The sequence below is a fragment of the Emys orbicularis genome, chromosome 4 (assembly GCF_028017835.1).
Source record: "Emys orbicularis isolate rEmyOrb1 chromosome 4, rEmyOrb1.hap1, whole genome shotgun sequence".
NCBI classification, from domain to species: domain Eukaryota; kingdom Metazoa; phylum Chordata; order Testudines; family Emydidae; genus Emys; species Emys orbicularis.
This window is the reverse complement of record NC_088686.1, coordinates 35,654,399-35,726,487: the sequence shown is the minus strand read 5'-3', so window position 1 is coordinate 35,726,487 and position 72,089 is coordinate 35,654,399.

The window sequence follows — 72,089 nt, the reverse complement described above, 5'->3', positions numbered from 1 at the left end:
AGGATGAGCTCTACCACAGATTTACATATGGGTCCTCCTGAGATGACTCAGGAGTCCGATCCTGGAACCACAGATCTGCCCTCAGTAGGTACAGACATTTCCTGGCAGGTCAGCTGCCTGCTGGGATAAAGTTCTTTTTTTCCCTTGCTTCTCTCTATCTCTTTTCAGCTTCGAGGGCAAGGCGCTTCTCCCTGAATTGAACCACTGCCATTGAGGATGTGGCGCCATTGAGGTCAGTTGGTGACTTGCTCTTCCCAGCTTGTGATGTCCTCATCAGTTGTCTTGATATATGCTTTCAGTGTGTCTTTGTAGCATTACATCCTAAAATGTATTCAAAGACCTATGATAAGGCCTGGCAGAATTCTATTTTTTTTTGACAGATATCAATGTTTATTTTAAGCATTTTTAAAATATTTTTATCAATTTAAGTTTGTACAATTGTGCGAAATTAAGGGTTTTAAGCATTTTTATTATTATTTTTATCAATTTAAATTTCCAAAGTTGCAGAAAATTATGGAGGGGGGGCGGGGTCAGAAAATATTTAATGACAGAAGTTGAGATTCCAAAATTTAAGGCTTTATAGCCATTAAAACACAAACTGTCAACATCACATGCCAAAATATATAAAGTAAATATCCTTAAATCAAACTCCAATATGTTCTCAAGCACATTTTTCTTACCTTGCCTAGCTGCAAATTTCTATTATTGTCGATGGAATTATTTTTCTTTGGTTGGTGTGTGTGTGGTGAAATCAACGTTTACCAACATTTACTGATAAAAATCAAATCCTTACTATCCTATATATGATTAAATTATAAGGATTTGGAACCTGATTCTGATCTCATTTACATTTTTTTCTCAGTAATGTAACTCCAACTGACTTCACTGGAGTTCCTTCTGATTTACTTTGGTGTAAATGAAAGCAGAATAATTTCCACAAAGAGCATGTGGTATCCAGGACTAATATAAGTGTAAACATACTTGTTTCTGAGTGAGAATGACTTCAACATTATGGAAAGGTCTCATTTTAGTTGAATGTGAATCAGCGTCCCACCTTCCTTAGGAACAAACAGAGAGAATTTCTCCGGAAAGAATATGAAGCCAAGTGTAGTAGATGTTAACTTAGACTTAGTACATGGGGTATCCAGAGGTTCATGTGAACAGTACTGTCCACTGTGAGCTGAATTATCACTGAGAGCAGGAATATTACTGAAACTGACAGAATCATAATTCCTGAGTATGAAAGATGAAGGGAGTTGATGATGTCAGAAGTAGTTGGGCTCAGATTCATCTCATGTAATTCAGGCCAATGATAGTAAATTACTGGGTATTTTTCCAGCCAGTCTAGGGATAGTACTGTGTAGTGACAAAGCATGTGAAATCTATGTTCCTTGGGCCTGGGATTCTAGCATCATTAGCCATGGACAAGTGTTCCACGATCTCCTAGCAAAGAAAGTAAAAACAAACAACCAAAAAAAAAATCCTATCAACTTATGATATTATATGAATTCAGATAAAATGTCCACTCATGCATGTCATCCCTAAGCAATGGCAAGACAGAAAAAGGAGCACATGCTTTTCAAAAGACTGCTGTAATATAAGCATACCTCATATCCATATTTGGCTTTATTGGCTTAACATGCAGCTCTTTAAGAATGCAGATTATCCCCAGCAGACATTTTAGTGGGGCACAAATTGAATGCAGGTTTTTCAGCATCAATAAAGACAAGCCCAACAATGAAGTCTTTGCATGGAAGTAGACAGTTAAAAGTACAGCAAAAGAAATACCTTTAAAGATCAATGAAACATCTTGTAGCACTCAGGGGGAAAAGATGTAGTGCATAATGGTGTGCCAATCCTGGAAGAACTATGCTATAGTTATGAAGCAATTTAAAATGCCATATTCAGCAGCACTCAGTTGCATTGTGTGGTGTATCAAATCCTGGACACAAAGTGGACCAATCTATAGAAAACATTGGAAAATAAATGAGACATTTCTATTTCAACTAGAATTGAATACAATCACATGACTCTCAACTGTTAAGACCTAACAGGGAAGGAACCCAAGGCTAGAGGTTAAGCAGTTAAAATAGGAAGTGGAGAATTTGTAGACTACTATGTATAACAAAGTGACTAGAGGCACTATGGTATAATCTTGGCCCCATTAGAGTCAATACCAAAAGTCTCTAACTTCAATAAGACCAGGATTTCAATCTATATTACAAAGATATGCTTCTTACAGAGAAATCTTCCCCTGTGATTTCACAGTGGTGCAAACTGTGTTGCCAACTGGAGGGAGCTTGATCAATTAGCAGCATGCATCTATATATGCGCCTTCCCCTTCGTAAAGTGCCTAGCAAACCATAGGTAATAATATATATTATCTATATTACACTGGAACCTAGAAGCCCCATTTGAGATCAGGGTCCCATTCTGTTAGGTGATGTACATAGTAAGAAACACTCTGCCCTGAAGAACTTACCACTTAAATACACAAGATAGACAAAGGGTTGGGAACTGAGGCACAGCAAAATTAAATCATTTGCTGAAGGTGACAGTGCCTGTGGCAGAACCATACATCAAACAATGATATCCTGAGTCCCAGTCCAATGCCTTAGCCACACAACCATCCTTCCTCTCAAAAAGTAATAATAATAAGAATTTTGCAGATTAACACAGTTGAGATTCTAACTCAGGTCCTGTGGTTTGCTTAGTAAACCAAAATGGTATCTATCCCTGGTTAAGTCAGTAGGCATTATGAAGCATCTAGATGCCATTACAAAGTCTCTGCTGGATTTTTCTGTTTGAATGTATTAAATGTTATATGTATATATAACTATGTTATAATTTGGAAAATCCTGAAAGATTACTGTCACTGAAGATTTTCAAAGAAAAACTAAGGGGTGAAGGCACAAAATTAAGAAAAGCAAAATTTAGATTCAATATCAGGACAAAATTCCTAACAGTGAGCTCTGTTAAGTAGAATGCCCATGGTTTGGGTCATTTCCAAATGTACTGGAGAAAGCACTGGGAATATACCATAATGAACCATCATGCACTGGCCATGGGACGGTGATGACTTAATTGTTCTATCTGTAAAATCTATGATTCTATGAAAGGCAATTTTCACAGACAAAAAACTGTAAACAGTAAACTTTCATGCTGTGAAGATCTGCATTCACTGGAGGACTTGGCAAAGTTTCATATTCATGAAGATATCTACGGTGAAATTGTGACCCCATTAGAGTGAATGGAAAAACTCCCATTGCTTTTAAGGAGGTTAGGATTTCCCAGGTTTAACAACGAAAGGAAAATGTGGTAGTTTGGCAGAGATGTATCTTTTCTGATTGCAGCTTCACTGTCAAAATTTCATTACTGAACTCTTTGGGGCAGGGACCAAATTTTTTATTACATGTTTGTACAGTGCCTAGCATAACTGGGCCTCAATCCTGACTGAGCCACTAGGCATTATTGCAACACAAATAATTATTATTGCTAGAGATGGGCATGACCCATCGAGTTCTAGGTCAAGGTCCAAACTTACGCAAAGTTCATAGAGCTTGGTTCCAGTTTGGAATCTTACCTTAATCAGTTTTTTTCCCCTAGTTTGTAAAGAAGAGCCAGTCTTACTACCTGACCAATGTCCAGCGAAGTTAGTAGGAATCTTTCCATTTACTTCAACCAGCACCGGATGAGGCCCTTAGCTACTATTTGGGGGGGGAAATTCTCATGATAGTTTAACAGCTTTTCAATAGCACTTTTGGTTTAGACTTTTCTTTAACAGAAATAGCCCAGAGTGCACCGCATTTACATTAATTTTAACCTGGACAGATGTTAGCCGTTTACACCAAAGCAATTTAATCTTACAAGCACTGTATGAAATTATATAAATCTCTCAGAAAACAGAATTGCTCATCTTTTGTTTCTAACCAGTATGATTGTTTCCAGATGGTAACTCAGATCATGACAGTAGCAGTGATAATACATGGAACATATCGTAAAACTATAGTATGGTTTGGAAATTGGGCTAGTTAAATAGGCTTTGTACCAAGCCTTTCAAGATTCAAGTGTTCTTAAAGTTATTCAAGCCTCAGTAATGTAAGGAGTTATTTTCCCACAATGTTTTTAAAATGTAATGGATTATTCTAATGGGGGGTGATTACAGGGAAAATCAAATGAATATATTATTGAACTCCTTTGTCTGTTTTTATTTAGTCATAGGCACAGCATCACCTTTCAATTATTCTTAAAGTGAATTAAAGATGGCAGATTGAGAGCTATGGCAGTGGACATTCTCTATTTATCTAGAGAACATAGTACTGGCAATGTCTGCACAACCGTCCCCTATACAACATCAGTCCTGAGCTGGAAGAACCACCACAAGGTTTAGAAGAGTATCTAGGTTCTGCAGTCTGTTCTGTCCTTGGCTTCCCTACCAATGAGAGAGCCTACTGTGGTGGTGGGTTTTGTAATGTTGAAAAGTGTACAGTAGCAACAAATTTGAGATCACCAGCTCTTTCACATTGGTCACTGGGATGCCTTAAATAGGAACAACTTTCAGTAGCTACTGATTTGAGCTGGATTTAAAGGTACAGCAGGGGTTTTCAAACTGGGGGTTGGGACCCCTCAGGGGGTCGTGAAGTTATTACATGGGGAGTCACGAGCTGTCAGCCTCCACCCCAAACCCTGCTTTATAATGGTGTTAAATATATTAAAAAGTGTTTTTAATGTATGAGAGGCGTCACACTCAGAGGCTTGCTGTGTGAAAGAGGTCACCAGTACAAAAGTCTTAGAACCCCTGAGGTACAGCCTAGCAGAGAAAGGCACTTGTTATTTGTGGTTTTGTCATTTCACATTCAGGCCAATATGAGATCAGCTTTTCCTTTGCAGCCCTGCAATCCTTGCCTGGCTCAGTGATGAGCTGGTCTCCCAATTCAGATTAAAGCCACCTAATGGTGGCTCTAAATTGTGCTGACATAGGAATTGTCATAGTTGATCAGACCAGTGAGCCATCTACCCCAGTATCCTAGTCACTCTCCTCCAGTGGAAAGAATTGGATGGTTCAGAGGAAAGTGTATGAACCTTGCAATAGGCAGATGTGGGGTAATCTGTCCCCAACATTAGGTCTCATCCTGATCTCTCACAGTTACAGGCTGGCGTAAAGCACAAGCCCCCTACATTTTTATTGTAATTAATTATAACTGTCAATAGTCTTGATATCCATGTAAATAGCAAATCCTTTTAAAAATCAGATTAAATTCTGGTTTCAGAGTAGCAGCCATGTTAGTCTGTATGGATCTCAACAACTTCTAGTGGTGATGAGTGCCACCAGGTAATTTCACATTGTGTGAAATAGTATTTCCTCTTAGCAGTTTTGAATTTCCCACCCTTTAATTACATTGACTATACCCTTGTTCTTCTTGTGTCATGATGAGACAGGGAGAACAGAAGTTCCTGATCTACCTTCTCTAGGCCATTGTTTTATATACATCTGTCATGTCCCCTCTTATTCATCTCATTTCCAAGGGAGGCTATACCAATCTTTTAAATCTCTTTTCATATACGAGGGGGTGTTTTGAATTGTTTTTAGGGGGGTTGCCAACAACCACTTGAAGACATTCTAGCAACCAATAATACTGTGATGCAGGAACACTCTGGCCACATTCCCTTTTCCTGGAAACACCTCTTAGACCATGGATCAGGAGTAGGGATGGTAATCATTAAGGTGGTTGTACATCACTTCAGGATTTCCTGGAGGAAATCCTTTGGTTGCTGGATCTAGCATCTTTAAGGCAAGTTTTGGCTGGGAAATCACCAAAAGAGTATCCTAAAGGAGTAAAAAATCTGGCCCCTGGTACACAGCTCTATCAGTGGCAGAATGGTGTAGCAAGTAAAGCTGGTGGCATTTACACTCTATGTAAAGCTCATCCTAGTGTCTTAGCTTTGAGAAGGATTATATTTCAAAGCACTGGTGCCATAATCTCTTCCTGATTTTGCAATGGGGAACACACTTATAAAGCTTTTATTAAATTTTTAATATATTTCCTTTCCACATGTATAAAATATTTCTTTGTGAATTAGAATCATTTAAGAGCTAATTACAGAAAGTGAAGATTGCATATTTCTCAGCTCAGTGGCTTTCAGATGCTGAACAAAACACCAAAATAAGAGTTTCAATAAAACTCAGCAAGGCAAGAAACTGTAAATAACATCTGTGAAAAAGGCTTGAAATGTCAATATGTTTGGATGTGAGTTTTCCAATTCATCCCTTCTGTTATAAGTGAATTATAATGAGAATCAAGAGGATGCCAAGCCTTTGAGGAGCTTGTTGAAAAATTGATTTACCTTTCACTATTATCCCACCTGTTGTATGAAAGGACAGACATGGAACATAGATCTGTAAAGTCACCTAAAATGCTTCTTAAATATTTTGAATCTTTGTTTGTATGTGAAGTGGCAATCACTTTCCAAAACAAAGAAAGCCAATAAATTCCATGTCTAACAGCCAACTGGCACCCATTAGGTACTGGCTCGTGCTGGGAGCGATGCACAGCTGCACTGCCATGATATAAGAGACATTGTTCTTGAGGGAGCCAAAACAAACAGGACAGCGTATTTGCCTCACTGCTCTTTAGCCCTTTGGAGAAGTCCTATGGCCTGAGTTCTACAAGAGGTCAGACTAGATGAACACAATGGTCCCTTCTAGCCTACGAATCTATGAATCTACCACACTGCAGTATGTGCTCTGCTCCACACAACTGGCTAGCTTCACATGCTGCTACCACAGGGGACATGTGAGGCCAATGACTTCTCCTCTTTTCACCCCATCCATATCCTCTTTGGGGTGGCTAGCACCAAAGGCGACCGTGGGCAACCTTCTCTGTGCGCACATCATGTGTACCTTGGACTTTCCTTCTCCGTGCCTCAGCCGCCCCATCTGTAAAATGGAGATAATGATGCTTACATTCTTTGCACAATGCTTTGAGAGCTATAGATGAAATTGCAATATGAGTGCTGGATGCTGTTGAGACCTGAAACGGATCTTACTTACACTTGTAATAATCAGGACTAAATGAACTGAAAGTTAATGGTTTTATACTAGTGTTACAGAGAAGAAAAGAGAAGCATGTCTTTATTTGTTGTTAGCAAAAAAAACTACCTTCTCTGCATACCATATTGCTTGACTGATCTGTACAATGTAATATAGGAATGAAATACAGTATATCTATTAACTGACCTGCAAAAATTAGCACAATCGATCAGGTAGGAAATAATTGACCTTTTAAGCAATTGTTAAGCTCTGCTAATCTTATATAGCCTGCATTAGGTCATGACTTTGCTGTAAAGTTGTTTACACCAGATATTTGAAAGCAAATCTTCTGCAGGGCATGCCAACAAATGACACAGAATATTATTCTGTATGATATAAAGATATTGCTGATAATCCTGGAGTTTTCAGGAAAAGCACTGATTTTTCATCCCTTACTGTGAAGTATCCAGTGCCTTATTCTGTTTCCACACCCACACCCATCTGCGTATGGGTGGGTAAGGGAAAGTGAGATGAATTGAGCCCTGGATGGGCATAAAATATTTTTTCTCCCCTGTCTCTACTAGTCCCATTTCAAGGGGAACCTTTCATTGATCCTCTTAGCAACTATCTGAGGCCTGCTCCTCTAATAGAATCATAGGAATTGCCACAGTGAATCACTCCAGAGGTCCACTAATCCAGTGTATTGTCTCTGATAGTGGCCAGTACCAGCTGATTCAGAGGAAGGCAGAAGAAACCCTGCAGTAGGCAGTTATGGAATAACCTGCCAGCAGGACATGAGTAATTCCCATTGACTTCACTGCATATCCGAATGGGGAACGGGGTCCCTAGAATCTCATGGAAGGGACCTCAGAGGAGCTGTGCATTATAGCAGCAAAGTTATGTTAGTAACATGTATGGCAAGATTTCAGCTTTAACTTCATTGTACGAGGAGAGTAACCACCCAAGTCTCCTCATGATATCACAAGATATGACGTGCAGCACACTAACTCTATTGTACTCAACATACTCAATGGAGTTACTGTGTGGCATGTCATCCTATATTTCTAGGCAGCTAGGAAGTTAGCAAGGTAGAGGTGACATGCTGAGATTTTCTGAAAAGAACATTGTATGTTTCTCCTGGCAGAATCAAATGCTATTTGCACAACATTTAATTAAAACCCAGGACCAGTTAACATAAACGCCTAATGATGTAACAGCGCTTAATTTGTTAGAAAATACATTTATAGCTTCCACTTTGGATAGACAATGTAGGAGAAGAAAAGGTCGACAGGAGGATTTTTTGAGCTATTTCTAAATTCTTGCCATATTAATATAAATAGCCATTCACCCTTGTAAAATGGAATGCATCAAAAACCACGGGCATGAAGGTATGATTACTTTCATGCAAGTTGGTAGCACATTAGTATTCTGAAAGGGGAGAAAAGCCTAACTTGGGCTTGCGGAGCCATGAGATTGATAGCCACCAGGAAAATGGTTTCTTTAATTAATTTTCTTCCAAAATTATCCAGACCATTAAAATTGCTTTAATACTTGCTTGCAGTGAGAATCAGTTCTGATTTATGAAATGCTGCTAAAACGTAGGAGACAAGTATGTAGGGGAAAATGCTTAAAAAGAAATCTAATTAAACCCATTTTAATACCTTTCATATTAACTAATAAGCATTTTCTCTGCAACCTAAGATGAAAATATACATCTGGATATATATCTGCAGGTTAACATTTATTCATTCTTTTCCTGGTATAGCATTTTAATCTGCTATGACAGTGTCTAGTAAATGTGCAAGGGGGGAAAAAAGGATGTAAATACTGATGGACTAGCCTAAAGAAGTGAGAATTTTATGACCAATAACAACATTTGTAGTTACACAAGCTAAGAGAAGGGTAAACAATATCTGGCTGCAGGATACAAGCTGATCACTGTAGGGTAGGAAGGATATTATTCAACTAGTTTGATGCACTGTGTCTGCACAGGGTGAGTGGGAGCAGTAATCTTCCTCAGAAGCATCATTTACTGGCCATTACCAGAGACAGCGGCACCATACTTAAAACTGCCTAAGTCAGAGAGCTGAGAATTTCTTCCACACACGGGAATGCTTGGTGGCATAAAACCAGCATAGTCTCCCTGGGCTATGGACCAGGTCATATAAGGAGTGTGCCAGGGTCAGGAGGAGTTAGAGCTGAAGCAGAAATTATTCGGGTGATTCTGGGGTAGCGGAACAGTCCCTAAGGGAGAGTTCCACCTGGTGTAAGTTACAGAGCGGCTGTAATTTGTGCCTGAGCCAATTCAGACCTTGTCTGCCCTATAGGGCCAGGAGAGATGGCAATGTTACTTTGGGGTATGTCTATACTGCAATCAGAATAGCACATAGAGGCATACCCGAGCAAGCTTTGATCGAGCCAGCTCACTAAAAATAGCAGAATAGCATTGGCAGCACAGGCAGCAGCATGGGCTAGCCACTCGAGTACATACCTAGGGTCTCAGACAGGAATGTACTCGGGTAGTTTGCCCATCCCGCTATCTGTGCCACCATGGCAACACAGCTATTTTTAGCATGCTGGCCTACCTCAGCTGGAAATTACACCTCCTATTCCAGTGTAGACATGACCCTTTTCTCCCCTCCCTTCTGTGCATCGAGGTAACACTGGATGCAGCCCAGGATACAAGCCAATATGTTGTGCATGATGTGCCAAAGGGCTAACATATTTTAGTAATTTCTGTGGGCCCGATAGCTCCCTCTGCAGGAAAATCCCATATACGGAGCTGGAAAATCTTTGTGTATCAATTCATGGATTTTCCTTCTAATCACTACTTTGGACAGGCAGAAGGTTTGGTGGGCCAAATACAGATTTCTCCTAATCCCTGCAGATCTTGGCACACTTCCTGATGATAGGGGACATCTGTACAAAGGCCTAATTCCACAGCTTCTTGTTCCTCCTTCTTCCCCTACCTGTGCTCCCGCTGCCTCAGTCCACCTTGGAGGAATTTCATTGAGAAGAGGAGCAACTAGCAGAAGATAAATACGAAAATACTGCCCCAATCTGCATTATCATTTATATACAAGTCAAACTATCTTAGGTGCTTTGCTGATAAATAAAAGATACACTTCCTGCCCTGCAGAGAGGGTGCTCCATGGGTGGGGGTGCTATGCTAGAAAGTGGGGGACGAGGGTTCACTTCCTTCATCCACCCCAGACTCAGTTCCTCAACAGTAAAATAGATAACTTGCTCCTGCCTCAAACAGCTGTTGTGAGGCTAACTCCATAAAAGTCTGAAGTGCATAGACAGTATGGTAATGGGGGAGGGGGACCTGTATAAATACCTAAAGGTAAATAGCTAGCCTCATGATTCTCCTATGAATAAGCATTATAATACCAATTTCACAGATGGGTGAATCAAAGCACAGAGGTTAGTGTGACAAGGCCACATATAGTACCTAGGTGTTCTGAATCTCATTTCATAAACCTAACTATTAAGTCACATTTGCTCCAATCATCTAATATAGAGTTCAATCCATTATACAGGTTGGATAACACTCAGGCCTTGACTCTTAACTGCTTTGCATCTTCTGTTGTCACTCTCACTTGTGCAAAGTAGGTGTAAAATACTTCAGCTTCAAATAGAAGCATTTTACAATCACATTGCTCAGGTACAAAAGACTCCACAGGCACCATGGCCTTGGAGATATAGGTCCAATGGATTAATTACTGGTTTCATTACATGGGTGAACTGGTACTGATTAAAACACAAACCAATATGAACTTCAACTGTAAATTCAGCCTGAAACCAAACATATCTGGGGGTTCCAAAAGTGTAAGTAACTTCATGTGATTATCATTATAGGATTTTCTTGCACCTCAAAATGCAAGACATTTCCAAAAGTCATTTTCCTGATTCATGCTCTACTTAAAGATCGCCCACATGTCCTAATTCTCCCACCTCCATCTGACAGTTACTTCTAAAGTATCACAATCTTCAGCAGTACTGTCAAGAAAAATCGTAAAACCCTAGAAAGATCAGTTAAAATTTCTAAGATGCACAGAATCTTCCAAATTACAGAAGGAAAAACCTGTTTGATGATCCACTTCATCTTTCAGACTGTCCAAAATTGTTCCCTTCAGTATAGGTTCTACTTTTGTTCCCAGTCTTGTTTTATATGTCCCACAAGAGAAACTTCCAACACAATCCTTGGGAACTGTTCTGAAGCCTAAGGCATCTGTGAATTCATCAGATATTTTCTTAACAAGACTTTAAGGCAGAAAACAGGATTCTACATAAGAAGAGGGAACATTGAGGTATCTCTGCTTTTGGTAGGAAGTGCAACCCTAGCACAAAGATCTTATTCCAACTAAGACAAAAATCTGTGCAGCACTCTCCTGGATTGAAGGCAGTCATTTGGAACTGTTACTGGCTCTGCTGGATTTAGCCAGGGGGAGCTCTCCACATTCTCTCTAATAAAGCAGAACCAGAACTTTCAAATATATTAAGCTTCAATGATGCTAGACTGTGGATGACCTCTTTTTCAAAAGTAACACTACAGTGGATTCGCCTATTTGCTCGTATCTGAATGCAATAGTTGGCCTAGTTCAAAGACATTACAGAAAATCTCTCCTTCCCTTCCAGAGTCAACTTAGACATTTACTTTGCAACAGGTATTGTGCTACTGAACATTACCATTTTTGAAATGCAGAGTACAGAGAACTAGCTAAACAATGTGAGTAAGGAGAAGTTTGCAACTGGGTAAAGTACAGTGATGCTGATCTTTTGTTCTCCAGTGCAGTTTAGTCTCCAGGTCAGGATAAAAAGCAAGAATATATATTCAAGAAAGTATAAAGCAACCTGCTTGGATTAGCTTTGCACTCATGAAAAATATCAGTGGTTCACTGCTGTATCAATTCAAAATTCCATTATTTCATGCAATGACAAAATGTTGGCAGTTGGCCAGCTACATGCCAGGTATAAATCAGAAGCTGTATGATTCAGCCTGAAGTCTTCACCAGGGCCAAAAGGCAAATGCAGAAGAGCACATCTTTATACATTTACTCCTTTAAAGAGGTGGCACTTTCAAACAATTCCATTTACACCATTGAATATATTTTCATTATATGAATCCAGCTTTATTTGGTTTTCTTTTATTAATATGAAGAAATGAATAAAGGAATATATAGACATAGGAGTGTGGGGATATATGGATCCTGATTTATACTCTAATAGGTGAGGATGGTTGATCACATGGTCAAAGTACAAAACTGGGAGTCAGGATTTCTGGCTCTCTCAAAGACTTCCTGTGTGACAGTGGGCAAGGCAAAATTTTCAAATGTGGCTACTTATTTTGAGTGTCTCAATTCTGGAGTATACAAAGTTGGATGTTCTTAAGATACTGAGACATGCAACAGTGACTAGTACCTAATGATGCATTGAGGAGTGGTTGCCACATGGAATCACAGAACCTGACCCAACGAGGTGCTGAGCATCTCTGCAATTTTTGGGCACAGTGCCCTTAATGAGGAGAGGGCAATGATTCACCATGCTCTGTGTCTAAACAGGATTTTGAGAAAAAAAAAATCTGTATGCACTCAGTAGGACCATATAGACCAGGGATCGGCAACCTTTGGCATGCGGCCCACCAGGGTAAGCCCCCTGGCGGGCCGGGATGGTTTGTTCACCTGCCGCGTCCGCATGTTTTGCTGATCACAGCTCCCACTGGTCCCAGAGGGGGACTGGAAGCCGGGAGGAAAAAATGTGGGGAGGGCGGCGGATGTCTCTGATCAATGAAAAGCCAATGGAGGAAATTAGGACTAGCTGGGCAAGGGGACTGGCAATAAAAACCAGTGGACCAAGGGGAAGGAGATAAGGAGGCCAGGATGGATGGGAAGATAGATCTGATGAGGAACCAGGGTGCAGGTGAAATACTGTGACTGCTCAGGGCAAAGACACTGGGTAAAAAACCAGAGTGGTGACATTGAAATTGGACCAGGACCCTGGGCAGGGGAATGGGACAGGGAGCAAGTGGGAAAGTAGAATATGGGTAGTGGGGGAAGGACTGGAGGATAAGTTGGGGGAGGGAGACAGGCTGAATGAGGAGCTGGGAGGGGAAGAGCTGTTATTGGTTGGGTAAGGAGACTGGGACTGGAAGTGTGTGAGGATTGGAATGAGGAGTCCAGAGGGGTGAGATTAGGACTTGCTGGGCAAAGAGTTTGGAATTGTGATGAGACTCCTGAGCAGTGGGGCTGTCTCGGTGAGGAGAATGGGATTGGGAGTAGGAACCAGGGATAGGGAAAAGACAGGACTCGGATAGGGACAGGGCAGGTGGGTCATGCTTTGATGATATGGGCAGAAGAGTCTGTGCCTATTAGAGTACACTCCTCTCCAGAGCCTGGAATGGAACCTAAGATACCCAACTCTCACCATCCCTCTGCTATCAGCAAATATCTGTAAAACCCACTATCCAAGTGTCCCATCCCTCTCTAGTGCTGGTTCAAATAGAGGATTACAAGCTACTACGGCTATCAATTACTCTGCTAGCTCCAGTGGAAGAGGTCTTTGTGGTGGATCAAAAGACTTGTCCAGCATCCAAGCCTGCTGATGACCCATGTGGGTGTCAACATTATGACACATGATGGAATTTCTGTTTGTTTCAGTTTGCTTTTCAAAAATTCTAGGAAATTACTTAAAAAACAACAACCAACCAACCCTAAGTTAAAAGAACATTATTAAGATTGTACAGTCAAGCACTCAAAAGTTAGGAAATTCCAGAATTATGTTTGGCTGCACAATATTAATGTGGCCCTTTTGTGCATACGCATTATGATATAGTCTTTAATTACATGATCATATATTATTTTTCCCTAGGAGCCCTGCCTCATTCAGTGCCCAGAATGGACAGTACTCACTGAATGAGCAGCTATTGATATTTTATTTTATCCTCATTGTTCAATGAGTGGCCCCATACTTTATTTATGGCACACTATTCAAACCCTGCTCTGAAGACAAAATTATTAATTTTCTCATGAGCTATTCTATGGAGTACATCATTAGAGTGTCTGAATGCTTTACAACTGTTAATGAATTTATTTTCACAACCCCCCTGTGTGATGTTGGGGGAGAGTATATTCTCTCAATTTTACAGATGGGTAACTGAGGCAGTGAGAGAGTTAGGTCAAAGGTATTCACTTATTTTGGGTGCCCCGTCTGAGAGTCTTAGCTGATTTTTCAGTGTATTTCGCATTGATGTTGGACATTCAAGCCATCAAGCTTTTGTGGCTGCACAGGAACGGACTAAATGGTGAACGATCGCTATGGCCGACTGTCTGGCTAAGCCAGGGATCGGCAACCTTTGGCATGCGGCGCGCCAGGGTAAGCACATCCCTCGGCCTGCGCCACTTCCCACAGCCCCCATTGGCCTGGGACGATGAACCGCAGCCAGTGGGAGTCACAATCGGCCGAACCTGCGGATGCGGCAGGTAAACAAACCGGCCCGGCCGCCAGGGTGCTTAGCCTAGTGAGCCACCTGCCAAAGGTTGCCGATCCCTGGGCTAAGCATTGAAGAAGAAGCATTGTATAGCACTTTATATTGTCAAGCCCAGCAGCCATTGACTCCAGTTGCAGCTGTAAATGCTTTGAAATCAGACCCTGGCAGCTCAGGTCAGGCACCCAGATAATGAGGAACACATAATTAGTGACCAATGGAAAGTTTGGTTAAAGTGACTTGTCCAGCATCACACAGGGACTATGGCAGAACCAGGGATAGAATCCAATTCTCCAGGATAGTATTCAACTGCCTTTATAATTGAGGCCATCCTCTCTCTTCCTATAATCCTCTGCCTCATTGTGGCAGGGCAAAGACTCACCGGCACGGCACCTCCTGCTGGTCGTCCAGGGAATTAGCTCTTTCCAGCCCGGAGCGCCCTCTGCAAGCCGGTGTCTCACCTGCCGCTGGCCCCGTGTCCTTCCCAGACCCCAGTGCCCTTTGCTCAGGGGTTCTGCCCCCCGCAGTACCCACTCTCTCTGGGTCTCCCCTCCCAGGGGAACCCCCAACCCCCTATCCCCACCTTGCCTCAGTGGCTACTGCCAGTCTCCATTTAACCCCCGTCACGGGGGCAGACGGCGGACTGTAAACCACTCATCATTGGCAAGGGGGGTTGGACCAGCTGTCTGCCTATTTCTGGGCTGCTCCTCTGCAGCCCTAGTACCCTTTTGTGGGCCCTTATCTCAGCCTGCTAGGGGCTTTGCTAGGCTGGAGCTCCCCAGCTCCATCTGCCCTTCCCCAGCACTGCTCCACCCTAGGTACCCTTCTCAGCTTCCCAGGCAGCCAGGTTCTTCTCTCTCTAGGGAGCTAGAGAGAGTCCTTTTCAGTCTCTGGCCCTCCCTCAGCCCTCTTATAGGGCCAGCCAGGGCCGTCCTTAGGCATACACAGCATACGCAGCTGCGTAGGGCACCATGAAATTTGGGGCACCAAATTGCCCCAAATTTCATAGTGCCCTAGACAGCGGTGTGCTGCATAAGCGGCAGCACCAGCCCCGGTGACCAGCCCTATCCCTCGGCCAGCCCTCTCCCCCACACCCCCCGCGGGCTGCACCCACTGCAAGGGGAAGGGCCATCCCTAGGGTGGGTGTGGGGCCCCGGACAACTCCCTCTGCCCCACCTCTTACCCTTCCCCCCTGCTCCGCCCCCAGCCCGCCCCCATTCCACCTCTTCCCCCAGCGACCCTGCACTCACTGTCAGCGGCGGGAAGGGGAGCAACCCGGCCCCAGCCCGCTCCACTCCACCAGCTCCCAGCCACATTGCTCCACTTCCTGCCGCCGGTGAGTGTAGGGAGGTTGGGGAAAGGATCACCCCCTGCACTCACCGGCGGCGGGAAGCGGAGCAACACGGTCCCAGCCTGCTCCGCTTCCCTCACCCCGGCCCCAGCTGTATCGCTTGGGGGAAGGGATTTGGGGGAACGGATCCCCCCCCCGACTCACCGGCGGCGGGAAGCGGAGCACCGCGGCTGGGAGCTGGCGGAGTAGAGTGGGCTGGGGCCGGGCTGCTCCGCTTCCCGCCGCCTCCAGTGAGTGCGGGGGGATCCCTTCCCCCAAATCCCTTCCCTCAAGTGACACGGCTGGGGCCAGGGTGAGGGAAGCGAAACAGGCTGCTCCCGGCCCCCCGCTAATCCCCTGGACCAATCTGTGCCTGTGGGGCCCCAAAAGTGCCCCCCCCCCACCGTTCCTGCTTCCCAGACCCTGGGGAAGGTGGAGGCCTGGGGCCCCACACAGCCCTCCAGTGGGGGGGCTGCGTAGAACACCCAAATAGCTAGGGACGGCCCTGGGGCCAGCTGTGGCCTGATTGGGGCATGCCCCCACCTGTGTCTGCTTCCCCCAATCAGCCTAGCATTTCTCCGCCACAGCCCTCTCCAGGGCTGCTTTAACCCCCTCAGGGCAGGAGCGGGGTGACCACCCCGCTACACTCATTCATTACAAATCTTCTAACTTCTGCAAAAGATGAGTCTGGGATCCTACAAAGAACAGCCTGCTTCACTACACAACTCTGATTCATCCCAGGAGCAGCTCCATCCTGTGCATGGACTGTAACAGGGGTCCTGTGTAGGGCTGAGTATGCGGGGAAAACTTAAAAATAATCAATGCTACCAGTCCCACCTATATTATCTATTTACAAATTATATTTTTGATAGATAGATAGATAGATAGATAGAAGGCAATAGTTACATAGGCTTTCTACTGACTTTACCAGTACAAAATTCAGGACACAAAAATTATGAGTTAAATACTTGCCTTTGCAGTATATTGAATACATAACATTCTTTTAACAATGTCTGCTTTTCTACTGTGCCCTGGAGATTACAAAGACTGTCTACCACAAGGATGCAGTAACCTGAGAAGGAGTCACTACAAAGCATGAATTACTATTCATGAACTATTTTTTGCTCCAAAGCATATTTTTTTTTAAAATACACTGGTTTTCTGCCCACATGACAGTTTCTAAATTAAATCTATCCCTGAAGGCAGATCTAACTCCTGCCACTCATTGACATTGTGTTCACTTAACAATGGTCATGTAACTATTTTGCTGTTAAAATACATATATATTAGGTTCATAGCAGTCTATATTATAGCACAGAGCCCATGCTGTCTCAGAGATACAAAAACACATTCAGTGATATATGTGCTGTGAACTTAACAAAAGTGACTGAAGGTCAGTCTTTCTTTGGGACACACACAAAAAGAGAAAAGGTACATCTCCATGCCCCAATTTCCTCTTTGTTGAATACCTGGGTGTGTTTATTTCACTTGCATGTCACCAGGTAAACAGGGGGTATTTAAGTTAATTGCAGAAGATCTGAGTCATTAGGTCTCTGGATACTACACAGCAGGGAACAATCCTGCGCTGGCTCCATGAATGGATGGATGCTTGAATAGGTCTTATCTGTCTCTAACATACTGTGAATGTGTTTAATGGAAGTTTGGGTTATGGAGACACCTAGGAAGGATGTGAAAACAATACCTGAAAGGATGGGCCATAGCCCAGGGATGGGGGCTATTGACTCCGCAGCCAGTTGTTCACTCCTGCTGAACAGGCAGTGATTTTGAGAGGGGACTGCATGGAATCCATAAACAGGGACCAAAAAAAAATCCAGTTACAGTAGCCACATTGGAGACACTGGGGATGTTCTGATGGAAAAGGGTTGGGGCGGTGGAAACTTGCCCCATCCTGTGGTCATGGGGACTGATTGCAAACCATTCCCTTTAAGGAGAAGCAGGGAGGCCTAGGGGGAAGAAGCCTCAATGGGGAATAAGGAAAAGAGGGGCTGAGTTTAAGCCAGAGCCCACAAGGGAAGATACGAGAAACCCCTAAAGAAAACAACAAGCCAGGAAAGGCCAGGGAAAAGGAGAAGTGGGAAAGTGAAAAGCCTAAACAAATACCAACAAGCCAAGAAAGTGAGGCCCAGGTGAATACCAGGGCAGAAGAGAAGCCAGAAAAGGGAGTGAAGGATCAGGGGTCATCCACACAAGGACAACCCGAAGAAAGGGCAGGAGATATACCCCAGTTAGGGAGCCCAGACAAGGGAGTGACCCCCCCAATGGCCTAACTCCTAAGAGGGATCTGAGACTATTGGCGTTTGAGGAGTTGGTTGGGAAAGAAACTTAGCTGGCTGTACAAGGGGTGGGGTAGATCCCTATCCACAGTCACGTTGTCTCTGGTGTGATGGCTTATGGGATGAAATTGAATTGTGGGGTAAAACCTACCTAAAGAGTGCTTATTCTATGGGTAGACAATGGGAAACCCTCACAGGTGACCCCAAGAAAGGCAGACTAAGGGAACTTCAGGGGTGGTGAGGGATCACCACTTTCAAAAGGAATAGAGCTCAGTCAGGGAGAAAGCTGAGCCCTAGAGGGAAAGGGGGACCCTAGCCAAGCTAGGAAACATGAAGGTGGGAGGTATGTGACAGGGTGCTGTTAACAGCTTTAGATTGGGCTCTGTGAAAGCTACCATGCGGGTCACTTAAGCACAGCCAGTGCCCTGGGTGTTCTAAGGTAAAAGGGGGGCACTTACACCTGCTGGTGGAGGAACATCTGTTACTCCTGAGGGCATTCTCCACCAAAAAAAATAAATATTCTGCACACAATATTTTAAAATTCTGCAAGCTTTATTTGTCAATAAATAAATGCACTGACTCCAGCATGGCAGGGAGAGCCACTGGCTGTACGAAGGTGGGAGATCACCCTGCAGCCTCCCCACCCTCCATTCCTAGGACACGGATTCAGGGGTGAGGCTGCACCTGACTCTGACATAGCACAAGGCCTGGGCCTGCCCCAGAAACACCCTGGAGCCCTGCCCCTCTGCGATAGGAGCACCAGGTGTGGGGCAGGCAGGCTCAACCAGGCAGGATCCAAATGTGGAGGGGCTCAGAGTGGGGGGGATCCAGGTCGGGGGGTGAAAGGATTTTGTGTGAGACAATCTAGGTGCAGGCAGTTCAGTCGGGGGTCTAGCTGTGGGGGGATCTGGATGCTCAGAGGCTCGTCATGGGGGTTCCTGGTGCAGGGGCAATGGGACTCTGCATGGGCTTCCAGGTGAAAATGGTTGGGGCTCAGCAGAGGGGTCTGGGTGTGGGAGTCTCAGCAGCGGGGTCTGGGTGCTGGGAGAGTGGGGCTTGGTGGGGGTCTGGGTGCAGCTAGTTGGGAGTCAGTGGTGTGGGGGTCCAGATGGGGGGCTCAGGGTGGTGCAGGGGGTGGGGCTCGTCAGGGTGGGGTTTTAGTGCAGGGAGCTCAGTGGGGGGTGGTCTGGGTGCAGGGGTGGGGGTCTGGAGGCAGGGGTCTGGGTGCAGGGGGGCTCCAGATGCAGGGGTTGAGGTTCAGTGGGGTGGGGTTTGGGTATGGAGGGCTAGGGGGGTTTCTGTGTGTACAGGGTGAGGATTGGCGGGGGTGTCTGGGTATGGGAGGTCCAGATGCATGGGGGTTGGGTGGATGGGGGAGCTGCTCCCCATCCAGTGATCCCTCCCCCCGCAGCAGAGGAGCGATGGGGCCAGGAAGCAGGGGAGGACGCTGAGCTTCCTGGAGCTGGGGGAGGTTTCTGAGAAGTGGGTCTGACACAGCTCCAGCCATTCCTTACAGGGGAAGAGGAAGTCCTGGCCTCTCCTGCCTCCAGCCCAGCCAGGGTAGGAGCCACTGGCTGGGGTGTCCCCAACCCTGTGGTGATTTACCTCTCCACCAGCTGCTCCGGATGCCTGGAATGATGTACTTGCCCAGCTAGGGAGTGGTGCGTAACTGCTCTTGCAGCTTCCCTTTGCTTCCCTGTCAGAAAGTCATTTTTCTGTGGGGAAGCAAAGAAATCTGCGTGTGCGCAGAATTCCCCCAGGAGTAATCTGTTTGATTAGCTACATAGCCCCAGAACAAACCACTAAGACTTATTTGAATATGCCAGACTGAAGTATTGATACAAAAAAGTAGTCAGCAAAAAGGAGAATACATGCATAACTCCAAAGGCACTGCCTCGTCTATACTGATACTGCATTGTAGCTGGTGTAAATGACTTAAACATTGCAGCAGATGGGAGGGAACTCTCTCTCCATGTAGAGGTGCAATACACAATAAAAGGTAAGAACCGATAAACTGGTGCTCTTTCATATCTAAAAGGGAAGCACAGTGATCGAAGCTGATTAATAAAGTCATAGATTATCAAGCCAAAAGGGACCATTGTGATCACCTAGTCTGACCTCCAGTATAACACAGGTCAGAGAACTTCCTTCAATTAATTCCTGTTTGAGCTGAAGCACATTTTTAAAAAAAATCCAATCTTAATTTGAAAAGTACCAGGGATGGAGAATCCACATGATCCTTGATAAATTCTTCCAGTGGTTAATGTTTTCACAGTCTCAATTTGTCTAGCTTCAATTTCCAATCATTGGATTCTGGTATACCTTTGTCTGGTGTACTGAAATTATCAAATTTATGTTCCACATCTAAGTGCTGATAGACTGTGATCAAGTTACCTCTTAACATGCTCTTTGTTAAGATAATTAGATTGAGCTCTTTCAGTCTCTCACAATAAAGCATGCTTTCCAATCCTTCAACCATTCTCTTGGTTCTTCTCCAAACCCTCTCCAATTTACCAACATCCTTCTTGAACTATAGACACCAGAAGTGGACACAGTATTGCAGCAGTGGTCACACCAGTGCCAAATACAAAGGTAATACAATCACCCTACTCCTACTCAATATTTCCATTCATACATCCAAGGGTTGCATTACTTCTTTGGGCCATAGAATTGCACTGGGATCTCATGTTCTGACTATCTATCATCATCCCCAAGTCTTTTTCAGAGTCACTGCTTCCCAGTATAGCCTCCCATCCTATAAGTATAGCCAATGTTCTTTGTTCCTAAATGTATGCGTGTACATTTAGCCTTATTAAAATGCATGTTGTTTGCTTTCACTCAGCTTACCAAATGATCCAGATCTTCAGACATGTCCTTTTCATTATTTATCATCCCCTCAATCTTTGTGTCATCTGCAAACTTTATCAGTAGTTATTTTACATTTTCTTCCAGGTCATTGATAAAAATGTTAGATTGTATACAGCCAACAACCAATCCCTATGAGACCCCACTAGTAATGTATGCACTTGATGATACTCCATTTAGAATTACAGTTGAGGCCCATCAGTTAGCCAGTTTTCAATCTATTTAATGTGCCATGTTGAATTTGCATAGTTTTAATTTCTTAATCAAAACATCATGCAGTACCAAGTCAAATGCCTTGCAAAAGTCTAAGTATATTACATCAACACTATTACCTTTATCAACCAAACTTGCAATCTCTTTAAAAAGTTATCAAGTTAGTTTGACAAGATGAATTTCATAACCCACGTTGATTGACATTACTTATATTAATTTCCTTCAATCCTTTATTAACTGAGTACCATATCAGCCATTCTATTTTACCTGGGGTCGATGTCAGACAGAGTGGAATTACTTCTGTTGTCTTGTTATCCTTTTAAAATATTGGCACATAAGCTTTCTTCCAGTCCTTTGGAGCTTTCCCATTCTTCCAAGACTTTTTGTAAATCAGCAATAATGATACAACAAGCTCCTTGGCCATCTCTTTTACAACTCTTGGATGCAAGTTATCTGGACCTGCTGATTTAAAAATATCTAACTTTAGTAGCTGTTTAACATCCTCCTGAGTTACTGCTGGACTGGGAATTACATCATCATCATATGATATGAATACATCATATGGCATTTTTCCAAATATAAAACAAATGTTTAGTGAATACTTCTGCCCTTTTTTCATTATTATTGACATTTCTGTGCATTTTTGAACATTACTTGAAAACTGTGAGAGAGCAAAGCAGGTGAGAGGCAGTGAGCGCTGCCTGCAGGAGACCTGAAGCTTGGAGCAGGATTGCTAAATAAGTAAACCAGAGACACCTCGCACAGGAAAGGTACCTCAAGCAGCTAGTTCCTTATAAGCAATTGGGTGGGGGGGAGAGGGATGAAGATAGGGAGGGACTGACTCTGAGAAGCCTCAAGGGAGTCAGTTTGGGTAGGGCAGCTGTAAGCTGGTAAAACAGGCTCTGTGAAGGACCTTTTCCTCTTCCCCCGGCTCTGAGGTAAGAGCCATACCCTGGAACAGATTTGGGGGGATTCTGTGAATGAGTGGGGAAATTCCTCTTTTGTTTGTGCTTGTTTTTTTTGGAAGTTTGTAAATAAAGAAATCAGACCCCAAGAAGGGCTTTGATTGATGGAGAAAGACCATGTGGGGTTTGCTTAAGGAGCCCTGAAGAAGGGGTACTGCAGAGGCACCCCTGGCCACCAGGCGGCCGCAAGTGGTGGCCACTCAGTGGCAAAAACCTAGAAGGAAATTCTGACTATCAAAAAAAGAAAAAAGAAACTAACAACAAGTAGAAGAGCCCAAGAGTAAACATTCCTGGAGAGGTCAGGAAAGCAGAAACTGCCATCTTCTTCAGTAGCAGTTTTTGCCTTTCTTAAACATGAGCCCTGCAGCCATATGATAGCATGTGTATACCATATAGGGCTCAGGAGAGAAGCCGATTCAGCAAACCGTCTTCTGGGATGATAGACTCATTCGAGCAAAAGAGACTATGAATCTTGTTTTCAGTGGCAATAAAATCTTCTGTTCACCCAAATTCTCCTAGGAGTCGACGAGAAAAAGTGCTAGATTTAACTTCATTAGGAAAACCATCAGTAAATCTGACATTTGCAGTGATGTAGGGTACCTCTCCACCTTAATCCTAGACCTGTATAGAACCACAATAAAGTCTGGATCACCAGAGGGAATAGAGATAGGTAAATACTTGATTTAAACATAAGATTATGGCATGGAGACATAATGTTTTCAGAACTGGATAGCTAAGTGTAGTAGCTAGCCAGTCTTGCGCTCTGTATTATCTGAGAACAGTTACAATTAATGCACATGATATAACATTTTGCATTGTGAATTTGAACCTGATATAACAAGGCTGCTTTATTTTTTTGCCATATTCATCCATCACTGGAATAACCTTTGGCAGGAAAGAACTCTAACTTGCCAGCATACAGACAGCACACACACACTGCTAAGTAATCTTAGCACATCGGTTCCAAACCTGCACGCTATACCTTCCTTCCAGGCAGTCTCAGGCTAGTGAGTAAAACTGGTATAAATCAAAAGTAATAGACATTTCACAGCACCTAGTACAATCTACATTCAGAATGTTCCCATTTAGAGTGTACACAATGTCTAGGCAAATGTTTAAATCATAGTGAATACACATTTTGCTAATATAAAATTAATTAATCTTCTTGACTTACTCTGTTAGAAGTATTTCCCTCTGTGACTGGTGGGACAGAAGAAGATAATAAAAAAGAATATCTTATTCCAAAAATCCTGTCCCAATAAGATTATACTGGTAGTTCCCAGAAAACCCTTTATTTTCCATATCTTATTTTCTAAATATATTTGGTCTCAAAAAGACCCATGCATCCCGCATGGTGTTTTGAAACAGTGTTGGCAAAGGGATTATATTGAACCTGCCAGACTTGGACTTTTTTATTTTCCAGCCACATTTTAAGCCAGATCCTCAGCTGGTAATGTAAATCAACATTGTTTCACTGAAGTCAATAGAGCTACACTGATTTATGCCAGTTGAAGATCTGGATTTTTGTGTAAATGGGGCATTAATATCAGGGTACAAAATAAGTATATAGGAATGACAAAATAGATCGCACTAGCAGGGGAGTAGGACTATATGTGAAAGAAAGCATAGAGTCAAATAGAGTAAAAATCTGAAATCAATCAAACTGTACCATAGAATCCTATGGATAGAAATTCCATGCTTGACTAATAAGATTATAGCAGTAAAAATATATCACCCACCAGCTGACCAGGATGACGGTGATGATTACGAAATGCTCAGGGAGCTTAGAGAAGCTATAAAAATAGAAAATTCAATAATAATGGGGGATTTCAACTATCCCCATGTTGACTGGGTATGTGTCACCTCAGGACAGGATGCAGAAATAAAATTTCTAGACACCACAAATGACTGCTTTGTAGAGTAGCTAGTCCCGGAACCCACAAGGGGCGAGGGAATTCAATAGTGACTATAATGTAATTAAATGTAGCATCCTTATGGGGTGGTGGGGCCTACCACAGCAGCATGTAACTTCAGAAAGGGGAGTTACACAAAAATGAGGAAGCAAGTTAAACGGAAATTCAAAGAAACAGTCACAAGAATGAAATGCCTGCAAGCTGCATGGAAACTTTTAAAAAACACCATAATGGAAGTTCGAGTTAAATGTATGCCCCAAATAAAAAAAAATAGTAAGACCAAAAAAAAAAAAAAATACCAACAATAGAGTAAAAGAGGCAGTTAGAGGCAAAAGTCATCCTTTAAAAATTGGGAATCAAATCCTACTGAGGAAAATAGAAAGGAACACAAACTCTGGCAAGTCAAGTGTAAAAGCATAATTGAGCAGGCCAAAAAAGAATTTGAAGAGAAATTAGCAAAACACACAGAAACTAACAGCAAAAAAATACGTAAGTACACAAGAAGCAGGAGGCCTGCCAAGCAATCAGTGGGGCCATTAGCAGGGCCGGCTCTACCATTTTTGCCGCCCCAAGCAAAAAGAAAAAAAAGAAAAAAAAAAACGCTCGGACTGCCGCCGCCCGAACTGCCGAAGTGCAAAAATAAAGAAAAAAAAAGCCGCCCGGACTCTGCCACCCCCAAGAATGGACAGAATGCCGCCCCTTAGCATGTGCCGCCCCAGGCACGTGCTTGCTCCGCTGGTGCCTGGAGCCGGCCCTGGCCATTAGACAACTGAGGTGCTAAAGGAGCACTCAAGGAAGACAAGGCCATTGCAGAAAAGCTAAATGAATTCTTTGCATCAGTCTTCACTGCAGAGTTTCTGAGGGAGACACACCTGAGCCATTCTATTTAGGTGACAGATCTGAGGAACTGTCCCAGACTGAGGTGTCAATAGAGGAGGTTTTGGAATAAATTGATAAATAAAACAGTAATAGGTCACCAGGAATAGGTGGTATTCACCCAAGAGTCCTGAGGGAACTCATATTTGAAATTACAGAACTATTAACTGTGGTATATAACCTATCACAATCCTGACCATTACAGGCCAGTAAGCCTAATTTCAGAATCAGGCAAATTGGCTGAAACTATAGTAAAGAACAAGAATTACCAGACACAACTTTTGTAATGGAAATCATGCCTCACCAATCTATTAGAATTCCTTGAGGGAGTCAACAAATATGTGGACAAGGGTGATCTAGTGTACTTGGAATTTCCGAAAATTCCATTAGATGCCTATCTGCATCTTTAGGCACATAAATACCTTTACACCGCTGGCCCTTACTCACCTTTGAAAATGTTACTCTTCATCTTTAAATGGTCACTTCATTCATCCCTTAAAGACAAGCCCATACAACCACAGCATTTTGCTTCCTCTCTTTACTGCCATTTAATTCCATTGCCTTCTCATTTTGTTGAAGCAGAATCCGATTGATACCATTTAGGATGCCCTACTAAAAATTACCCCGCACCCTCTCCTGCACCGCAACCCCCTGACCCAGCCCTGAGCCTCCTCCCGCACTCCGAACCCCTTGGCCCCAGCCCAGAGCCCCCTCCTGCATCCTGAACCCCTTATTTCTGTCCCCACTTTGGAGCCCATACCCCCAGTCCAGAGCCCATACCCCCTCCCATATTCCAAACCCCTCATCCCAAGCCCGGAGCCTCCCACTACACCCCAAACCCCTCATCCCTGTACCCACCCCAGAACCCGCCCCCAAGCCGGAGCCCGCACCCCCTCCCACACCTCACACCCCTGCCCCATCCCAGAGCTCCCTCCCACACTCCAAACTCATCAGCCCCACCCCCCATTCTGAAGTCCCCTCCTGCACCCCAAACCCCTCATTCCCAGCTCCACACCAGAGCCCGCACTCCCAGCCAGAGCTCTCACCCCCTCCCAAACCCCAGCCTGGTGAAAATGAGCAAGTGAGTGAGGGTGGGGGATAGCAAGTGATGGAGGGAGGGGGGATGGATTGAGAGGGGGCAGGGCCTCAGAGAAGAGGCTGGGCAGGGGCAGGGCCTTGGGAAAGGGGCTGGGCAAGGGTGTTCAGTTGTCTGCAATTAGAAAGTTGGCAACCCTCGGGGAAGGTTACGATCCTGGCCTGGGAGAGCAGAGAGCCCTGGGCCAGGACTCTGAGGTGGAGTCATTGTCATCCCTAGCTGGGGAGGAGGTCACCAGCTGCTGAATAGCTCCACTGCTGAGCAGGAGCCATTCGGTAGCAGGGAGACCTCCCGCACGGCCGGGGTTTCATCTTCCTCTTTGCGGCCCTGGCCAGGGGTCTCTGCTCTGCCCCACCAGGACCTCAGCCCTCCCCACACTTTGTGCCTGCAGGGATCCGATGTCACCACTCCTTCAGCCACGAAGGGAGCCCCACTCCGCAACTCCGCTGTCATGGCCCCTCTCGCTCACTCACTATCCAGATGTATGTGAGTTGTCCCCAGGCAGGAACTGTTCAGTAGTGGGGTGGCCTCCCCCGCAGCCAGCTGCTCTTCTTTGGCCTTGGGTCTCTCTGCTCTGCCAGGCCAGGATGACCACAGCCTCCCCCACACCTGTGCCCTGGCATTTGGGCCCTGGGCTGCACATGAAGCCCACTGCAGCCCCGCTGTCAGCACTGCCCGAACCCTATCCCCAACTGTAAAAATAAGTCAATACAAAAACAGAAAACAATCTTTAAAATAAATATCAATATTAACATTGTTGAAATTAGAAAAGAAATGAATTCTGTGAAGCTTAAGTATGCGTCTGCTGAGTTCAGTGGTCATTCCTCCGCCCATACAGTTTGAAAATGTGTCCCTACATTTATGAAGGAGTTCAGTGTTTATGAAACTGTGAGGCTGATCACTGATGTACCAGGCTTAAGCTGGGCAAACAATTTGCATCTCCCATCCACCCCTGTCTGCCAACGCGCCTCAATCCAGATTTGCAAAACCCTTGCCAGCCCAGATCTGAGCCTTTTTTCGATAGGAGAGCTAGTTTTGTGATGTATAGCAGCAGATGCTGTGATGTGATTCATTTTCACTTGGGATGCTGGGATCTGAAATCATTTATCCAGAGATAAAATATGAATAAAATATCCCCAACCTCTTCCTCCCATCAACACAATTAATTAAAATAAACATATAGCGATCTGCTGACATGTTACATTGTGAATTCATAATTAATAAGACAGCTGCAGTCTAATAAATGACAATAATTTAAATCATTAAGAAAGGATAATGGTGGACTAATCAAGCCCCCCTGTGCACCAGGGATTTACTCAAGTCTGTATTGACAAGGCCTGCAGGCAGTAACTGTAAGAGTCCAATTCATCAACAGGATGAGAGGGAGATGGGATTTTCCCCCTCCCCCCTTTCAAATTGTAATGATGAATAAGGGGCATTTACATACATAAAAATGTGAAAGCACATTATTGTGCCAAGGATCATTACCATACCCCCACATTTATAGAAAACTATTACAGAATTTTTATATTTATAGAAAACTGGTAAATCCTGCATGGAGCAGAGAGCAAAATTCGGTATCTATGACGCGCCGACATTCCACAAATAGAAATTAGGTAATTATTATCTATACAAACTTTTTTGTTTCTCTGCATTTGAAATGACTTGGGACAAGGGTCTGAGAAGGAAATGGAGCAGCTGAGCACAGCTAGGATATGAGAACAGAGAAAGAAAGAGAGAAAACCCAATAGCTTGAAGAGAAAGGAATTGGGAGCTAGGAGGCTGCTGATGTTCCTTGAAGCAGAGAGCGTATATGTATAGAGGTGGTGCAGCAGCTGAGCAAAGAAGGGCCTGACAATGGAGGAGGAGCTGGCAGTAGAGAAAGAAAGAGATTGAACCATTGCTCTGGTTTTCATAGGGTAAAAAGAAGTTGAGAGGAAGAAAAAAACAGAGCCATTTAGGGTCAAGGATTTAAATATTCCAAAGTTACTAGTGATTTTGGCTGCCTCCGTTTTTTAATGCCTAATTTAGCACACCTGAAATGGGCCTGATTTTCAGAGGGTGGACACTCAATACTTTCTTAAAATCAGGCTCCTCTTGGGCGAAGCACCCAAAAACTAAAGCATCCCAAATCATTAATATTTTTTGAAAATGTAGGCCAGGCTTCTGTATTCTTTTTCTGACTCTTTTTAAACTTTACTGTCTCCATTTTATAGATGAATTAAGTGACTTGTTTAATGTCTTATTCCCTCCCTCAAAAGGGGGGTTGTGAGGGTTATTTTAATTAATGCTTGTAAAAGGCAGTGAGATCCTCAGATGAAAGATGCTACATAAGTGCAGAGTCAGATTATATTGGCACTAGTGGATAATGGGATGGAGAAGATGCCTAGGAAACAATGGAAATATCCAAGAGAATTTACCCTTTATTAAGATTCTCATTATACATTTACACAGAGTAGCATCTGCAATTTTAAACTAGGATAAAATTAAATTAAAGCATTCTATTAGTTATCATGTGTCAGGCCATAAGCTACCTGCTGAGGTCAAAGGAATCTCTCTCTCTCACACACACACACATGAACACTTGCAAAATTAGGGGCACTATGAGGAGTTTAGATCTTCCTCTGAATCGTGGTATTGGTCTCTTTTGGAGACAGGATGCTGGACCAGATAGTCCATTGGTCTGTTTCACTGTAGCAATACCTATGTTCCTATGCTTCAAAGCCTAAATAAAGATAATTGCATTTTGCTGCTATGCAGAGTAACTGTGACATTTGACTCAGACAATATATTCCTGGTTGGGGTAAAGGAAATAAGAACATCAATGGTTGCATTTAATTACGACTGTCTGAACACTGAGTATTTTTCTCTGCTCTTTCAAATTTGGTACTAGTTTATCAACTAGTAACTCAATCCTGTTTCCATGGCAAAAATGGAAAGGTCAGCTGTAAAGTGGATTGGGTATGTGAGACTTCATTTAGGAACTCTGAAAACTGCTGCAGATGACACTAATGGAGATTTAGAATAGCTAAGAAAATAGAAAACCAATGTAAAAAAAAATGCATTCAGTTGACACGCCACAATCCTTCATTTAACAAAATCAATGTTGAGTTCATTACCTTTTATGAAACCTTAGTTTCTCTTGCACTTCGAAAATTATGTGCAAAATGTAACCTCAATTAGCAATGTGGAATCCTTCATGTTTCCTATGTAATGGTTTTATTTTTCTTAAACGAAGCCTTTGCACCTTTATTCTGCATGGTAAATGCAAAATGAATGCTTTTCTTTCTCTGAAGGTAAATTCTGGGGGCATGCAAACAATAGACATGCAGTGAAGAGGTGTCAGTTGTTAATTTGTTACCTGTGATAGTACTGCCAACCCAAATATGCACACAGGTGCACAAGTCACTCGGGATATAAACAGCAAACTTGTCAGCATGCCCCAATTCCTAAAATTATAGTCCACATAACAATTAAATCATAGCTAACAATTATGTGGCATCTTTCAGCTTTACATTCCCAAAATGCTTGGAAATAAGGACCTAATCTTGAAGTCCTTTCTCATTCCTGATTCAGGCAAGGCTCTCAGTGAGCTCAATAGGGGTTTCACCCAAATGAGGATTTGAGGACTGTGCCAGTTTTAAAGGGATGAATGGATGGATAGGTGGAATGTTATCGTTTCCCAACACAAGAAGGAAGAGAAGATAGAAGGAGGATGGGGAGGCGTATTCACATATTGGGGTTGCCTGTGAATCTGCATTTGTATGAATAATGAGGCATGATGATAGTGCATATCTCCTAAAACTGCAGTTGTGTTACAAACTAATTGAAACAATGGAGTACCCACTAGAGGTGGCGGGGGTGGGGGAAATAATACACCATCTCTGTACTTCTCTGTGGGTTACTGTAAAGAAGAGTGAGGAAGGAAGCACATTCCCTCTCCTCTCCCTGGCCTGGTAAAGCAGCACTCCTTTATTGCTCTCCCCTCCAACTTGGGTGGTGCAGTGAGAGTTCCCTGCTTCAATGTACTTAAAGCATGTACACTGTGTTCCAGCAAGGCAGGTATATGTTGGACTGTGCAGATGCAGTCAAGACTTTTCTAGGACTGCAAGTGCTTTGAGGGGACTAACTGCAGAGACTGTAATCTCTTTGGGGCAGGGACTGTCTTAACAGTTACAGTTAATGGGATCTGGATCAATGACTAGGACTTCTAAGTGCTACCACAATACATCTAATAAAGAAGAATAAGAATCAGCCAGCTGCTGCCATGTTTGTGTTGATTGACTCACATTCTGCCTCTCTTTCTATACCCAGCCTTGGGAAATGGATCTATCTGAGACTTACAATTTCTCACACAAAGATATTTCCATTTTCCTGGGCCCAGAAAAAGAGAGATGTTCTGAGGTGAACACTTCTGCAAAGAAGACACATTTCCTACCAGTAAATCTAAATTGGTTTGTATTTTGCTCCTCTGTTGTGAAAACCTCTCTAATGTACTGAGTATTGATTCTGAGGCGTACACCCTCCTCTGCTGGCTTTCGTGGCCCCAGTAGTGTTATGGGACTGGTGCAGAGTCTGGCAGAGCTCTTTAAATATTTCATCAGGACTTTAAAAATGCAGAGTTCCTGGATGATCCAGATAGCTACTTACATAAAAGTCTGAATAACCAATTTATCACTGTTCTAAACATGCAGAAAACACTTACATGCCATTGAATAAACAAATATGAGGGAACTTATCTTTGCAAGCATGTTAGTGAGACCTTTCGTGAAACAAGTCAAATACACATTAGCAGGTACACTCTAAATGCTTAATCTCGCTATCAAAAACCAAAGTGTCTAATTAGCAGGAGGTTAAGAAGTGAAGTGGAGAGGGTAAAACAAACACAGCGTGAGATCCTTCACAAAATATATTTGAAAACAAACAAGAGAAAATTCAACGGGATATCTGTTCAGCCTATCTGTTTAAATAGTACTTTTAGTAATGCACTGAATTGTGTTTGCATCTTAAAAAGGCATTTATTGTAAATTAATTGAATTTCATGCAAACGTCACAAGGGCATTTATGTCTGTCTTCCCACAATATGTACCGTATGTGTACATTGCATTCTGTGGATGGGATACATAATGTCTGCTCATGGGTGCATGGTCAGGTCACCCTATATATTGGCTAAACACAGCTGTACAACACACACTTAGTAAGGTGATGTAATACAGTGGATAAAGCACCAGAAGGGGATTATGAGATCTGGGTTTAACAGCCCTAGCATTGACTTTTTCTGTGACCTTGGGCAATTTGTCACCTCTTGGTTCCTCAGTTTCTCCACCTGTAAAATGGGGATAATTAAGAGCACTATTTAAGTGTTTGATGTTACATTATAAGATACAACATTGACATCCTTCTGGTAGCTGCACGCTATGGAAGAAAAGTCCTAATACTAGTATATAAAAGTGCATGTTACTGTTTGGAATATGCACATTTGTGTGTTGACTGACTAAATAAAGATTCCGGTTTATAATCAGTGCATTCTTATTTATAGTTATAAAAATAAAAAATAATGTATAAGTGCTCCCAAACTCCCTCTCCTGGATTGTTCAAAGTACAGTATATTTTAAAAATACTATTAAAATGCCCTCATTAATATTCAAATTAAAACTAATTGGCAATGGAAGGGAAAACGGTCCAGTACAAAAGTGAGGAATTAAAGGAGGGTGACGTAGAAGGAAATAATCACAGGACCAAGAGAAGTGATACTAAAAATATCTTTAAGATACAAAAGTCTTGAGGTGTCTTTGTGTGGCATGGGGGGAGAAATGACTTGAGATGATTGCCAAGGATGGAGAGAGAATTCTACACCTGAGAATTCTACAGCAGAGTGATGATGACTAACAATCTAAAGCAAGATGAAGAGATCCCTGAAAGGTAGAGAGCAATCTGTCCTCTGACACTCTCAGGACAAGGCTCAATGCAATAGTCTCAAATATAGCTGCTTTTTAACTACTCATTCCAGAGATGGGATGAACACAATACCCAGTTGTAGGTACTTTTGACCACTGGGGATGGTCTCTTCAGAGGGCCATAGGTCTACAATATATAACCCATACTTCCCAAGCTATTACTAGTCAGCACTGTGAATATCCATTTTGAATAATGGACAATAACATCTGAGATTCAATATTTTTGTCCTATATTTAGAATAGGAATTAAGTGGGTTATCTCAGTTATCACCATGTGGTTACTCAAGCTTAAGGCTGAATTTTTAATGGTGCCCACTGCACCTCCAGGATGGCATTAGACTCCAAAAGTCTGGCCTTATTCTCAACACCTCCGTTTTTTTAGAGGTGATGCTCCAACTGGTGGTGTAAAGAGACGATAAGCCTGGCAGCACAGTAGTTCAACGTCCACTCCGCTATTAATTGATTTGTCTTCCACTAGGAGAGAATGTTAGGCCATTTAATGAGTATATAACAAGTCAGATGTATCAAGTCAGATGTCAATTAACATATTTAGAGAGCAGCAGCATATTATCTTAGCTAACTGATATCTGATCAAATTGCTGAGGTTATTCGTTAAGTAATAGCAAAACTACCTATACTTTTATTGCTCTATAATTTGGAGTTAATTACATAACAGCTAAGTTTGCCACCTACTCCTACTGTGAACTCTCACTTACTGTTTCTCCTAGCAACCAATTTGTATTTAATAATGTAACAAACTTGACTTATTAGGCCTAAGTGAAAGGGCTATATTTGATACATGCAGTAGCAGGTAATAACAACAGTTCCTGATTAAATTAGTCAGCTTGGTACAAGAGAGACTTGAGTCATAGAGTCTCACACAGTAGAGAAAGAAAATACATTATTTCATCTAGTCTACCTACTTACTATCGCATCATTTACCCTAAGGTAAATTTTGTAGGTTTTTTCATCCAGCCTAATTTTAAACATCTCCAGTGATGAGACTTTTACTGTTTTCCTTGGAAGGCTACTGCACAGACTAGTAGATCTCACTAATAGGAAGCTTATTCCTAGTTGCTCTTCCTTGAACTAACCTAAAGAATTCTCTATCCTTCATATTAATAACCTTTAAGTATTGGAAGACAGTAATGTTTACCATTCTCTTTTATAACCAGGTTATCCTCTGGTTTCTCATCCTCCCACATGCATACATATTGTGCATCTTTTTAAGAAAGACAAAGTGATACATGTAGTGTTTGAAGATCATGAGGTTGCCACCATAACAGAATCTGAATTGGAACTAAACTCTACTCACTTGGCTTGGTATGTCCCAATGGGACCATAATTTAAAGATATACGCTCAGATGATGGGGAAAGTACTTATAATAAATAGTGCACCTTTGTCAATGTTATTCCAAGTAAATTATATCAAAAGGAAAGGAAAGGAAAATTAAACAAGAAAGGCTGGGATACAGGACTAATTCTCCCACATGGCGGAAGTGCTGAAAGACTGCTCCTCTCCCAGGATATCTCATTAGAATAGACATGCATTTCTACTTTGAAAAGCAACTGTGCAAAAACGATACCTTCTAACTTGGCTCCCCGTGTGCATTCCAAGATATACCTGCTGACTTCAGTGACAAAAGCCTTTACTACTTTTTATTCCGGTTAGCCTCGAAGACTCGCCACAGCTAACAGCTAAGGGACAGTGAGCTAGATTCTCTTATGGCTCACATATCATTAGCAGAATTGTTAATTAATTTCCCAATGCAGACTTAAATTCTGCTTAGTTACAGCCTGTTTAGAGACACATGTTAACTTGGATAACATTTGAGGATGACAGATCAAGGGCAGGGTTTGTCTGTCAGGGTCTCTATTACTGATCATGATGTGCAAGGCAGTAATAAAACAGTTCAAATTTCAGATCACCAGTTCAGTGTGCAGGAATGAAATTAAAACAAAACAAAACAATGACTTGTAACTAAGAGTATTCAAGTTGACAGATAATAAACCTGAAATACGGTAAATGTAGCCCTGTTTATAACAAGTTGCTTTTCAGAGTAGAATGGCACTTTAAAAGACAGGCTCTTTAACCTGATGAAGGGCTTCCATGGTGGAAATGGCTGGGTGAGAAACCGGATTTAAGATTTAAGTGGTAATCATGAGAACAAAGCCAAAACTAATACAAAATTATTTTCTTTTATAACCACAGTCCATACTCAATGAGTTTGTTGGGCTGTCTCAAGTGGACATTTGTCCACATCACAGAACCATCAGCCATGCCTAAAATAAACAAACAGCTTCCTTACAAACTGTGCAAGCTGGTTCATAATCACACACGTCATTATTCACATTGCAAATACTGAGAACAAGCTATTGAAACTGATTGATAATTTGCTCTAAAACTGTAGTCAATCGGTGGCTAGTGACCCATGCACAGCATTTTATTGTTTCTGTTACGTTGTTCTGAAACATGCTGAAATAAAAGAAGAAAAAACTCTGTAAAAAAGACAGACAATAAACCTGTATGCCTGAATAAACATACATACTTAATCATTCTAATTTCTTGCAGAAACTGTTGAAAAATTCAACAAATGGTTTAAGTTTTATATTTTGCTTCCTGTTGTTGTAGTAGTTGTTGTTTTTGATGTTGTTGTTTTGTGGGTTTTGGTATTTTGGTTATTTTTTTCCCTCCGGGATAAAAACAACCCAAATATCTATTATAACAGGTGGCTCTTTATAGCAAAAGCACAAAAACAGAAGCAGCAGCAGCTGTGAAAGAGAGTATCACAATCAGGAATATTAAGATGAAGCATCATTTGTTTTTATAAAGAGATGTTTATTTTGTGATAATGGGTACAATTAATAGCAAATATGCTAGAGGGTTCATAGCACCAGTAATTAATGTAGCATTAATTTCAATGGGTTTTTGAAAATGTAATAAATTTGCAAAGCTACAGAGCTTCTAAATTGCTATCAAAAATAAACCAGTTCTGTTTAATAAATCAGCAGCAACAGTCATATTTTGATATAACATGAATGTTCCAGGTACTTCAGCTAAAGCCTGATTTTAATAATAATAATAATGGGACAAAGTGCTTTGTGCTCCTAATTGAATAGTTTAGGCCCTTAGAATGTTGATCATAGGGAGTGAGTGGTAATTTTTTAAGTTAAAAACAGCTGTGAACTGACATTATTAATGTTCATCTACCTTAATTTATGCTCATGGCAATATGGCTGTTTTGAGCAAAATTTAAATTAAAGAAAACTAGATTTAAATATGAAAGTAAAGATCATTGCATAAAAAACAATACTGTCGTGAGCCATAAACAACATGTCCTCATTGGAATAGTTGGAGCTTTAAAAGTTTAACTCTACAGCTCTCAGGCAGCAAGAGAGATTGTAACTTGTGGCCATCATTTAATTCTTCATTTTATTTTCACAGTAATTAATACTTTGTCCTTCTATACTGCATCCATCTGATGGTCTCAATGCTCTTTACAAATATTGATGAATAAATCATCACACACCTGTGAAGTACAGGAGGTATGATTAGTCCCCATGCTACCGATGAGAAAACTGAGGCACAAAATGGTAAATTACAAATCAGGTACAGAGTCTGAAAAAGACTATACTGGTAAGTGGTTGCAAGAGGCAAAGTATTATAACTTGCATTGATTCGGCATTCAGAGGGTGTGCAAAACAAGTGTATCTCACATCAATTTGGTATTCTGTGGGAATCAAAATCAGACCCTAGCAGAAGCAAAAGCAATTCTCAGTGAGTTATACTTGCATATACCAGAGCTGAACTTGATGACTGCAAATGGTGTAGCATAAATTGAAGTGTATAGCTGGTGGAGGATCCTCCTTTTATGCCCTGAGTTTTCTGCTACAAGTCCCAAAGCTCCTTCTGCTGCCATCTTGCATGTTAGTTACATTCATATGAAACTCGTATAAAATACCAACTTGGTGCAGGTTTCAGTACTTTGCCCCATATGCTAGTTTTCTGACCAACTTTACACCCATCTTTAGATCACCAATTCATTTAGCCCGGAGATTTTCACTTCATCCAGTCTGCATTTGGCAAGATTTGACCGTCAGGTTAATTCAATGTCAGACCCAGCAATGGAACTCCTGTCTGCTGACTGTCAGGCCTATGTCCAGCCCACTGGATGCTGCTGCCTCCTTAATACACCTTCCAAGTTTCCCTATGTAGGCATCAGGGCGCTGAGTCACTGCAAGCGTGGGCGTGGACAGAGCAGACAATCAGAAGCTTGAGTTGCATTGAGTCTAAGTTGGTAGAATTGTTTTGGCATTATAAATTAACTCCTCCTAAAGAGCATCCCTTGTGCAAACCCCTACAGCCTGAGATAGATTTTCTGATGAAAAGCCTTAGTAACTCGCACTAGCTGCTTTCCTGTTCCCAGGGAAGCAGCAGACATAGATGATGATGCTTTTTTCTCAGCAAGACATTTTTATCATGGAAAGGTTGTTTTTTAAAAATTTCTTAAAGGTGATCAGAGCTTCTGATTCAGAAGTTTCAGTGGCACAGGAATGTAAGCCAGAGGAATTCCTTTCACATCTGACACAAATTACATTTTTTGTTCTGGATTGTTTTGGGTTTTTTTTTTTTTTTTTTGTGGGGAGGAGAGTGATCATTTACGAAATGTCATTGTAACGTACATCAATTCAAATGAAGAACCAGATATCTAATTACATAACTGCTACCAAGAGCCAAGCTAGCTCAGAAATAATTCAGTTAGCCAGCACATAGTGATATGAATGGTTTCCTGGTTGCTCTATTTTGCACCTGTAAAAATTTTGTAGACCTCTTATCTGGGCTTTTAGTCATATCAGCAAGAACCTGTGTGTTTGCCATACTGATGCTAAGAAGTGCAACCTAGCCCCAGAGCAGATTTACCATGAAACAAACTGTGCAGCAGCACAGGGCCCCCAAAATGCAGGACAAATATCTGACAACCTGCCCCCGTGTCCCAGCTGGTGGCGCAGCAGGGCTCAGGTAGGCAGGTTGCATGCATGCCATGGCTGGTGGCCTCATGCCGCTCCTGGAAGTGGCTGGCTCCTGGCATGTCTCTGCATGTCCCTGGTGTGGGGGGAGGCAGCTCCGCGCACTGCCCCCACCCCGGGCAGCGCACAGAGACCCACTGCCCCCCTCTCCCCAAGGGGCGCGCAGAGACGTGCCAGCAGCAGGACTAATGCGGCTCCCTGCCCGCTCTGCCTCCTTCCTTCCGCGCCGCTTCGCTCCTGGAATCGGCCGGCATGTCCCTGCGACCCCTGGGGACGGGGAGTGTCTCCACACACTGCCTCCACCCCGAGCTCCAACTCCACAGTTCCCATTGGCTGGGAACTGTGGCCAAGGGGAGCTGCAGGGGTGGCACCTGCGGGCAGCAGCGCGCGGTGACCCCCCTGTCTCCCCCCACCTAGGAGCCGCTGCCAGAGGTGTGTGTGTGCCAGTCACTTTGGGAGCCACGCGGCCAAGGTAAGTGCCGCCCCCCTACCCCATCCTGCACCCCTGCCCCAGTCCAAAGCCTGCACCACACACCCAAACTTCCTCCCAGAGCCCTCACCCCCTCCCACACCCGAACTCCCTGCCCCAATCAAGGTACTTCACTTTATTTTCATTTACTTCCCATTACTTATAATACAGGAGGAGGATGAAGAAAAAACAAATGAAAAACAGGGGAGATAAGAGAGAATGTTCTTTTTCTTGGCTGGGTTCCAAGGGGGGGAGGCTGAAAATGACGCTGCACATAGGGCCCCACTAACTCTAAATCCACTACTGCCCAGCCCCAAATTTTGGTAGTGGAATAGTTTGGAGTCTTTTGGTTTGGGTTTTGGTTTTGGTTGTTGTCAGCATGGGAGCAGGGAAAGCCGTTCAGTACAATTAAATGAGGAGAGAAAATCCCATTGAAAATATGACTGCATGATTATTAAATTATACATATTTTTTCTGTGTGGTGGATCCTTCATTTAATTTGACTGTATACTTTCCCATCTTTATACCACTCTCATTCTATAATATGAGGCAGTATAAAATTCATGTTGCAAATTAAATGGCATGTAGTATAGAACCTGAAATATATTAGTAATGGGAAAAATTACAAAAATCTTTTGAAATTTAATTTCCCTGTTCTCAAGGTGACATCACAGTGAAATAACAGCATTTAACAAAATGCACTAAATGTTTTCTGCTCTCTGGTTGTTTGTGATTAATATTAATCACAAATAAGTATATTAATATGATTACTTATGATTGTTTAGGCCATATTATTGATCATTAATTATTTATTAATTATTATTATTATTATTATTTAAGACTTTGTCTTGCTATGAAGTCCATCTGGGTAGATCCACATACCTGCATGTAATTCATTGCAGGACTGGGCCTTACCATTTATTTTCAGAGAGAAAACCTCCGCGGCTCCCAAATCGACACTTGTACTCCACCAGCGCAGGTAGGAGTAAGCGCCGTCGACGGGGGAGCCGCGGAGGTCGATTTGCCGCCATCCTCACAGCGGGGTAAGTCGGCTCGGATACGTCGAATTTGCGTATCTTAAATTGACACCCCCCCCCCCCCCCGTAGTGAAGACGTAGCCAAGGTAACACAGGAACAGGCATAGTGGTAGGCATGAATGCTGAGAAGCCAGTGGGTTGCTGCTGCTGCTGCTGCTGGTTTAAGAGCCAGCCTGCTGGCCTCTGCAGCCAATCAGGTTGTGTGGCTGATCAGGCAGCCTGCTGCAGGCCAGCTGTACTGATTAGACTGCCTGGAGACTAGCGCTGCTGCAGGCCCTGACTCCTGACAGTCCTTCCAGGCCTACCTTTAGCAAGTGCTTTTTCTGCGTCTCCCTCTACCAGACTCACTTTATCTCCTTCCGTCTCTCTCTCACCAAACTCTTCTGTGGGGAGTTTTTGGCAGTTGAGAGTAGTGTTTCCAGTAGTGTGGTATCCAGAGCAACTAATGGATATGTGGTGTGTTGGTGGCTTAAAGTGCATCTCCTGGGCTACCCACATCCCACCATGATAACATCAGAAGTGCTTACTTGACCATGAGGGACCTCTGAGAACTACTGCAAATTTTCATTGAGCAGCCAGCCTCTGAAAGCTTGGCCAGGACCCAACTTTTGGGGAACCTAATCCAAAACCCATTGAAGTCAATAGAAAGACTCCAACTGACTTTAGGAAGCTTTAGATCAGGCCCTGGCTACACTCAGCTAACAGAGCACTCAGGAGACTTGGGCGTGAATAAGGAATTGTTCTGAAAATCCACTGAGCCCCTAAATATGCCCGAAGCCAACATCTAAATCAAGCACCAGGCCCACTCAGGCTTTTTTGAAAATGCTGTCTCCATCACCATCTCTCTCACTCACTCACACACACTCACACACACACACACACACTTTTGGAGGGGAGGGGTAAGTGAAATAAGGGGTGTTTCTAATCAATCGTATTCATATCGTCTTTAATAGCGGCAAATCCTTCACTTCTTCAAAGGGAGTATTTTCTCATTCGTTCATTTTTCACATACACCCACGCTAGACCTCTTCTCTTATGAAGATTAGTCCATTATTGTGCAAGAGTATATGCTTGCTTTGGCTTTCTGCTTTGACAGCTACTTATTAGGCATTTCAAAGTTTGCTATGAGCTGCTGCCACTGCTGCAGGATTTTTTTTTCTTTTTTTTTCTTTTCTTTTGCCAAGCCTCTAAGTTTCCAGTCTTGGCAGCAGTTCTTGCACAGTATATAACCTGAACTATTAATAGGTAATAATATTCATAAACACTTAGCGTTTCCTCTTCCCCCTCCCCACCTCCCATGGCTTTGGAAACCAAGCCAAGGACCAAGGAAGAACAGCTCAGGCGAAGCAAGGAGTAATAACAGGTTTCAGAGTAGCAGCCGTGTTAGTCTGTATCCGCAAAATAACAGGAGTACTTGTGGCACCTTAGAGACTAACAAATTTATTAGAGCATAAGCTTTCGTGGGCTACAACCCACTTCTTCGGATGTGGGTTGTAGCCCACGAAAGCTTATGCTCTAATAAATTTGTTAGTCTCTAAGGTGCCACAAGTACTCCTGTTCTTTTCAAGGAGTAATAATGTACTTTCTGATTTCCTAAAGAGCATGTGTATCTCTGCCTTCCTCCCACGCATACTGTACACACACCACTGCCTTAGGGTCCATTTCATGTGCTGGAAGCAGAGTCAAACAAAAAAACAAGATTACCAGCAAATCATCTTTACATTACCTAAAGCATCTAATAAAGGGAAGGTAAAGGACACATACTAATTTAAAGGCACAGCCTCCTGATTAACATAGGTAAACAACAAACAAGTAATGAACAAGTCACTATCATTGTTGGCATGACCACTACAGAAAACTAGTAATAGGTGGTAGACTGTCTCATAAGACATTTTTCATGTGATGGAGGTTAGGAATTTTTGCTATGGCTATTAGAGATTACATCTACATAGTGCTTTTTAATCCCTTCCTCTGAATCATCTGGTACTAACTATTGCTGGAGATAAGATGCTGGGATAGATGGAGTATTGGTTTGATCAGCATGGTGATTCCTGTGTTCCTCACCAGAGAAGGTTGGAGCTTGGACCAGAATACATTTGGCTGACACGTTTTTGTTTTGTTTTTAATTTAATACAAGTATTTGGCAGTGAGTATCAAAAGCAAAGGACTCTGGAGCCCAAGAGCAATGAACTGTGTAAGATGGTATTAAGTTCTTCTCTGTCTCAATTTGGAGACCAAGAGCCCCTGGCAGTGTAAACCGCAACATGTGTGTATCATATATAATGCTCTGTGTACTGTGCGGTAAGCTAAACCTAAATCCTGAAGTAAGGCCTCGTAATTTCCTTGGCATTGCAGAGTGGCAGACTAGCAACTCAGCACAATTTCATTTAAATGTAGAAACAGATGTTTCCAATGAATTAAATATATACACACACAAATGGACAGTCGTTTTGTAGATGTGAACAAAATGCATTAATTTTCAAAGACTCCCACTGATGTCTAAGGTGGTACTTACAGACAATGGATATATTGGGTCCTCAGATGGTGGGCTCTGCTAGCGATATATACACATACATTGCCTGGGATTTGGTATCTTTACTAAACAATTTCCATGTTGTAGACAGAGAGTTTTTCTTGGCTTCTGTCCTGTGTAATGCTTGTAGGTGTTCATTTTCCTCTAGCAACTCTTCACTGTGCCTACAGTGAATTATAGCATATGTTTATTGGGTTATATTGACCTTTTCCCATTTGTTAATTAGGTTTTACGATGTTTTCTGAGGTATTCAGTGCAGTTTGGGTCTGAGCACCTCAGCAATTACAATTCTTATCATTATTACAAAATGGTCCACCCAGTGGGTCATTGAGTGATTCAGCTGGTAGCACAATGTGTGATTCTGACTGACAGTGATGAAGAGATCACAGATGGCTAAAGAGGGTTCTCATTGAAATCAATGGAGTTACTCCGGCTTATTAAATCTGGCCTAGCGAGAGAGGTTTCACAAGACACCAAGTCAACCTGAGGCCAGGATTAATTTCACAGTGATTCCAACACGAATTAGGGCTTTAACCTGCTTAGCTGCTTTTGAAAATACTATTAGGTGCGTATTTGCATATTTAGGCACCTAAATACCTTTGACTATCTGGCCTCCAGCTGAAGAACCTATTCAGTACTTTTTGACCTGCTAAAATTTCTGCATTTTCAGACATTATCTAGAGAAAAGAAATCTTGGATCTTTTTCTCCAATGATTAACAACAAAATCTATTTTTTTTAAATATGTAAACCACAGCTGGTTACTGACAATTACACCGAGAAAATTTCTGTAATGACCCCTAATTTGCTGTTAACTCTCATGCTTTTCCATGTTGGTTAAGTACTGAAAATGAGGAGAAATGTTTTGTAGCAGTTCAGTACCTGTCCAGGAAGCATAATTGTCATCTTTTTAAAAATTCTCCTATCATATCTCAACAGAAAACTTGTTTGTTTAGTGACACAAGGATAAAAATTATTCAATGCAAGCAAATGACTTGCTGCTTTACCTAAGAGTTATGAGAGGCTCTTATCACAATAGTTGATAGCTGTTTTAATAATTCATACCTTTGTTTCTTGCAATGACAAAGTGAAGAGCCAGTTGCTCTATACTACAATATTAATAATTTTCTTTTCTTATTGTAACTACAACTAGAGATGTGTCTGAACCCAAACTCTGTATTTGAATATCCAAACACTAGGGATGTTCAAAATGCAAATCCAGATCCTTTTGAGCATTAGAAATCCAGATTTGGATCCAAGTTTTCAAGCTCATACCCATTCCTAATTACAATCTACGGGGTTGTGATTTTTCCCACCTCTTAATTTCCCCCTTGTTGGCAGAACTAGTCTATTTGTGGAGATTCCCTAAATAACGTGGTATAACTATTGATCACTGCTATAAGCTATTAATATGGAACATGTTTTTGTGTGTCAACTGTCACACTATGGGTGTAGGTGTTTATATATCATTCATAAGTAAACAGACTATATTAACAAGCAGTTATACCAAAAAAATGCTTTACCTAGATCCTTTTATATTTTGTCAGTTTCCTATCAACCTTTTTCTGTTAATATAGATTACAAAAAAAAGATTTGAAAATATTGTACCAAGGCCACAATAATTTGCAATGTTGCAATGAAATATATTACATTATTATTAAAAATGTATTGATCTAGTTATCCACCACATTGATAACATATTGTAAGGTCTGAGATCTTTTTCTGCAGCAAGCAGCAGCAACCAGGAGTTAAGAAGCAGAGAGTCATATCCTCACATTCCATATAAATTGCATCAAAACAATGTAATATCGGGCTGTTAAGAAGACACTCCTGCCCTAATAGTACCCACCATCACTAGATAAAAAACCAGATCTTAAGATGGTTAGAGAAACTTTGTTTGATAGCATTCTGTCTGGCAAGGAATCACTTATCAATAGTTGTGACTGTGAAATCTATACTTTATTGTTTTGCCTTTATGGTCCCTACTTCTCTATTGTTTATCTGCATGGTTTCATAAGAACTTAAGAATAGCCATAGTGGGTCAGACCAATGGTTCATCTAGCCCAGTATCCTGTCTTCCAACAGTGGCAAATGCCAGGTGCTTCAGAGTGAATGAACAGAACAGTTAATCATCAAGTGATCCATCCCCTGTCACCCATTCCCAGGTTCTGGCAAACAGAGGCTAGGGACACTTCAGAGCATGGTTTTTCATCCCTGCCCATCCTGGCTAATAGCCATTGATGGACCTATCCTCCATGAACTTATCTAGTTCTTTCTTGAACCCTGTTATAGTCTTGGCCTTTACAACATCCTCTGGCAAAGAGTTCTACAGGTTGATTACATTTCAGTCTGATTCTTTGATTGTTTTTGTCTGCTACATAACTAATTTTGCAAGATTTAAATCAACTAAGGTGGTGGGGTTGATTGGTTAAAGAATTGTTTCATAATGGGCTAGGATTGGTGAAAAATACTGCTTTGTAGTACTTTAGTTTAAAATGAGTGGTTCAGATATAGCTAAGCAGGACTCAAATTTAACTATATCAACTGGGGTCCAAAAAGAAGTTCTTTGGAACCTAACTCCAGGACACAGCCCAAGTTCAGAGCTACCACATGGCAACACCCTGCCAATCAAATCAAGCAGAAGCTGGAGCCCTGGACAATCTAATTTTGACTGGCCATCAAGAAAATTTCATCTGCCTTATTCATCTGCATTGTATGCTTAGTGTGTGTATTCTGTTTTGGTAACTATTAATAAATAGAGGTTATGGATATTATGTGTAAGGCTCTTTCACTGGAAAAAGGCCCCCAAACCCACAGAAGATTACACGCTGAGCCCTAGGAACTGGGTAAGGGTGGGTACTTAAATTAGCCAGGTTACGCCCTGAAGCCTAGGAACTGAGAAAGGGTGGGGGTACCTAAATTAACTGGGTTATGCCTTGAGCCCACGGAAGGATAAAGGTGGGGTGCCGTAGTGTGTGCGGGTAACAATATAATGTGAGAGATCATACTATTTGCCAAAATTATTCTGCAAAGTTATCTATTGGACTATATGATGGACTGTTCCATTTTCAGGACACAAGGGAGCTTTAAACAGCTGTTAGACTTCTTTAGGTGAAGATTCAATTTTGAGAAAATAGCTGTTTACTTATAGTAAAATGCAGAAGGTCCACTATGCCACACGGGAAACATTCTTTAGAAGCGTCATTCAATTTGCTCTGATTAAGGCTGAATTTTTGGGTTCCTCCCCAACACCCTCTCTGACCACCTCCCCAGAGAAAAATGTGAACTTGGAACAAAATGGCAAATTTCAGGGAAAACCATTACATTTAATTAATACATATTTTAATGGACAGGGTCAACCCCACAGGTTGCTTTAAAGATTTCACTGAATACCTCAAGAAAAATACAAAGAATTTCTACTCCTTTTTAACTAGTTGGAGCTTTATATTGTTAACGGTACTGTCTTCTCTAGTAGATTGTTGGGTGCAAGGGTCTCCCTTCTTCTACATTTTTATGTTTTTCCTCTCTCATTATATAAAAGTTCTATAGAATCTAATAGGGATAAAACCAATAAAGATCTATAGATACTAAAGAGGATTATATAGAAATTACTCTACAACCACTTTGAATTTACCAGTGAATGAGGGACATTCTGCAGGTTTTCTTAGTTTGTTTCCTTTAAAAAAAAAAATCAGCCTCTAGAATATTATAGCAGGGATATAATTCTCTACTAAGTTCTATAAAATACTTTGGAAAACATATGGAAAGAATATAACTCCATAATATTGTAAGCATCTCCCACTTCTGAATGGATTAGTCCTCAGGCAGGTGAAATAAGGAACTTATCCTGAGGACCAGACCATCAAGAATTACACAGGGAGGAGGACAAGGAAATCACAAGGATTTAGGAGGAAGAGGTCCAACCTTAGTAATTTCTCGAGAATTAATTGTAATAAAGAAAAGGACATGTTAGGCTAAATTGCAGGAAGAATGACCTGAGAGTGAAATCTACAAGACTATAGAACAGTCTTCTGGGAAAGAGGTGCAGGCTCCATTCTTGGACAGACCTCTGGAGAATATACTAGAGTTCTTTTAATCTTGCCTCATAATTAAATCCCTTGTACATCTTAATCATTTTTGTTCTTCTTTGAACTCACTCTATTTTCTCTATATGTCTTCTGCCAATGAGGTGCCCACAACCAAATATAATTGCCGAGGCATTGTCAATGCTTTTGCCATTTCTTTGCTACATATGGTAATAGATTTACATTTCAATATGACGCTCTCTTAGCATCAAGGGAAGATGCTCTCAACTAACTTAAAATTTTAAATTAGCTCAGATAAAGCATTAGTATTAATATTCAACAGGGAATGTACTGTTAGCGAGAGGGAGACTTAATCTTATTCTGAAAGGACTAGTTGATCTAATAGGTCTTTTCCAACTTCTATTAATCCATTCTAAAGTCTTTGCAGTAGCTTCAGCAATAAATCACAGGAATATAGATGGTTTCATGTTAAGAATCTCATTATTTTAGGAGAAATATGTATAAGGTTATTGTCCGTTAGCATATATTACAGGAGTTTACATGTGTTTCTTCAGGTTTACTGTTGGAACTGGATGAGAAAATATTTGAGCCTGATTTTTCTTGGTTTCTTAATACCCCATTTGAATACTAAGCTTTCTGTACCATCACATGTTCCTCTAGAATGTGTGCACTCTAGTACCGAACTTCTGTTGATATTCTTGTGTAAAGGGCATTTACTGAATTCATAATTCCATTGTCTAAACTGTTCAATGTTTGTTAAGAAAACTAAATTCCCCTGGCTGAGCTGATCGTAGCATGTCACATTGTAGGATTTATCCTGGTTTTTAGAGCCACTGTTTTTTGTAGTAAGAGAGAGTCTGTCTCTCTAGAACTAGTTGATTTGCATGGTCTTGGATAGTCACTCTTTCCAGCTCACCAATGTGTTGTTATACAGATCTAATGGGAACTTTATAAATGGAATTCAATCTCCTAGGTATGAAGGGACTGCTAGTGTACAGGCGATCCTGTACTAATTGCCAGAAAGGGGTTTTTTTTATTACTTTTGTGGCAATATCACTGAAAAGAGACGAGGATTATAATTCAGCAAAATTATTGGGCTGCATCTGGAAGTAAAGGTGTGACAGGCTTTCTTATTTTAGTGTTCCAGCCTGAAGTTTGTCCCACTGCCTGACAGGGGCTATTTGCTCTTTAACTGCACAGCTTATTTTTGTTTGATATCTTGTTGATCTAGATATATGTATTGCATCGCTGAGAGAGATGAAATTCACTCATGTAGGGACCTGCACAAAGCCTATGCCCCAGTAAAGTCCCATTTCAACTCTGTTTTGGGGAGGTGCCTATGAGTATAAACATGGCAAAGCCTAGCAGATGGACACCTTCACTTGCTCCCAGTCGTTGAGATAAACGAAACACAACCAAAAAAAACCAAAAAACCACAACCCAACTCTTTGCTCCTTTGGCTGCCACCACTCTAATTCTTACAAGCAAAAATGTTCATTTCAAATGTGAGCCGTATCTAATATAACATCTCTAAGCCAAACATGGAATTTCTAATGCATTGACCACAGTGGGATGGAATTAAATTTCTCATTCATTCAGTTCAGGATTGTTCTCTTCAGCACAGTCTAATGGGCTTTGTGTCCTCTGTTTTTCAATGACCTATGTAATGGGGCTTCCATCACTTCCCTTTAGAAAGCAAAAGACCTTTTTCAAGAGTAGAGGGAAAGGATCTTCATGAGATCAGAACATCTTGTTAGCTAGAGAGCCCTGGCACCTGTATCATCTCCATTGTCTGGGGATAGAATCCTCCAGCATCTGACTCTGCTCTCATACATCCTGCTAAAATGGCTTTGTTTACCACATTCACTGAAACACTGTCCAAATGCAGGGCACTATGGTGACCAGACAGCAAATGTGAAAAATCGTGACAGGGAGTAGGGGGTAATAGGAGCTTATATAAGAAAAAGACCCCAAAATCGGGACTGTCCCTATAAAATCGGGACATCTGGTCACCCTACAGGGCACTCTTCTTTCAGCTGCTTGAGCCCTCTGCCACAATAAATGCAACTCGCTAACAGTACAAGCCCCCCCGCCCACTCCGCCGCTCTCACTCGCTTCTGTCTCACTATCCAGCTTATTTTACTACAGATGTCTTGATACCTCTGGTCAGATTAAGGTTCAAAGGTAATGACTCTGTTGCTATGCTTATGGCTTTAACGTTCATTGGCCTATCTATATCAGCCTGTTCTACATACCACATACCAATGGCATTCTCTGCAGTAGAGCCTATGGAATTCTGATTGTTCTACATCAGTGGGATCCTAGACTGTTCTTTACTGACTGCAGATTGCTCACTGTGGCAAGAAACTTTAAGCTGGTGAGGAGGATGGAAGGGACATAGTGCTACCACTTCTCAAAGGCCAGTTCTCCTCCTGCTCATTCAGCCTTTCTAGCAGAAGCACATGTTGTGTGAGTACGCACACAACTCTTGTCACTCCTAATTTATAAAATTTTGATCATGAACTAAGTAGAGTCAAAGGAAGAGGCTGAAAAGATCATTATCCATTTTAGGAGCTTGGCAGCAGAAATAGTGAATTTAAAGCCAGCCCCTTCTGGCATGAAACCTATGGCACTTCAAGTCACTGTTGCTTAGGCTGAGCTCCTTTGCATAAAATGCTTTGGGAAATAAAAATCTCCAATCTTATTTGCTTTATATCACAAACTGCCAGATGCCACCTGAGGATGCTACATTTAGCTTCTGCTATAAAACTTTTCTTTGTGAAGATGCGATTTCAAATGAGCCGTGAAGTATTACATACTCGAGAAGCAAAGGAACTTTGACTGCTTCTTTCTGTGACATAACAGCTGAAGTCACACAAGAAACAACAGAAGAGTCTTTAATGGATTCAATGCTGTGTTTATAACTTGGAAAACAACTGTCACTTTGTATTTTTGGATGTCATCCAGGATGTGAAAGCTGAACTTTAAGAGTGCTGAAGAGTAAAATGTTGTCACAGGCCTTGGCAAGATAGGCTCTGACAATAGCAAAAACAAATTGTGATCAATTGATACAAGCCAATGTGTGAAACGCAGAGTTGTTCAACTGATAATTAGATGTTGAGATGCTACTTTAGTTAAAATGGTATCTCTTTCTTCAGATTTTTTTTTTCAGAACACTGCAGTATGTTACAAAAAAAGGAACAACAATTCCATGTAAGCTTTGAAATTTTCTGTTTCAGTGTGGTGGGTTTCTTTTGTTTCTAATTTTAACTCTGCTTATGGCACTTGCTACTGCGGAAAATGTTTTCCAGCTGTCCCCTGCTAGCAAATACAAACTTTCAGCTGGGAATACTTCTGATATAATAATTCAATATGGGTATGTTTGTTAGGAAAAGTAATCTGACACCACGTTATCATCCACTGCTTAGAAAGAAGCTTATAAAACACTTACTGGCACTTTCAAGATACCCAGCTTCATGCGAGTGCTCAAGCACAATTCACATAATAGAATCTCCATGATGTCTTCTGTTGTAATGGATATGTGAGTTGGTTTTCTGTTTGTTGGTTTTTATTTTTACACATCAACTGTTTGAAAGGGTTTTATTCTGGTGAATTCTTATTCTAGAGATGGGGACGGTTTCTATCACTTGTTTCTCTCAGTTGTCTTTGGGGAGGAAGGGTATATATCAGGCATAGGAAAAAGGCTGGGGGAGGCTATAAAAATGTCTGGGGAGTAAATTCACAAAAACTACTAAATAGAGAAAATAGATATCCTGGATCCAGATTTCAGAGGTCTGAGGCAGACCCTCCTCTGATATAAACGGCCATAGCTGCACTGGAGAGCTGTGGTAATTTATGGTAGCTGAGGATCTTCTCCCAGGAGCTTTTGAAGCTGAGATTTTGGCACTAAAGACAGGAACCACTTGTAACATTTAGAGCTCTGTCTGGACCACAAATTTTGAAGGAGCTCATATCCAACATTTTTCTTCAAGTTCATCTCCATTAAAAAAAATGTTGAGAAGAATCATTTGTTGTCAGCTGCGAGTGCTGTGCTCTAAAGGTACTTTGGGCACTTATTCCAATCATTCTGCTTTCCATTGAGCAGCAGAGAAGCAGCAAAGGATAATTTTTCAGAGCCATAGCCTGTGAGAGAAAAGTGGTGCTTGCAGACATTAAGGACCAATTCGCTGTTGACATAAATCCATTATTCCAGCACAGAATTGTAGCCCTGAGGGCCAGCTCAGGCTTATTTTACTTAGCAATAATGCAAGGAACCTACAGGCCTGCACCCAGGAAGCCTTTAGCTTAAGCAAGTTAGCAAAAGTGAAGCATAGGTGTATGACCTTTAGCATAAAGTGGCCCAATGGTCACCCTAGATTTTGGGGGAATTTAGGAATAGCTTGCTTAAGAGAAAAGTTGGCATAAAATGAGATGAGGCAACCACAGGAATACTTAACTGATACTGAACTTGTATATTTTAGGATAGGATTGTTGGCAGATGTCTAACCATAAACTTGCTTTAGCAATATGGTAATGATATATAGGGATTAATATGGTAGCCTATCCGGTAGAGGCAGCCCAATATTATGAGGGTGAGGAAGCTGGATATACAGGTGTTGTGATAAATGAGGGGAGGGGGAAGCTCCCTTTTATGGACACCCAGCCAGCCAGTTAGCTATACAATTCCTTTTAGTAGCTGTTCTCTACTTGCTTTACCTGTAAAGTGTTAAAAAAGTCCCCAGGTAAAGGAAAGGGAGTGGGCACCTGACCAAAAGAGCCAATGGGAAGGCTAGAAATTTTTATAATTGGGAAAAAAATTCCCTTTGTCTGTGTGTTGTGGTTCTCCGGGAAAGAGGGGGAAAGGGAGAAGTTATGCTGTGAGAAGCTTAAGCCAGATATGAAAAACCATCAGATCATACCTATAGATTGCTTACCTGAAACCCCAGATATGTAAGTAAATTAGGGAATGTCTAGAAAGATGCGATTAGGTTTATTTCTGTTTATCTCTTATTGGCTTGTGGACTCCACTGTGCTAACCCCAAATGCTTTTTGTTTTGCTTGTAACCTTTAAGCAGGACCTCAAGAAGATTATTCTTGATGTTTAAGTTTTGTAAGTAGTTTTTTTAAATCTAGCAAAAGCCTAAATTCCAGATGTATTTTCTTTCTTTTTGTTTTGAATAAAATTTACCTTTTTTAAGAACAGGATTGGATTTTTGGTGTCCTAAGAGCTTGTGGATATGTTGTTAAATTAGCTGGTGGCAACAGCTGATTTCCTTTGTTTTTCTTTCTCAGCTCTTCCCCAGAGGTGGGGGTGAAAGGGCTTGAGGGTATCCCACAGGAAGGAATTCCCAAGTGCACCTTTCTGGTTTCAAAGGGTTTTTTTGCATTTGGGTGGTGGCAGCATCTACCCATCCAAGGTCGGAGTAAAACTGTAACCTTGGGAGTTTAATACAAGCCTGGAGTGGCCAGTATTAATTTTTAGAATCCTTGCGGGCTCTCACCTTCTTCACTCAAAGTGCCAGAGTGGGGAATCAGCCTTGACAGGTGTTTTGAAAATAAGTTACATTTCCAAACACGTTCTCCATGCAGACTGCTACTTGGAGTGATCACTGGGATGTACTGCAGGTTACGAAGCTGATGGATAGCTCCCTCTTCCAAACCTCTCACCCTGCAAAATGGCCAAATCTGAGCAAATGACATGTTATTAAGGAGACTGAGGAAGTGTATCGTCTGGTGAAATTTGCTTGGAATATGTGGGCATTATTTCTTTCAAAAATGTGATTTGTTTTATTTGTCTTCACCAGTCTAGCTTTGATGGGCACAAATAGAAAATAATAACCTGAGTAGCATCGTCAATCTCTATCCCATGCCGCTCATCCTGCTAAAGCCTAAGTATAGGACACAATTTTGGATCCAAAATGAAGGATAGAAAAATCTTAGACAAGAAACTGAAAACACTGAGAAAATGACTCTTCCTGTAATCTCAGTTTCATGATCCTTTTTTTACTTTTGATTATATCCATGAGACATAGTGAGGAGTACACAGAATTTATTTGGGATGTAGGTAACTTTGGGACTAAAATGAGTGATATCCCTTTAAATAAGGTATACTTGAAATGTGTGGTTTGTCCTATTCTATACCTTACACTTTTGTTTTCTCAGAGACTGGTACAATCAAGATTGAAACAGCACTTCAGACTCAGATTTTTTCCCCTTCATACTGAGAGCAGAGTTAGCTAATCAGATCCATTTATTCTCAGTCTGAAGGAGTTTTCTTACCAATAAACCTGTCAGACACATTTATGTCTTTTAAAGTCACAGGAATTCTCCCTAAAGAAGGAAGAACTTGCAATGGAACCAGTTTGTTTCCCAGATCCTTTCTAAAGCAGGCTATACACATCAAAAAGGCCTTTCTTGTGCTTAGAAGTAGTCTTGGTTTTGCTTTTCAGAAACCAACTGGGGCAAACCTATTTTATGTGCCAAATCCTTAACTCTACTCACTCTCTTTAATTTTGAAGGGCGATATGACTGTTACCTGAGTGACAGCTGAGAGAGCCTAGTTACCTCCTACTCTGAGAAAATCATGGAAGAGGCTAAAGGGCAGGAAATCTCCCCAAAGTTCTCCTCACAATGATTTCTCCCCAGTCATTCCATTGCATGGTAGGGAAGTATTCCTCCTGTGCTCCTATGGAATAATGTGAGGCCCACCCACAAACCCTGTGGATCTCCCCATATCCTTATGAATTTCAGTGAATCAGCAGGAATCCAGAGTCATCAGACTGGTCCCCCTATTGTTTATGGAATCTTAGAGTACCCGAGCTGACACAGATAGAACAAACTCCCCATTTCTTGGCTGTATGTGTTTAGCCTACATCAATCATGTCATTTGAATTATGGCCACAGGCAAATGAGGTTTATAATCCTCAGAACAGGATTAGGGTCTTTTATTCTAGTTCAAAAGCACCTGCTATGGATAACGGGTGTACCATTGATTTGGCTGCATAATCATCAGGAAAGGGAGACAGAAAAGTCTCTAAACAGGTAAAAATGTTGTCCTACAATAATAGTACAGGTGACCATCCCTCTGACATGAGAATGTTGGGTCGGGGGGGGGAGAGAGGGAGGGGAGAAGGGAAGAACTCTCACACGGATGTCTGGCATCTCCTCTCTACAACAAAACAAAAAGAAAAGCAAATGTCTCTAAGAACCTAGCAAAGTAAAAACAGTGTTGGTCAGTAAAACAAAAATCAAACCTAGACTGCCTATGTGCTTCTTCCCAATCTCTCTCATACAACATGATTAAAGGATTAAGTTACCATGAGAAGTTCATAATAAAAGCAAATCCCTCATTCACACAGTGATGTAGTGGCAGCTGGAAGGATTCTGGCCAGCAAATTGATGCATGGACTTAAAAGATGTGCATAGGGGCTTCTTTTTATCATCATGACCTTTAAGATGCTATGACAGATATGGCAATTTCCTGCAATATCCTTGGGAGACCTTACCGAATTAAGTTTCAGTATGTTTGGGGTTCATTGTATTAAATTAATGGTTTATGTATTATTGTGGGTCGGGATTGTATGTACTCTCTCTCTCGAGGCAGGAGATGTGATATGTACCCTGAGAAGTGTTATGAACTTCAAAGGACTCTACTGAACAACACGCAAGACAAGAATGAACTTTTGGGACAAAATAGCATCAAGTAGTTTACCTAGGGAATCTCTAGGGCAGCAGTTCCCAAACTGTGGGTTGCAATTGCAAATGGGGGCCATGCCATCAGGAGATGGGGTTGCAGAGATCCCTACTGTGCAGAGGACACCATTTTGCTCCACACAGCACAACCGCACATACACGGGTGCATGTGAGGTCATGGTGCATGCAAGGTCACGGTCCATGTTCTGCAAAATAGCATCCTCCGCACAGTGTATTATGGTGCATGCAAAGTCACATTGGATGGAGAATGCTATTTTGTAGAACAAAATGGCACCCTCCATGCAGCGTGACCTCACATGTACAGTGTATGCAAGGTCATGCTGTGTGGAGGATGCCATTTTGCTCTAAAAAATGGCATCGTCATGCGGTCTGGGGTCCTAGCAAGAAATACATCATTAAAATGGGGATGTGCCAGCAAAAGGTTTGGGAACCCCTGCGCCCTAGATGAATGCAAATTCCTCACCTCCAGTTATGCAAAAACCCAGCCTTTTGAAGTTATGCCCTGAGCAGGGCACCATTGTCTGCTGATTACCTGTTCCCAGAGTCTCATGATTAAAGTTCCAAGCTGTATAAAGGAAAGACAGAACTACTCATTGATGTGCTTAGTTCTGAGTAAGGCTTGCAAACTTATAATCACAAAACAAATGCTTTGATGGGATTTGAAGGACTGACTCCTACCAGAGCCCTTGTTGGAGTCAGGATGTGATCTCTAGTAAGCTTATTAGCATGTATGTAGGTCCTTTTATATGTTTTCTCTGTAATGCTTTCACCTTAAGAAAAAATGTGCTTGCTTACAAGGAGCACATTTATGATAACTTGTAACTGCTGGCAATTACAACTGTTCATAGCCTTTGAAGGGAAAGCAAAGCACAGGTGCTGGCCTGTTTAGGCAGTCTGGCTTGCTGGGGATATCACAGTGTAGGCATGGAACTGTGCAGCCTTACAAAAAAACCTTTTTCAGGAAGGAAAGAGAGATGAGTCTCCACCCAGGAGAGGTGACCACTGAGGAACCTAGAGGGGGAATACAGGGTGGGCCATGGATTGGGAGCATAGCTGCAGTTGCTCTCAACTTTAACAGATGCATCAGGAATATAATTCATTTTGATTAAACATGAGAAATTAAGCACAGTTCTGCAAATCAGCACATTCTCTGAACAACAGGCTGGGCACTGCTAACCTCTGAGGAGGTGTGAATAGAAGGAGTCCTCTGCCCCAAGCTACAGAGTAGCTCTATGATCGCTGCTGTACCCTGAATCTGCAGTAACCCCATAGCTGCTTAAAAACCCCACTCCCCCAGGAGTGATAGATTTCCATTGCAGCATATTTGTTGTCTCCACTTTGCCATGACTCTGGCCTTTCCTCCCCACACCCTCAAACTCACTAAACATGGCTACAGCTCTAGGTTGCAAGCTATTCATGGGGTAAGGTTCATTCCTTTCCCAACCTCAACACACAGCATGACAGCATTGCTAATGAGAAAAGGACTAACACAGAAGAGGGTGCAGAACTTGTTTGTTAAGGTCCAGATTCTGATACCCTTACTTTGATTCAGTAGCATCTGAATCCATGAGTTATCCTATTTACTTCAATTGCTTACTTGCAGAGCAAGTTATTATTCATCATGAATGAAGGTATCAAAATCTAGCCTTAATTTGCTAGCCTCTTCCTCTTCTTAGCATTGGATCATAGCAATTGGATTAAAGTAAGGCTTGTGGGAAAGAGTTCAAATAAAACCTACTCTTTGGCATTAATTATCAAAGACATTTCCTGCAATTACCTCCTCTCTGAACTAAAGACAATATTATCTGCCAGCATCTTAGATCACAGAGTGCTGATGTTCAATTTTACAGACAAATGAACAGTATTAATACTGCAGCCAAACCACCAGGTAATGCTCACGCCAGATTATGGCACAATCAATACTTCCATGAGAGATCTTTCCAAGAAATCCGTATGTGCTATGGGAAATGTATTGGTAATTTAGCAGGTAGTGTTTTTTTCTCTGTGTCTCTACTAAATCAATATTCCCTGACAGTGTTAAAGGACACTGTATTGTTGAAAATCCTATATTTCAGGAGACTTTTGAGAGTTAAAAAAATCATTCATGTCCTGCTCCCATTATTTTTCGACTAAGCTCTGCAATGGAGCTGGCCAGGATGGACATTGGCAAATGTCAACATATCACAAGATTTTTCAGCCAACTCTTGACAACTGAAGAGATCTGAATAGTTCAGATAAGAGTCAGATACACGTCTGAACTTGTGTGTGCTTATCTGAGCCAAATTGTAACCCTCAATTTAAACAAAGGCAAAGTTTTGAAATGCTCTTTCCTGGGAAGATTTTCTACTTCCTCCGTCTGTGGAAACATGCATAGCACCATTAATGTTCAGCACTCCCAGGAAAGGAAGTTAACTTTGTTAGAGAGAGAGAGAGAGAGAGAGAGAGAGAGAAATATCTACCCAATTCATTTCTAGGAAACTGGGTATAACACTTACAATTTGCATCGTAATTACTTATGAAAAAGAAATCTAATTCATTTGGTAACCATAACTCATTTGTCAGATATAATTAAAATGACCTCAAGTAGCAGGTTAAAGTAGCACAGTCAATTTGAGCAGAATGAAGCCAAAACTTTTCCAAAGAGAATACTTAATAAATTCTCATTCACAAGAAAGCAGCAATCATGTTTTTGCTTGTCTCTCATAACTAGGCAAGTTACAATGATACCAAATGCTTCTTGCCTGAGGAGCTGAGAATGACAACAACGAAATGTGATAGGCTAAATTCATCCATCCTGTAACTTCATTGAAGCCATTGGAATTACCCCAACGATTAATTTGACCCTATTTTTAAGAGTAATTTATATACAGTACCATAAATATGCCCAGTGCTCAATAAACAGACAATTAGCTTCCCTGAAGAATTTACAATTGAATGATCTTGTAAATCCTTAATTATGCAAGCAGGCTTTCTATAAATAGTCCCATTTAAGTCAGTGGATCTATTCACATGAGCAAGAAGTATTCATGCGAGTTAGGCTTATAGGACTAGGTACTTAAGACAGCACCACCATTCTGTTTCTTTTTGCGGTAGTTGAGGTACAGAGAGAACTCAAAAACAGATTGGCAGAAAGCCTATTGCCACATTGACTGGAGCAGCCCAGACTTCAAAAGTATTTTAGGGACTGTCATTGTCTCACATTTTTAAAGGCACGTAAGGGATTTCACTGGGATTTGGACACAACTCCCTTCAGCTCATTTTAATTTCATTGTTATGGTATTGTGTAAGCACCCCAGTCAAGATAAGAACCTCATTGGGTTCAACACTATCAAGCACAAATTTAAAAAGGAAAAAGACGAGACAGTGTGGGATATGAAGGCCCAAAAGCCTATGGAGTTACAGTATAGAACTAGATTACAGTATGCAGTGAGGCAAGCTATTCAGCAAACCTCAGACAGCTTTTTTGCCAAGTTGCATGGGTGCCTCCTGTACAAAGCCAAACAGCAGCCAGAGTTCTCTGTGTGTGCAAAAACACGAGTGCTGGTTCACCAGAGCCCCACATGTGCCTTATGTAGTAGCAGAAGCAGTTTTAAAACTTGTCAGTTTATCCAGCTCATGGCTGGAGTATTGGGGTGACACACACCCTTAGTCTTAGTCATTGACACACTGCACCGACTGCTGTTCAGTTGTTCCTTGGTGGGCTGAGTGCCTGAAGAACTCAGAGTTAAAGCACATGCTGGTTCCTATGTATGCAAATACTTGTGCCCATCTGTGAGGTTGGTATTAGGCCCATTTAGAAAGTGTTACACTGTTGTAACCGAGTAAGTGCCATCCATGGATGAGTTTTATGGGGACAGATTGCAGAGTACATCACGTGCCATCTTTTGCCAATAGATCATCCCATCTGTAAATAATTTCCACTGACCAGAGTTTTATTCTGCTTCCATTCAAGCCAATGGAATAAACTCCCATTAACTTTCGGGGTGCATAATCCATACCTACGTCACTATGATCTGTTAAATACGATATTATGGAGATGCCATTCATGACTTCCCCATTAAGGCCAATTGAATTTTGCACTTAATATTAGATACTGGGTTACAAAAGTAGAGAATAAGTAGTGATGAGCCTGAGCTGCATAGACTGGGATCTGAATGCTCCCAAAGTTTGAGGGTGCTCTGATCTAAGGGTTTGCAGCAGCCAGCTTGGATTTGATTTGTACCCAGATCTAAACTTTCACAAAATACAGGAGTATTCAGGCTTATATCTCAAGTCATACCTATATCATCTATAATCTAGTACAGTGGTTTTCAAACTTTTTTTCTGGCGACCCAGTTGAAGAAAATTGTCGATGCCCGTGACCCAACAGAGCTGGGGATGAGGGGTTTGGACTGTGGGAGGGGCTCAGGGCTGGGGCAGAGGGTTGGGGTGCAGGGGTGAGGGCTTCAGGGTGGGGCCAGGAATGAGGGGTTCAGGGTGTGGGAGAGGGCTCTGGGCTGGGGCAGGGTTTGGGGTGTGGGAGGGGGTCAGGGCTCTGAGGTGGGGGTTCAGGCTCTGAGGTGGGGCCAGGGATGAGGGGCTTGGGGTGCAGGAGGGGGCTCTGGATTTTGGGGGGGCTCCGGGTTGGGGCAGGGAATTTGGGCACGGGCTTACCTCAGGCTCCCGGTCAGCAGCACAGCGGGGGTGCTAAGGCAGGCTTCCTGCCTGTCCTGGCACTGCAGACTGGCTGCTCCCTGGAAGCGGCCAGCAGCAGGTCCGGCTCCCAGGTGGAGGCATGCAAGCAGCTCCGCACGGCTTTTGCCCTTAGGCACCGCCCTCCCCCCTCCCCAAGCTCCCATTGGTCGGTGCTCAGGGCGGGGGCAGCGCGTGGAGCCCCATGCCCCCTCCCTCCCCCCAGGAGCCAGACCTGCTGCTGGCTGCTTCCGGGGCACAGTGCAGTGTCAGATCAAGTAGGGACTAGCCTGCCTTAGCTGGGCAGCACCGCCAACAGGACTTTTAACAACCCAGTCGGTGGTGCTGACCAGAGCTGCCATGACCCAGTGCCTTACATTCCGTGACCCAATACTGGGTTGTGACCCACAGTTTGAAAACCACTGATCTAGTGCAAGCTATAGCTATAGCTCAGCTGATATTGTTACTACAACTTTATTGACCACCAGGAAAAAAAGTGATCAAGCAAAAATAAATACAACATAAAATAGAAAGAGCCAACAGAGAGTAACATACAGGGAAAGAATTTCTGTGACACTGACAAGCCAATGTAATAAGAGTCTGGGAACCATCTCTGGAGCAGTGTGTATGTTTAGACCCTCAAATAGCTGTTATATCATTTCTTAGATCTTTACTGAAAAATGATTTGCTATAATTTTAAGAGCCATGTGCAGAAGCAATCTGTTAGCTTGAAAACCGCAGAACACTGAGGCTGAAAAATCTCCTCAGTTAGGTGAGGCTTCTGTGAGGCTGGCAGACCAGGTGCCAGCTCATGCCAAGAACCCCATGTCTCAATTAAACTCTAACAAAAACATAGCTGGAATCAGTCTGGTTCACCTGTATATTAGTATTGTTAAAATAGGTATTAGGATTATAAGAATGTGTTTAGGCTTTATTGAATGCTTGTGTGTTACAGCATGCATTGTCACTTATAACAGCTGTATCCCATGCTGTAGTGTAAGGTAATATTTAAGCATTTGTATTGTAAGCCTCTAACTGTAAATCACCAGACAGGAGAGAGACATTAACCAGTGTGAAATGCTGATCTCCAAAAGAAAGTGTTATGTTCTGCCCAATTGGGAAGGTCAATCGATACCAGATGGACTAATGTGAAACATTAAAGAGAACAAAAAAAAAACCACATCCCCAACATGAAGCTTGAGTCATGCAAGTGAATTCCTCCCATCACTGGAGAGTGCAGCTCAGAGCAGAAGTGGGGAAGGGAATAAAACCCCCTAACAAGGAGGAACAAGATCTCTATGCTGCTTGGATTCTGAGGGGAAAGGTTTTCTAGGCATAAGCAACAGATCCGCCATGCTGAGCCTGGTTTAGGCCTAAAGTACATAAATAGAGCTTGCTTATTATAGAAGTTTCCGTTACATTTAATATAGTTCCACATAGGAAATTATTACTTAAATTGAAGAAGATGGGGCTTAATATGAGAATTGAAAGGTGGATAAGGAACTGGCTAAAGGGGAGACTACAATGGATCATACTGAAAGCTGAACTGTCAGGCAGCAGGGAGTTCCTCAGGGATCAGTCTTGAGACCAATCTTATTTAACAAAAAGTTGGGAGAAGGACCGGAATATCATATAAGAAGATCTGGATGAATTTGTAAACTGGAGTAATAGGAATGGGATGAAATTTAATAGTGCAAAGTCCAAGATCATGGATTTAGAGAACAACAAGAAGAATTTTTGCTATAAGCTGGGGGACTCATCAGTTGGAAGTGATAGAGGAGGAGAAAGACCTGGGTTTATTGATTAATCACAGGATGACTATGAGCTGCCAATGTGATGCGGCCGTGAAAAAGGCTAATGCAATCCTAGAATGCATCAGGCAGGGCCGACTCTAGGATTTTTGCCGCCCCAAGCAAAAAAATTTTTGGCCGCCCCCCCTTTTTTTCGTGCCCACCTGCCCCTGCCCCCAGCCCCACCCCAACTCCATCCCTTCCAAACCCCTTCCCCAAATCCCCAGCCCCGCCTCCTCCCCTGGGTGTGCCGCATTTCCCCCCCCCCCATTGCTTCCTGCGGGCCCCCCTGCGACCTCCCGCCCTAGCTCACCTCCGCTCCGCCTGCTCCTCCGGACACGACACCGCTCCGCTTCTCCCCCCTCCCTCTCAGGCGAGGGATGGGGGAGAAGCGGAGCAGCGGCGCGTTCAGGGGAGCAGGCGGAGTGGAGGTGAGCTAGGGTGGGGGGTGCAGGAAGTAACGGGGGGTAGAGGAACCGCTCGCCGCTCCAGCTCACCTCCACTCCACCACCGCCGCCTCCCCCGAGCGCCCGCCACTCGACTTCTCCTCCCTCCGAGCCTTGCTGCGCAAAACAGCTATTTCACGCGCAGCAAACCTGGGAGGGATGGGGGAAAAGCGGAGCGGCGGCGGCGCGCTCAGGGGAGCAGGCAGAGGCGGAGCGGAGGCGAGCTGGAGCGGCGAGCTGGGGCAGCAGGGGCACTTTTTCCCCATGTCCCGGAGTCGGCACCTATGATGGCCGGCGCCAGAATGCCACCCCTAGAAATGTGCCGCCCCAAGCACCTGCTTGTTTTGCTGGTGCCTGGAGCCGGCCCTGGCATCAGGTGAGGTATTTCCAGTTCAGACAGGGAAGTGTTAGTACCATTATACAAGGCACTGGTGAGCCCTCATCTGGAATTCGGTGTGCAATTCTGGTCTCCCATGTTTAAGAAAGATTAATTCAAACTGGAAAAGGTGCAGAGAAGGACTACTAGGATGATCAGATGAATGGAAAACCTACCTTATGAGAGGAGACTCAAAGAGCTTGGCTTGTTTAGCCTAACCAAAAGAAGGTTGAGGGGAGATCCAATTGCTCTCTATAACTACATCAGAGGGATAAATACCAGGGAACTATTTAAGTTAAGTGCCAATGTGGACACAAGAAAAAATGGATGTAAACCGGCTATCAATAAGTTTAGGCTCAAAATTAGGCACAGGTTTCTAACCATCGGAGTGAAGTTCTGGAACAGCCTTCTAAGGGGAGCAGTGTGGGGAAAAAAACCTAACTGACTTAAAAACTGATCTTGTCTTGCATCTGAAGAAGTGAGGTTCTTACCCACGAAAGCTTATGCTCCCAATACTTCTGTTAGTCTTAAAGGTGCCACAGGACCCTCTGTTGCTGATCTTGATAAGTTTATGGAGGGGATGGTGTGAGGGGACTGCGTACAATGGCATGTGGCCAGTCGGCGACTACCAGTAGCAAAAATCCCCAATGGCTGGAGATGGGACACTAGATGGGGAGGGCTCTGAGTTACTACAAAGAATTCTTTCCCAGGTATCTGCCTGGCGGGACTTGCCCACATGCTTAGGGGTCAGGAAGGAATTTTCCCCCGGGTCAGATTGGCAGATTCGGGGTGAGGGGTCGCCTTCCTCTGCAGCACAGGTCACTTGCAAGTTTAAAGTAGCATAAATGGTGAATACTCTGTAACTTGAAGTCTTTAAACCATTACTTGAGAACTTCAGTAACTCAGCCAGAGGTTAGGGGTCTATTTCAGGAGTGGGTGGGCGAGGTTCTTTGGCCTGCAATGTGCAGGAGGTCAGGCTAAATGATCACGATGAGCCCTCTGACCTTAAAGCAGAGGTCCCCAAACTGTGGGATGCACCCTCTAGGGGGTGGGCAAAGGAGCCCCAGCCCCCACGGGGGTGGGGAGGAAGCGCCACCCAGCCCCACCCCACCCCCAGCCATGGCCCCAGCTCCCGGCCCCGCACCTGGCCCTGGCCCCAGCCTTGGCGTGACTCTGCACCCAGCCAGGGGCCCAGCTGCTGGCCCCCACCATGGACCAGCTGTGGCTCCACTCCCGCCTCCACCCCCAGCCTTGGCACCTGGCCACGGATCTGTTCCAGGGCTGAGGCTGGAGGCGGGGCCAAGAGTGTAGCCACACCTAACCGCAGGCCCAGTTGCTGGCCCACAGCGTGGCCCAGCTTCGGCTCTGCTCCTGCCCCTGTCCCCAGCCTTGGCCCCTGGCTGCAGCTCCATCCCCAGCCCCACTCCTGGCCCCAGACCCATCACCAACTGTAGCCTCAGCCTCGGCCCCCTTACCCCATCTGCGTTCCCCCATGCCCCAGCCCCGGCCCTGGCTCCGGGGTGGCGTGGGGGGATGACCCTCAAAAGTTTGGGGACCACTGCCTTAAAGACTATGAAACTTAAGATTGTAACTAATTTTTGAGTGTATGTTCACGTGGTTGAACCTTGCCAATAACTCTCTTGTTTCCTATATAATAAGTTTTTAGATGGTTTATTATAGGATTGGTGACAAGCGTTGTCTTTGGTATGAGACCTAAGGTCCAACTGACTTGGGGTAAATGACTGGTCCTTTTGGGATTGGGAGTCACCTGAATACTGCTGTGCTCTTTGGCGTAAGGGACCATCTGTCACAAAAGGCAAGCTTACCTGACCAGCAAGACAGATCTGAATACCCAAGGGGACTGTCTGTGACTCCATGTTGAGGCTGTTATAGTGCATGATGAGAATTCAAGACTAAGCTTGATAAGTTTATGGAGGGGATGGTATAATGGGATAGCGTAATTTTGGCAATTAATTGATCTTTGACTATTAGCGGTAAATATGCCCAATGGCTTGTGATGGGATGTTAGATGGGGTGGGATCTGAGTTACTACAGAGAATTCTTTCCTGCGTTTCTGGCTGGTGAGTCTTGCCCACATGCTCAGGGTTTAGCTGATCGCCATATTTGGGGTTGGGAAGGAATTTTCCTCCAGGGCAGATTGGCAGAAGCCCTGGGTTGTTGTTTTTTTTGCCTTCCTCTGCAGCATGGGGCACTGGTCACTTGCTGGAAGATTCTCTGCACCTTGAAGTCTTTAAACCATGATTTGAGGACTTCAATGGCTCAGACACAGGTTTGGTACAGGAGTGGGTGGGTGAGATTCTGTGGCCTGCATTGTGCAGGAGGTCAGACTAGATGATCATAATGGTCCCTTCTGACCTTAAAGTCTATGATTCTATGATTCTATACACGTCTATCTGGTTGGTGAAATCTAAGTATAGAACTCACAACCAAGTTGGGATTTGTTCCTGGGTTTTTAACAGTCTTTCCCGAGGTTGGTACTCACACTCTTCAGCCACTACAGGATAGCGTGACAGCTTCAAACCTTGTCATGTGTTCCAGCATGTGTACAGTTAGCAGCTTATAATTAGGGCTTCTGGTTTTAGTTTTTAACCAATAAACACCAATAAAACATGCCTGATAAAATAAATAAATGAAATCCGTGTTTATCCAATAAGCACCAGAAAAACTCCAGAAATGGTTACTTGTATCTAAGGCTTGTCTACACTGACACGCAATCCAGGCTGTGGGGTTGTGATTTTTAAAGCACACTAACATGTGCATTAATTGGTCTGTGCAGACCCTACTGGTGCTCACTATAGGTTCCCTAGTGTGCTTTAACGTAGTGGTGTTTGAAATAATATTACGGTAAAATGCAGTAGGGAAAAGGTTACCCGTTATACAAAGAGAAACCCTCATTTTAGATATCTACATAAAATTGAAAAATTGCTAAAACTAAATGCTGAACAATGAAAATAAACCCCCCCAAAGAAGCCCTAAATATGATGCAATGGGAGACTAAAAGCACGTATTTGAAAACAATGATCCATAGGAAGAGGAGGGTTTTGTCTTCACTTCTCTCTGAAAATGCTTTGTTCAGAAGCTGCTTGCTCCCCAGTAGCCTGTCACTGAGCTCACAGCGGGTGTTTCATATTAATGACAATGCTAGCTTTTTTATTTTCTTCCCTTACTGTTCTCGCATTCTGCTTTGTCATCAGTTCAATGTCATTCATTACTGAGAACATTCTCTCAACTGGCACATTAGTGCTTGGGAAGGAAGTGCCAATGCAAATCCAGAGAACATTCCAACAGTGTGAAAAGCAAAATGTAATTTTTTTTAAATGGGTGAAAAAAAATCTCTTTGCCCCCCATGAACTAATGTCTTCTTTCTTTCTGTCAGTCAGTCTTGCAACTTCATTTCAATTTATTAGAAGATCTAAGCCTTTGTGAAACATTTAGAGCACTTTCTCTAACAACTAAAATCATTCAGCTTTTTTCATCTTCCCATTATGAATATATAAAAAAGCCTCATTCAACAGAACACAGTACCCTTGCATTTCAAGGGGTTGTTCTCCTATATGCATGGTGGGGCTTTCTTGTATCAGACTTGTGGGGGCAATATTCCTAAAGTCTCCATGCACTGAGATGAGTCTCTTTTCTGAGACAGAGGGTCTTTATTTATTTGGCTCTTCTGAGATGTTTACATTGGAATTCTATCATTTCTTTTCTTGCAACTACCTTAGAATAAAATCCTGCCTTTCCTACGTGAAACTAGACTATGAGCAATACAATGCAGACTTGGTGAATCCAAGAGCCATCCCTCCTACACAGCTCAGGTGACCAGCGTCAAAATAGGCTATAGAAGGCATCTTTGTAAAGAAGTTCAGGCACCCCAGCTATCACATGTTGCACATCTCCGTGGAGAGGGACCTGACTGCACCCCACTGAGATCATGTTATGCCATGGAGTGCCTGATTGGAATTCTACTCTGCAAGGAAATAGGGAAAAAAGGCTGTCTACATCCTCTTCCTATGTATGAACATCACAGCAGGGGAGAAAAGGATTTTGTCCTTTACTCTGATAGTCATTTTCAATTGATCTTCCCAAATAGTTTTGCAGTAGATGGGGGAATTACAAGATGCAAAATCCACGTGCATACTGTGACAGACCCAGACCAGTGGGGTACAGGAGTCTGGTAGAGGGCAAATATACTGGTCACTGGATGAGTAGTTTTCTGTTCCCTGAGTGACCAGACCACCCGTCCATGCCCGGCTGTAGCTGGAGCAGCAGCAACCAAGGGTGTGGGTGGGTCTAGCAGCCAGCCAGCAAGCAGGTAGCAGAGAAAGAGGAGGAGCAGCCCCCTCCCTCCCTCCAGACCAGAGGGCTACAGGAGAGTGATCTATTAATCCCAGGTCAGACAGGGTTTCTGTTCCCTGAGTGACCAGAGCAGGGGCTGCACTAGAGTAATCAGGAACCTGCTAGAACCAGTTAAGGCAGGCAGGATAATTAGGACACCTGGAGCCAATTAAGAAGAAGCTGCTAGAATCAATTAAGGCAGGCTAATCAGGGCACCTGGGTTTTAAAAAGGAGCTCACTTCAGTTTGTGGTGTGAGTGTGAGGAGCTGGGAACAAGAGGCGCAAGGAGCTGAGAGTGAGAGGGTGTGCTGCTGGAGGACTGAGGAGCACAAGCGTTATCAGACACCAGGAGGAACGTCCTGTGGTGAGAATAAGGAAGGTGTTTGGAGGAGGCCATGGGGAAGTAGCCCAGGGAGTTGTAGCTGTCATGCAGCTGTTACAGGAGGCACTATAGACAGCTGCAGTCCACAGGGCCCTGGGCTGGAACCCGGAGTAGAGGGTGGGCCTGGGTTCCCCCCAAACCTCCCAATTGACCTGGACTGTGGGTTCTTCCAGATGGGAAGGTCTCTGGGCTGTTCCCCAACCCACATGGTGAATCTCTGAGGCAAGAAAATCCGCCAATAAGTGCAGGACCCACCAAGATAGAGGAGGAACTTTGTCACAATACACAAAATCCCATGCAAATTGTGTACACAGGCATTTGCTCATACAAATGTATGCCCACCCCAAATATTGTCGGGAGAGATACGTACGGAGGCTTGAACAAAATGCAGCCTTAAAACTAAAAAGGACTCAAACTGTGGCTCTAGTGGCCACTCTGCCATCCTAAGTGAAACTTCAGTCTGCTGCCCCCTCCTACCCTCTTAGACATTCACAGCAGAGCCCTGTGCATCCCCCACTGCTGCCACCTCACCACAAAACCTCATGAAGCTAAATTAGAGGCTGACAAGACAGGTCGCAGGCTGAGGCTGCAGGGCCCCAGTGACAGACCCCATGGGATGGGAACAGTCCAACACCCAGGCAGGCTTAGCCAGCTCAGGTCAGCATGAAAGTTCCCCAGCCTTTTCCCTAGCCCCTGCAAGCACCTGAGATCCACTTCCTGGGCTCACTATCCCCTCAACTGAGGCCCCCTTTACAATGGCCCATTCTGAGCATGTCAGCATCAGCTGCTCTGGGCTCAAAAGGTGAATGAGCTCCAGCTCAGTGTCCTGGGATAGCAGCGGTTTGTTCGCATGGAGCCGCTTGGTTCAATTACAGTGGGACCCAGGCACTGGCAGGGGGCAGCTCCCAGCCTACAGTGACTCTGTTAATGGGCAGTGCAGACACCCCGCCCCACATAAGGCCACCAGAGCTGTGTGGTAGGGTTCTTCCCACTGGACAGAGGTGGGGGTCTCTATACCTCAGTCCCCTTGCCCTGGCCCAGCCCTGCACCTCAGCCTTCATACTACCAGTCCCCCACCTACTCCCCATGCACTGCACCCCCAGCCCACTCCCCATGCACTCTGCACTCCCTGCCTGGATCCTGCACCCCTCTAATATGTCCCCCTCACCTTTCCAGATGAGCTCCTCGCTGTTGGACTCACAGCCCATGCAGTGGCAGCGCCTCCAGAGCTCAGACACAAAGTTGAAGTGGTGGCTGCAGTGCGAGTCCAGGACAGCAGGTGCAGGCAGGGCACTGACAGGGAGTCGGGTGGATCTCTATGCTTGTGGCTGAAGCCCCGGCAGCACTCAGTGCCAACAGGGGCAGCCTCAAACCTCTCAGCACCTGAGCCACTGTCGTCGTGATCTTACCTGCCCTGGCGGTGAGGAGCAGCTGTGGAGAGCACTTCCCCGGCAGCCTTTCTTGGGGCGGCTTCTTGCTCCCCAGAGCCTCAGCTGGCAGCTGCCCCCTCCCCAGGCAGTCCTGCCAGTCCCATCTCCTGCCACGGCTGCCAGTTTCCCCCGTAGGTACCTGCCTATAGTGGCCTCTGGGTGGATCCTTCGATTTCTTTCTAAACCATGTTTATTTGAATGGCTGGACAACTGGCCATTTCAAATATATGACACTTGTCACTACTCTACAGAGACATTAGGGAACTATTAGGGAGGCCGTCACAGAGGGGTTTTGTAAGAAAATTATACTTTGCTGCATTCTGAAAGGGGACATATTTATTCTAATATATTTTAAAAAATAGGTCCATGGGGCAAACTAGTTTATTACATCAGTGGTCCAAAGAGTTTAGGTTCTTACACTATGCTTAGAACCATGGTATCTGTCCCCTCACAAAAAGCCTTTCAACCTTTTCCCATTCTTGACTTCTCAGGCACCAATTCCCACATCCTATTGGCAGCCAGTCAGTAGCAGTTTGACTAGAATGGCTCACAGCAAGATGGACAATCAGGCCAACATCCATAAACCATTTCTCTTGTTTCTCCTTGCAACATACAGAGTTGAGCTAATTCTTCCCAGAGACAACAGCCCTTCTAAACTCAGCAATAGCCTGAAATGCAACAAATGGGTGTGATTTAATAGGCAGCTTGTACATTTTACTGACAATGTTTACAATGTGGGCTGATGAATGGACCATGCTGTTATCAGTTAGAGCAGCTGACAGCACCAGAATTTGTTAGGGTGTTTACAAGTGGCTTGTGGAAACACTACCACAAGCAAGTTTATCCAAATATATCAAAAAATCTGCAAAAGATAATGCATTACTTGTTTAGCACTTTTCTTCTTGAATTAGGGGACCCAGTCTGCTTGCAGTAGTACTTGTGCACCCCTCACTGATGGCGATGGGTTTTGCATGGGTGCAAAATGCAGTGATACTGGGAGCTGTTTATCTACATCAGATGCAAGTTCACACCAAAACCCCAGAACCAAATCTCTCCAAACTTTGGGGTTTACAGGATTCAAGCCCAGATCTATACCTCGTTTTTGTGGCCAGTCTGCATTTCTCAAGTGTCCTGAACCAAAAGTCCAGATTTAATCCTACCACCCTTGAACTGTGCATGCAGTGCTGTCATAGTTGAGTTGATCCAGAAGTTGGTCCAATAAAAAGATATTACCTCGCCCGCCTTGTCTCTTTAATATCCTTGAACATTAGCAGGTTTGGAATGTCTCACTCTACTTGTGCATAGTTTTTCTCAGGGGTGGTGAGTGTTCATAAAGTGAGGGCAATTGATTTCTCCCTGCCATCATGAAAAATGTAGGAAAGAGCTGCCCCACTCCATATGGTGACGCATCAAACCAAATGCAATGGTAGCAATGCATTAAAATGCGTAAGAACTTCGACTTATGTCAGTTTCTTTCCCTCCTTAAATTCACACGCACATTCTTTAGTCGATTTCCTTTTTTTTAAAAAAATATTGCTTGTAACAGTTCATGCAAAAGTGCTAATACTGTTGCCAGATAAGGCAGCTATTTACTGTCATAGTTAAGCAGTCCTAAAAATGAACATTAGAGAGACTTAGGGCTTGTCTACACTTACCAGGGGATTGACAAGCAGCGATTGATGCATCAGCAGTCAATTTAGCGGGTCTAGTGAAGACCCGCTAAATCGACCGCAGATCACTTTCCCGTCGACTCCTGTACTCCACTGGATCGAGAAGAGTAGGGGGAGTCGACGGGAGAGCGTCTCCCATTGACACTGCATAGTGTGGACCACGCAGTAAGTAGATCTAAGCTACATCAATTTGAATTATGCTATTAACGTAACGCATTGAGCAAATCCAATTTAGTGATACACTGTTCCCCAATAAGAGTAGTAAACAAATCTTCAATACGAGGAACTGGATACTGGTCTATACATAAACCTGGATTCAGCATCACTTTGAAATCTCCACAGATTTGGTTGGAGCTGTCTATCCAGTGTTTCTTGAAGGTTTTGAGGTGCTTTCATGATTGCTTTGATCTTGGTCCAATTCACCTTGAGCTTCTCAAACCACATTCTGCCAAATAATGGTGGGTACTTTCCTTCAATCCCACACAAAGGTAAAGCCACCAGATTGTCCATCTAGTTGAATTTTCACCTCGAGTATCCCCTTTTGGGACTAACTTTTCTCCAGTATTAGTCTTCAAAATCATGGTCAAGGTCAGTGTCACTAGACCTCTTGTCTTTTTCCACATTATACATTTCCAGCTTCCATCCTTTTAGCTTTAGTCTTCATAGGTGTCTTCTTGGATGGATGGTTTCTCTGTGTTGCTGGTCACTGAAGTACGTGACTAGTCATAGCAATGTGTCCTTTCTTCTGGCACTTCCTGAAAATGACCTGGCAATCCTTCTCAGCATGCACAGTTTGTGTACAACAGCCACACGGAAAATTCCTTATGTTCCTGTAGTCCTCTGTCTCACCAATTCAGGAGATTTATTTCTTGGTTCAAACTAAGCTCCAGAGAATCCTTCTGTGAGGTTTCAATGGCACTAGCTCCCTCGACAGCCTTCTTGAATGTAATTGCTGATATAGTCAATAACTTTTTCCGGATCTGGTCATTGCATAATCCAGAGACAAATTGGTCACACAAGTAATCATTTAATGTTTGTCTGAACTGAATGCTCTGACAACTTCCTCAGAGCAGACACAACCCATGCTGCTGACTTTCCACTTCCCTAAACCAATCTTGTTCTGCCATCATGGATGGGGTAAGAGAGAAATGTTCCTGCAGTGCTACAGTAATTATGGCATACATGGCATTTCTGAGCAGAGCTGGAGACAATAGGTCATGCAGCAGTCTATATATCTTCAGACACATCACTGTCAGCCAGATTGAAACTCGTCCATCTGGAATGGAATTGCAGGATACAAATTGCTCAAAAGGTTCACGGTACGCCACCCATAATTTGCAGTTTTCATATAGTTAACCAACATTGCCTGCAAAAGTTGCTATTTCACTTCTCTCTTGTTGAACTTCACCTCCTGGACATGTTCTCTTCTCCACAAAACCTTTTTTCTTTTCTTTTCTACCTGGGCTTGCAGCTTTTCTCTGCAGATCGATTTTAAAAAAAAAAAAAAAAACTGCAGTGTCTGTACTTGATGTCTCTCTGCTGGTTGGATGCTTACACTGATGACTGTAAAATCCCTCCTTTGATCCCTCCTGTACTTGGGCTCCCTCTATGGCTGTAGACTGTCAGTGCAGGCTACAGGCAGACTGCTCCTGGAGTGCATGAGGCCAAGAAGGCTGCTTCCCCTTCACTGCTCTTTCTTCAGCAGCTCCAGAATGGCAGGCGTAACAGCTGTCTCCTCAATACTTCTCCTTCTGTTTTATTTACCTATACCCCCTCTCTTGCTAGCTGGCTCAAGCTACCCCTGCAGCAAAGGCAGCAGCCTACCACCTTGTGTTGCTAAGTGAATTGTTTTTTAATTATTATTTGCTTACTTGGTCCAGCAGTGAAGGAGACAGCTGCATTTAAATCAGCTCTCCCTAGGTCTGTGTGCTGAGGTGACTTTATTGTTCTGGCAACAAACAAGAACAACCAAAGTGAGGTTCTCCACTGAGTACAGGGTGCCCAACCATTTAATGGGGCAGGATGTCACAGGTTGAAGAGGTAGCATTATACCTAATACATTCCATAGAGCCTAAAGAGATGAAACTCCTCAGTGGGGAGGACCATGGATTAGAATCTGGATGAATACAAATCCCAAATCATGAGAAAATAAATGTACTAGCAGAATTACATTAGCAACCTCTTGATATACAAAAGAGAATGAGTGCACAGTGTTGAATGAGATCAAAGAGGCAACTAAATCTACTAAAACAGTAATAATGGGTGACTTTAACCACCCAGATATAAACTGGTCAATGTCATAATGGGAGAAGATTGAAAAAAAGCAATTTCTTGACAACGTAACCAACTGATGCTGGGAGCAGCTCATTCTAGAGCACACAAGAGGAGTGGCTGTTTTTATTTTAAATTAGTCCAAAGCAACACAAAGTTCAAGAAGCAACAATAGTTGGTCCACTAAAGTAAACACGACCACAGTAAAATTAAGTTCAACTTCTTTGGGAGAGCTATTGTGGGCAAAACTGATGGAGACCCTCAACTTTGGAAAAGGGGGATTTCAAATTATGAGGAAGCTGGTCAAAAAGTCAGCAATGAGGACATTACAGGCTATTTTAAGATAGGGTGGAAGAGTCACAGAAGGTATGTGCACCTGAACACGAGCAGGTATGCAAGAAACAGTAAATGGCAAGGGCACAAGAGGTTATTCAAGCCAAACAGATATCCTCCTGAAAATGGAAACCCAACCCTAGAGAAGCTAATAGACAGGAATGTAAATTGTGGCAGGTAAATAGTAAAATGGAAATCAGGCCTCCTACTTATTGTCAACTGCATTTTCAATTTCTTTTTGGTAAGGTATCCAGAGCCATTGGGACATGGGCATTCATATTTTACTGTCTATTACAAATCATTTCCTAGACTGCTCAGCTCTCTAAGAACCACATCCTAGGCCAACTGAAATCTATGGAACCATGATTTGGTCTTTAGCATCTTTGAGTATGTCTACAATGCAATTAAAAACCCACAGCTGGCCAGTGTCAGTTGACTTGGGCTCAGGCTGTGGGGCTGTTTAGTTATCGTATAGGCTTCCGGGATCAGGCTCTAAGACCCTGCAAGGTGGGAGGGTCCCAGAGCTCAGGCTGCCCCACAAGCCAGAACATCTACACAGCAATTAAACAGCCCCTTATCCCAAGTCAGCTGGCTCAGGCCAGCCACAAGTGGCTAATTGCAGTGTAGCCATACCTTTTGGCAAGTAGAAATTTTTCAGAGTATGCGAGGCAACACCAATCCACTCTTCTTTATTTCAAGTGTACTGTAGAAAAAATGCATATAATCAAGGGCCTAATCCTGCTGCCCGTACTCATGGGAGCAGTCTCCTTAGAAATCCTTAACCATTCTTCTGGGAGCAAAGGCTACAGGATCAGGCCCTGATTTTTTTTAAGTGATACTTAATTTGCCAAGTAGACATATGTTTTCAATCATCATATGTGCCCTACTGACCTCGGAACCGAATGTAGGAGTGGGCTGATAAAGTTTGCGGATGATACAAAGCTGGGAGGTATTGCCAATTCGGAGAAGGATCGGGATATCCTGCAGGGAGATTTGGATGACCTTGTAAACTGGAGTAATAGTAATAGGATGAAATTTAATAGTGAGAAGTGTAAGGTGATGCATTTAGGGATGACTAACAAGAATTTTAGTTATAAGCTGGGGACGCATCGGTTGGAAGTAACGGAAGAGGAGAAGGACCTCGGAGTCCTGGTTGATCGCAGGATGACTATGAGTCGGCAATGTGACGTGGCCGTGAAAAAAGCTAATGCGGTCCTGGGATGCATTAGGCGAGGTATTTCTAGTAGAGATAAGGAGGTGCTGGTTCCGTTATACAAGGCACTGGTGAGACCTCATTTGGAGTACTGTGTGCAGTTCTGGTCTCCCATGTTTGAAAGGGATGAATACAAACTAGAACGGGTACAGAGAAGGGCCACTAGGATGATCCGAGGAATGGAAAACCTGTCGTATGAAAGGAGACTCGAGGAGCTCGGTTTGTTTACCTTAACCAAAAGAAGGCTGAGGGGGGATATGATTGCTCTCTTTAAATATATCAGAGGGATAAATACAAGAGAGGGA